This window comes from Juglans regia, chromosome 7 (genome assembly GCF_001411555.2).
Source record: "Juglans regia cultivar Chandler chromosome 7, Walnut 2.0, whole genome shotgun sequence".
NCBI lineage: Eukaryota > Viridiplantae > Streptophyta > Magnoliopsida > Fagales > Juglandaceae > Juglans > Juglans regia.
This window is the reverse complement of record NC_049907.1, coordinates 39,424,838-39,496,926: the sequence shown is the minus strand read 5'-3', so window position 1 is coordinate 39,496,926 and position 72,089 is coordinate 39,424,838. Positions and strand designations below refer to the sequence as shown.

The following is a 72,089-nucleotide window of genomic DNA, read 5'->3' as shown; positions in this document are numbered from 1 at the left end:
ATCAACATTGTTATTAATATCAAATTTATTACTAATATATTAGGGACAAAACCAAATTTCGGAAATAGAAGCGGGACAAAATGAGAAAAAAAAAATTATTAGATAGAAATACTGTTTATCTCTATTTGCACTTTTATATACAGTAAAAATAGAGAAATACTTCATTGATAAAGAAAACTAAGAAAATAAACTCATAAATATTGGCCTTAGGCTCTCTCTCAGTCAACATCAGTACGAATACACCCTAGATTACCTCCTCGGTTCCCCCACTCTCTTCCTCCTTGTCTCTATTTTTCGGCTGCTGACCACACACCATCCATGGCATGAGTCATGACTTCGATCCCCCCACATCTAACAACCATGTATTATGAATTTTGCCCTTCCCCTTCGCTACCCAGAAAACTTAATGAATAAATAAATAAATCTCTAACAAACACATTACGTGAAATGAGAGACCGTTTACTCCTTTATTATTATTATTATTATTATTGCTTCGTTTGACACGACTCAACCGGTCGCACATTTTTCATTTGAAAAGAAAGCAAGCACAGGTGTCCATTTTCTATGGGCGAGAAATACACTATGCAAAGTTGGAAAACGTTGCCGCGGACTTAAAAAACATCCTAGTCAATTTTAAGAAGTCGGAGAAACAAAAGGTTTTGATTTCCATACAATTTTATGACTTTGCGTGGTATATGCTCCTCTAGATGCCTGAGTTGATTCTTAATTTCTTGGATCCTGTGCACTTTATATAAGCTGGTCCACTCTCTGTTAATACTCCTCACTATCCCAGCAACAATCAGATTTCCATCCCTTCTCCCTGATACAAGAAAGCAGAAGCCTAACAAGTTTCTTGCTAATTGGAAGTGGCAGTACTCTTTTAGTCAGGTATAACATAACTAGCATATACATATCACTTTCTGGTAACTTCTCTTTTTTATTATTAGTCCCCAGTTTTTTTTTTTTTTTTTTGTATGGCCACTAGCCTGATAAACTCATCCTCTCTCACAACTGTTGAGGTAGAGTTTTCATTCCAGATTGATGAAGTGTAGTATATATCAGCTATCTGGCTTAGTGGCTGGTACCCAAATAAATAATGAGTCTTTTTAATAGCTGGTGAGCTGGTGGCATCCATCTTTCATACAATCAAGTTTCTGAAGTTAAAAAAGGACAGTCTTTTTTTATTTTCATTTTTAATTTCTTTTCCAATCAATCACGGCAAAACCACTTTGACACAACCAGTACTTGTCACTTGGACGTCTCACTAAGCATCCCAGGGCAGGGATGCTTGAATTCCCACTGGACATGGGAGAATTGAACAGACAAACGGTAACCACCCATACACTGCCTCGATCTCATCCCAAACATCAGGAAATGTCAAAGAAGCCCACAGCAGGAAGAGAAGCCAGCTAACAATCCCACCACATAAGCTAGCTAGCCTGGATTTTGCACTGGCCTTACTTTATCTGGTACTGGCCTTATCCACTTCAAGATCTGCAACACAGGTTTGAAGCATGGCAAAACTAGTATAGCAAGTTGCTCGAAAAACATCCTGATCGGAGCATCCTATTTCCTGAACTCATTCTGTTCATTCCATCTAGTAGTTGAAATCATTTATCAATCTGTCTATTTTTTTTTTTATTACTATGTACTATGTTTATGAGTAACCTCTATGACCACAAAAGTAGTTGCTGATCACCTGGTCGAGAAAAAATAAAAAGAAAAAAAGGAAAGGAAAATATCTAGTACCTTGTTTGAAAATCAACGAGTATTGTGATCCCCATTTAAACTCCAGTCGTTTTCTAAAAAACTAAATTGAGCCAACGGAAAGCTACTCGAAACGCTTTATTTGACCAAACTTATCTTATGTGGATTCTGCTGAAAGGATATCAAAATGGGAAAAGCAGAGCCGAAGACAATTTTTCTAGGTAGTGAATAGCTAGCATTCGCTTATTCCTTCCCTTTCAATGATTTTGAAACTATTTTCTTGATACGCAAGGAAGACTTTCAGGGAGTGCTGGAGGAAGACATTTGAAGAATTTTGCCCATGGCCAGAGAACTGGGAGTGCTTAATGCACTAGATGGTGCAAAGACCCAATGGTACCATTTCACGGCAATCGTGATTGCCGGAATGGGGTTTTTCACGGATGCATATGACCTTTTCTGCATTTCCCTTGTAACCAAGTTACTCGGCCGCATATACTACACAGTTGAAGGCTCAGCAAAGCCTGGAACATTGCCTCCCAACGTAGCGGATGCTGTGACTGGTGTCGCATTTTGTGGCACCTTAGCTGGCCAGCTCTTCTTCGGCTGGCTCGGTGACAAGCTGGGCCGCAAAAGGGTCTATGGTATAACCCTACTTCTCATGGTTTTTTGCGCAGTTGCATCAGGGCTCTCGTTCGGGCACTCGGCAAAGAGTGTCATGGCCACGCTCTGTTTCTTCCGGTTCTGGCTTGGCTTTGGCATTGGCGGTGACTATCCCCTTTCAGCTACAATCATGTCTGAATATGCCAACAAAAAGACTCGCGGGGCTTTTATCGCTGCAGTTTTTGCCATGCAAGGCTTTGGAAATTTGACTGGTGGGATTGTTGCTATTATAGTATCAACCGCCTTCGATCACGCATACAATGCTCCTTCATACGAGGTTGATGCAGCAGCCTCCCTACCATCACAGTCCGATTACGTTTGGCGCATAATTGTAATGTTCGGAGCCATCCCCGCCGCGCTCACCTACTACTGGCGCATGAAAATGCCTGAGACGGCCCGTTATACCGCCCTGGTTGCAAAGAACGCAAAACAGGCCGCGCAAGACATGTCTAAGGTATTACAGGTGGAGCTCGAAGCCGAAGTGGAGAAGACAGAAAGGTATTCTCAAGACCCAGGCAATTCGTTCGGTTTATTCTCCAAGGAATTCAGGAAACGACACGGGCTTCACTTGGTCGGTACCACTGTTTGTTGGTTCTTGTTGGACATAGCCTTCTATAGCCAAAATCTTTTCCAAAAGGATATCTTCAGCGCTATTGGGTGGATTCCGGCGTCGCAGACGATGAGTGCTATTGAAGAGGTTTTCAAGATTGCAAGAGCGCAAACACTTATTGCTTTGTGCGGTCTCATTCCTGGGTATTGGTTTACAGTGGCCTTCATCGATATTTTGGGACGATTCACGATTCAATTGATGGGTTTCTTCTTCATGACTGTCTTTATGTTTGCACTAGCTATCCCTTACCATCATTGGACCTTGAAGGAAAACCGAATTGGGTTCCTTGTGATGTACTCCCTCACCTTCTTCTTCGCAAACTTTGGGCCAAATGCAACCACGTTTATTTTGCCAGCAGAAATTTTCCCCGCAAGGCTAAGGTCTACTTGTCATGGAATATCAGCTGCAGCCGGAAAGGCTGGAGCCATCGTTGGTGCCTTCGGATTTTTGTATGCTGCCCAAAGCACGGACCCGACCAAGACTGACGCAGGATACCCACCTGGTATTGGAGTAAAGAACTCGCTTCTTATGCTTGGAGGAATTAACTTCTTGGGAATGTTGTTTACGTTATTGGTGCCGGAAACCAAGGGAAAATCGCTCGAGGAACTGACGGGCGAGAATGAGGAGGAAAGATCTAGCTAGTATAAGGAAAGTTCCAGAGTGATTTGATCGAGTTGGATCCTCATGTTTACTACTAAGGTTCATATAGCCATGTTAATATCCAACGGTGCTTTGATTTCTATTATGTTTATGCAAACACAATAATAGTGATGATATTTTTCTTTAGAATGCAATAATAATGTATGAATGAACGTGTTCTGTTAGCTCAATCTCAAAATACTAAATGCTATGCATTTCAATCTTTGTTCCCAAATAATTAGTAGAAACACGAATATAATTTGACAGGCTTTATCGAACAATTTACAACTTGCATCATAAACCTCAGATGTTTAAATCAATGACTCGAGTATGGCTTGTAAAATGTTCTATTTTCATCTTACAGCATGAAACTTGCTTATGATCAGTATGCTCGCTAAACTAAGCTTGTTGCAGATCATACTGTCATTAATTTGAGAATGCTTACTCTGCCTATTTTAGAATCATCCTCAAGGACAAGAATGAAGAGCTGGAGCCACAAGTAATAATTTATAACGTAATGATTTGTACAAATCTCAAATAAGTGTTTCTGCTTGAATGGTAGCCGGACATGTTATACACTACAAGTGTTTCAATTTGAATTGAAAAATTCTAATTCAATCAAATCATTTTCATGACATTCTTCTTTCTCTTTTAACTAACTCATTTGTCTAAATTTTTGTAAAAACAACCGTAAAAATAAAAACAGATTAAAAAAAAGTACCTCTCTTCTAATTTAAAAGACAACTTAGCTATAAATCATTTTAAGATTCTAAAAAATTATTAGAGGATGTACTTACTTGCAATGACGTGCCCTAAACTTCTTCCTACCGAACATCATGTGTATGTTGTATCGTGATTCTACTTTCCCTACCTAGAATACCATCAACTTTACGTTATCAAGGGGACGCGCCGTTACCTTATTGGTCTCAATTTCCGAGAAGTAGGTACATCTGTCCGACCTTTGACTTTCTCCCCATGATCAAACCGAACCGCATTTGACGCAGTCCTAACATACAAAAGTGAATGGATAATGATAAGTTCCTTGTAATTTTACATCATTATAAAAAGACTTTTTTTTTTCACTTGTGTGAAGTTTATCGCTTGTACATCATAAAAAAAAAATTATATAAAAAAATTATATAAATTAATATGATTTTATCTGATGTATTAAGTTTATTTTATAATAAAAATAAATATATAATCTAACAAATCATATTAGCTCACGTTAAATTACGAGATTGTTTTTATATATTTATTTCAGGATTAGAGTATTTATTACACATAATTGGGATACGAGCATGTTAACAAGTTGTGACGTCAGAGAACACGTAGACTGTAATTGGACCGCCAGAACAGGGGCCGAAAACTTGGACATGAAAAATTAGGGCCTTTTGGAATCCAGTTTTTCAGGTCCACCATGGTCTTGTAAGTTATATTAGCCCACGACGCATATAGTTTTGTCGATTCATACAAATAAATATATACAATTTTTTTAAAAATAGAAATCAATGCAAAAGTTGATTGGTTGTTCATTGGGCCTTTCTATTTGATTGGAACTTGGCATTGCTTTATCATCTATATCATTTAAATTGTCACTTGACATGGTATTAATATTCTGAGTTTAAATCTTGATTCTAATTAAAATATTAAATTTATATGATCTTTATATGTAGATCCACGTGGTGCGGTGTCATTTCCTACTAAGTGGGTAAATTCAGTATTTCATATCAGTTTAAGGTTTTTGAAACAGATGATGATCTAATATTAACTATTTAACTATATGTTGTTAATTGATGGACATACATATAATATATATATATATATATATATGTCTTCACCCATTGGATCCTTGCAGTTGTCGGTGTCATTATAAAATTTTACCTGCATTTATTAAAAAGTAGTTGATCGTTTGATAATAAAGTATTTTGAGAATTACATTAATGTTTGCAACGAATGCATGCAGATCTTATATATATATAATATTCCTTTCATGACAAGAAAATCTAATAAGTGGCTATCTAACTGTAAATTTTCTTATTTTTTCATTAAATTTTTTTTGTTTTTTGTTAACCTCTGTTGTTTTTTCCGTTAACTTCTAACCCAACACAACAGTTCTTCACTTAAAAATATCCTCGTAGTCACCACACTTGCACGCACATCCTCGGCGATCAGTCTCACAGAGAAGACCATAGCGATAAGAGATTCAGAGTCTATAGATCATCCATGGCGGAGACCGTAGTTGAGGCCGAAGTCGAAGAAGATGATAATTGAAATTTCGGAAGAAAAATGAAACCGAAGAAGAAGAAGAAGAAGCGAACGGTGCGCAAGAGGAAAAGAAATAAAGCCTAAGGGCAATGGCCAAAACGGTGTCGTTTAGAGAGAAAGAGAGGACTGGGCTGCAAGCTACGGGCTTAGCTTCAAATCCGAATGGGTTGGGCCCAAAAGAAAATAACACATACTAAAACAAGCCCAGTCCGAAAAAAAAGGGTCCAATAAAATAAAAATAAAAAGGCACATTAAAATAAGAAAATAAATTTCACAACCGAGTAATCATAAATACCATAATTTTATAAACAAAACCACAATAGTGAAATATCCTCAACAAGGTTATATAGTTATCCATCAAAATATAATACAAAGCCAAAATATATAGACAATAAATCCCATTTGGCCCAAAACACACCATTAAATACCATTATCTTGTTGATACAAACTCAATAGTCTTGTTAAAGTACTGATCGTAGTAGTTAATTTGTTTGTTAAAGTTCATTTGTAATATTCTATTAATTGTATTACTTGTATGAAAGTTGAAGCAATGTCTTCTAAGCTATATATGGCATGAACTATTTTTATAAATTTTGTAAAAAAACATATTATTTTTGTAAAATAACCGATCTAGCTAGGCAAACATGCTTCACGTTGCATTGACCAAGTATATTATAAATATCTCACTACAAGGAGAATCACCTTTACCGGCGATTCACATTTGTTGGCAAAACTAACAAAATCGCCGCCTCTCACCTATCCCAGCGATTTATAAATCGCTGTAAGTTCGCCGGTATTAAATCTCCACTTTTGATCTACTCCAACGGAAGCCAAAAATCGCCAGCAAATATTTTTTTTCCCAGCGATATTTATTCGCCGCAAATAGTATCTCTATCGCCGCAATTGCACGATGCGATTCAGTTGTTAATCGTTGGGAAATATTAATTCCAGCGATTTAATGTTGTCGCTAAAAGAGCAAACATCGCCGGAAAAGGTCAATCCCAGAGATTTTTTGAAATCGCCACAATTAACTAAATGACTTTGAAATATCTTTTCCGGCGATTAAAACATCGCTGCAATTGAATTTTTGGTTTTGTGACCTCAGTTGCGGCGACACAAAATCGCTGGTATTGACCTTTTCCGGCGATGTTTTAATCGCTGGGAAAACAGCTGCAGAACACCAAAATCGTTAGTATTGATCTATGCCGGGTCACAAATACCCACTTTTCAACGGAGGCAAACGAAGACCCAAAATTGATAGGGTAGGGCCTAGGGAGGTCGGTGAAGTTAGTGGTGGTGAAGGTTGGCCGTGGGTGGCGGCGTGGGAGGCGGTAGAAGGCCAAAAACACCAAAATCGGCAATGGCGTTGGTTGTGCTTCACCGGTGACGGATCGGAGGTGGGGTTGGGTGCAATGGGTTGCTAGGAAGTCGAGAATGAAGTGGTGAGAAGATGGTGGCCAATGGTGGTGCGACGGCGGCGCAGCGGCGGAAAGAGTGTCGCGGCTTCAATGGGCTCGTGGTGGCTAACGGCGGCGCGAATGGAGTTGAGGTTGGTGGGGTAGGGTCGCCGGCGGCTGGGGAAGCTGACGGGCTGGGCGGTGACGGCCACCGCCGTCTCAAGGAGGCGCTGGGTGGTGAAGAAGGAAACCGACGGAGAGAGGGAGGGGGAGCTGGGTCGCGCGCGGGAAGAGAACTGAAGGAGAAATAAGGAAAAAGAAAAGAAAGAGAAAAGAAAATGAGAGGAAAAAAAAATGGAGGGAAAAGAGATGAGGTCCAATTCTCATAATTTGGGTCACAAAAATGATCCAACGGAAACGATTTCAAAACCACAAGTTAAATATAATAATTTAAACGTAATGGTAAAGTCAAATTGAAATAATTAAATACCACAGTAATTAAGTAAATATGAAAAAAATTTTAAATGCATAACAATAAATAAATATTAAGAAAGCACATAAAAATAATTTTCACCAAATTAAAATCATGAAAATAAACTCATTAAAAATCCAACCAATTTAAAATAAGAGAATAAATTTTTGAATAAAATAAAAGTAATCCTTCAATAAAAATATACTAAAATACAGGATGTTACAGCGTGGGTTGAGGGAGAAGAGGGATTGGGAAGGAGAGGGAAAGAAATGAGGGAAATGGTAAGGCGGGTTGTTTAAATTTAATTTCACTTTTCCGGTGATTTTGATTTGACGCTAATAGTATATAATTTACTAGATATGCTCTTGCGGCGAAAATACGGTGAATATTTTCGTCGCAAATAGTCTTTGTTGTTCAATTTGCGACGATATTAAAATCGCTGCAAAAAGTAAAAGTAATTTCTTTTCCATCAGTTGAAAAATTGGAGAAGGAAAGCAAGCAGCGACTTAGAAATCGTTGGTAATAATGTTTATTAGTGATATTTTTGTTGCAACGATATTAAAATCGTTGGGAAAGGCCTAAATTTTCTAGAAGACTATTTCCAGCGTTTTTTATTCGCCGCAAAATTAGCTATCATGGAGATTTTCCCATTCGCCACAATTAAAATATGGCTACAGTTTCTGATATCTTTTGCGGCGATAAAAAAATCGCCGCAAAAGATCAAATAATCGCCGCAAATGAGTGAACAGTAATTGCAACATCAGATTTCGTATTCATTGCTTTAGATTTCAGCGACGATAAGAGAATCGCCGCAAATAAGGATTAATTGTAGCGATTTTTTTTACTGCGATAGTAAAATCGCTGAAAAATGCGTTATTTTTTGTAGTGTCTCAAGAGTAAGAAACGTCGGATTTGAGGTTCCGAGTTATGATGTCAAGCGGAAAAAATAATATTTGGTAGTGGAGTTCTCTTGAGTCTACAATACTCCTATATATGAGATTATTTTAGCAAGAATCTATATATATATATATATATATAATTCGATATATGAAATTATAGGCTTAAATCATCACGAATTTGTCATCGGAGATGAACACGAGATGAGTCCGGCCTGCATGTATATCACATTTCCTTAATAGGTTGGGTTGATTTAATCTTGAGTGTTCACGAGTCTTCGAAGGTGATTATGCTAATTTCAAATATATAATCAAGTAGATGCAGACGGTTTTGTAAAATGACGGTGGGTGCAATGTATAGTATCTAAAGTCGACTTTTAAAAGTCCCCACTTTGAAGAATTAGGCCTAATTCGTTTTTGCAGATGAGATGAAATTAAATTAAATGAGTTGAAATTAAAGTTAAAAGTTGAATAATATAATATTATTTTTATTTTGAGATTTGAAAATTTTGAATTGTTTATTTTATTTTATATAAAAATTTAGAAAAATTATAATGATTAAATTAGATAAATTGAGAAGAATTATGAAAACAAACGAAATATTCATGGTTGTAATTTGCTTTGTTGATTGAGATGAGACAGCAAGTCATTGGATTGAGACTTTGTCGACAAGAATAATGATAGACTTACTATTCTATTACTACCTATCTGCTACTCTTTTTGTATTTGATTTTTTTTTAATTTTTTATTTTACTTAATAATTAAGGATGTGAATATTAGTAAATTTATATATTTTTAAATTTTTTTTTAATGATTAAGGATGTTAAAAAAATACTTTAAAAAATAAAAAACTTGAAATATATTTGAGTAGTAGATGGATAGTAATAGGGTAGTAAGTCTATCACTACCCTTAAAGAGTTACTCCTGCCAAACAACTTCATTATGTAATTCTCATAACATAACATATCATTTAAAGTGAGGTTTGGATAATGAGTTGAGTTGAGATGAGATGAAAGTTGAAAGTTAAAAAAAATATTGATAGAATATATTTTATTTTTTTCATTAAAATAAGAAAATAAATTTCACAACTTAGTAATCAAAAATACCAGAATTTTATAAACAAAACCACAATAGTGGAATATTCTCAACGAGGTTATATAGTTATCCATCAAAATATAATACAAAGCCAAAATATATAGACAAAAGGGGAAATAAATTCCATTTAGCCCAAAACACACCATTAAATACCATTATCTTGTTGATGCAAACTCAATCGTCTTGTTAAAGTATTGATCGTAGTCGTTAATTTATTTGTTAAAGTTCCTTTGTAATATTCTATTAATTGTATTACTTGTATGAAAGTTGAAACAATGTCTTCTAAACTATATATGGCATCAACTATTTTTATAAGTTTTGTAAAAAAATATATTATTTTTATAAAACAACCGTTTGATTTAGCTAGGCAAACATGCTGCACGTTGCATTGACCAAGTATATTATAAATATCTCAAGAGTAAGAAACGTCGGATTTGAGGGCCCGAGTTATGATGTCAAGCGGGAAAAATAATATTTGGTAGTGGAGTTCTCTTGAGTCTACAATACTCCTATATATGAGATTATTTTAGCAAGAATCTATATATATATATATATATATATATATATATCGATATATAAAATTATAGGCTTAAATCATCACGAATTTGTCATCGGAGATGAACATGATGAGGCCGGCCTGCCCGTATATCACATTTCCTTAATAGGTTAGGTTGATTTAATCTTGAGTGTTCACGAGTCTTCGAAGGTGATTATGCTAATTTCAAATATATAATCAAGTAGATGCAGACGGTTTTGCAAAATGATGGTGGGTGCAATGTATAGTATCTAAAGTGGACTTTTAAAAGTCCCTACTTGGAAGAATTAGGCCTAGTTCATTTTTGCAGATGAGATGAAATTAAATTAAATGAGTTGAAATTAAAGTTAAAAGTTGAATAATTTAATATTATTTTTATTTTTAGATTTGAAAAAATTGAATTGTTTATTTTATTTTATATAAAAATTTAAAAAAATTATAATGATTAGATTAGATGAATTGAGAAGAATTATGAAAACAAATGAGATATTCATGGTTGTAATTTGCTCTGTTGATTGAGATGAGATAGCAGGTCACTGGATTGAGACTTTGTCGACAAGAATAATAATAGGCTTACTATTCTATTACTACCTATCTACTACTCTTTTTGTATTTGATTTTTTTTTTAATTTTTTATTTTACTTAATGATTAAGGATGTGAATATTAGTAAATTTATATATTTTTAAATTTTTTTTAATGATTAAGGATGTTAAAAAAATACTTTAAAAAATTAATAAAAAAATAAAAAAAAACTTGAAATATACTTGAGTAGTATATGGATAGTAATAGAGTAGTAAGCCTATCACTACCCTTAAAGAGTTACTCCTGCCAAACAACTTCATCATATAAGTCTCATAACCAAACATATCACTTAAAGTGAGGTTTGGATAATGAGTTGAGTTGAAATGAGATGAAAATTAAAAGTTAAAAAAAATATTGATAGAATATATTTTTTAATATTATTATTATTTTGAGATTTGAGAAAATTGAATTGTTTATTATATTTTATGTGAAAATTGTAATGATTAAATAAGATGAGTTGAAACCATCTTTATATCCAAACGTAGCCACTTCAGATAGCTAAGGTGATATGAACCCTTGAGAATAAAATCCCTTAAACCTACAATCAATTTGAAAACTCACCTAAGAAAGTTAAAATCAAGTCAATAGATGGACAATCTAAACTTGATGAAAACTTATGTGAATAGTGCCGCATCTACAGTACTGTGTCTATAGTACTCGCTACATATCATAAGGCTTTGAATTCTAGAAAGCAAAGGCCATAAAATATGGTTAGAGAAGGAGTTTTAATTCGGTTAATTCAAATTGAACCAATTAGAAGCTGAATCGATTGCAATGTTTAAGGCCACTTCATTTCATGATTGATTCAAATCACTGATTCCAACCAACTCTAACATATTCAAATTGCAATGGTTTCTTGGATTATGTTTCATAAATGATTTTGTTATGTCATGAATGAGAAACTATGGGAGAACACAACATATATATAGGAATATTTTCAAAATAATATATATAATTACTATCATCTTATAACTTAAGAATATTTGAGGAAAATATTGAGAATATTTTATATTAGATACATATATAAATTGAATTTTTAATGGAGTTATATTTGGGATTTATATCATACTCTTATTGAAATTAGTGAATAAATTCATATTTTAATCTCATTTGTTCGTATTAATTTAATTCTTAAATTGAATTGTATATTTTTTTTATTAACAGTAAAATATTCAATTTAAACTTGTTATGAATAGCTCCATTAATCAACCTTGATTCTCATTTGTTGCTCAAGACTACGTACTATATATTTATATATATATATATATATATATATATATTAATTTGTTGATGACATGCATCGGCCGGAATAATATTTTCTAGTTTATACGCTTGCTTGCCCAATGATTGGATGCAACAGGGAAAAAAAGGTTGTATGATTATTCTTTTGCAGCTTGATCGAGGGACCCCGTCCCTCTTTAGAGTTTTGTTATTGTTTTCTGAATAATTCAACTCATATTCTGATTCACGTTCGATGCTGTTTTCATAGATCAATTACAAGGAAAGCTTAATCCCGTGCATGCAATTCCAAACCCAAGCGAAGGTTCCTATCCGAAATTCCTAAAGTACTACTAGAGTCCTAATTTATCATAAACATTACTTCTAGTCAGTAAAATTCTACTTTTGACTTATTATATATTCTCCTCCTTTATGGATATCAATTCATAAATAATAAAACTACCATGCAAGTTCCTATCACCCGAGCTTGTGCTTGTAAGACTTACGCATAGACAATGTGCCAGATGTAACAAGCTTGCTGCTAGCTGCGTGTCAACGTTTTTGTCTGCAGCATCTATATCTTGCCTTTAAAGACTTTAAGCTCTTTTCGATCGGTCCCCGGCCCCTCTACTTTCAGTGGTTTGAAGTCCTTTAGACGTATGACAAAATAAATGCTTTTTAATATATATCTTTGTGCTTTCAAAGTTCTTATCAGTAATATGTGTTCGCAAACGTTCTGCCAAAGCCAGAAGACTTTTATGTTACAAAGATTCCCACGAAAAGCACCGGACAAACTTGATGATCCAAAAGATTAGAGGGAGGAGAAGTTTTCGGCGTGCGCGTGATTGGAACTAAGTTAAGCTTTCAAAGACGACTTTGGTTACTAGCTAGCCAGGGATATATCTATCATTGAACAACTACGTACGAAGAATCGGTCTGCGTACAAAGAATCTCTAGCTAGCTCATATATCTCCAGATCAGACCTCTCCGTTCAATACATCTTTCGGCCCCGCCAATGATCTCTACCCATGCATGGGTGGCATACATTTGCATGCATGGTGTTCATACACACACACACATGACACATAGATATATATATATATATATATATATATATATATATATATATATATATGATCCGATGCATCGATCAGACGATCAACACGCATGCACTAGTTATTGCATCCTTGGTTAATTAACTTCATATATACCATTATTCTCATTACTATCCGTACATCGGATATAGGTATAAAATTTAACTATCTTAATTTATTTCCACATGAGTACTGCAGTAGTACTAGCTTGGAACGAAACCTGTTTTTAGGAATCTCCTCTCAACCTACGTACGCCATGCACGTATCTCATCTGATAAAGCTTCCTTTGTTGTGTTGATGAGATGGGGGCCAAAGTCAACTTATTCCTTTTCATCTAGTAGCTCAATAATAAGGGAAAAAGCTTCTTTGTCCACTTAATTAGTTTGACCGCTGGTCATTTTTATTTATTTATTTATTTAGTGGTTAAGAAAGTAATTTTAAGTGTATTGATGTATTTTTTTATTTTTTAAAATTATATAAAAAATTAATAAAAAATTAAAAATACACATTTTATTTATTGGTCAAATTGAACAGATTACTCTAGGCGGGAGACTAACCCAACTCTAATAATAAGTATCATATTGTAGATTTTTAAGGGTAATCATAAAAGTAATTGTGCCGCTCAACTAAAAGTAATTTTAATTTTATATATAACTACTCTCTAGCTAGCTATACGAACTAATTAATAAAATTGTAAATATCGTTAAAAAATAGTTGCAAGTTTATATTTTTTTTTTATATTGTTATAAAAAGCATAAGTTCAATTCCTATATTTTCCATAAGACAAACAAATGGTTATAGAATAATAAAATAATTTTCTTGATTAAAAAAGAATATATATATATATATATATATTATATATAGAAAAAAAAACGGAAATTGTAGTGTCTCATTTCTTGAGAAAAATCAGGGATGCAAAAATATCTTAATTAAATTTCTACATAAAAGCTAGCATAGGAACAAAAGTTTGAATTAAATAACTAAATTTAAAAAAATTACATTAATAATTAATACCATTCAAGTATATAACGTAACTTGATTAGTGACATGATCGAGATTCTTTCTACAAGTAATATTTACCATTTGATAAATGCTTTATCTACGAAAATATTTCATAAAAATAAAGATGTGACTTAATTTGATACATTAACTTGTAAAATTATTTTTATTATAAAATAAATTTAATATATAATATAAATTTATGTCAATTTTTAAATTTATTTCTATAGCATCTTTTTGTAATGATAAGACTTCTCTTACCCTTTTAAAACTTCTAATATTTAAAAGGAGCACATGAAACGGCGACAAGTGTTCATGCAAGGACCTAAAGATCGATTGATTTTTCGAACAAAGTAAACTAATCACAATCACTACAACAAATTTGAGATTTTGGGATGAAATTATTTAGGGACGAAATTTTTTTCATACCTAAAAGTCATTTTTTGGGACGAATTTTAAATTTTATCCCAAAAAATCGATGAATTTAGAAAACCGTTCGAACGTCAAAATAACCGATCGAACAGTTTTTTCTGCGATGAATTAAATCGTCTCAAAAAATTTTTCCCGTTCGAACGTGAAAAAATACGTTCGAACAGTAAAATTTGGCGGATAATTACTTTATTATGGCGGGGAAAGTTCAAAAACGTTCGAACGAGAATCTTTTTGTGTTCGAACGGAAAATATTTGGTGGCAAATCCTGGCAGGAAGCTTTCTAAACCGTTCGAACGGAATATATTTAGTTAGAACATATTCAAGCACCACATTTATACATTCGAAGGTATAATATTAATCTCGGTACGAAACTCAAAATATAAAAAATATCTATCATATATACAAATTCATTAATTAATTTTATGTAATTAATTTTAAAATATTTTAATGATTTCTTTTACGTTAAATAAGATATTTAGTAAATAAATATTATCAATCACATACATATTAATCAACCAAATAAAGCAAATTATCAAAATGCCATATATATTGTTCATAATTACAACAAAAGAAAATATAAATAAAAGATAAAAACTATTGTGATGCGAGGTCTCTACACACATCCTCGACTGCAGCTAATTGTGTCTCTACCTGTGTCAGTCGAGTACTAACTGTGACCTGAGTTGCATTATTGGCATTAATCGCTGTACGTAACTCATCAACCTCTGTACGTAACCCAGAGACGGTAGCCATAATCTCTGTACGCAACTCAGACATGGCAGTATGCACTGCATCAATCACTGCTGATGTGTGTACACCGATCTCAGCACGCAATATGTCAGCCATCTCCTCACGAATATATGTGCGTGATGTCTCAGCCTGTGTAGATGTCTCACCAGCCGAGACTCCAGTATCTCCTGGCTGCCCATCTCTCTGAATCTCAGCCCTGTCAGGAACAGCTCCACGAAAACGAAATCTAGAGTGTCCCGTGCTCCGTGATAGGGTGGTGCTGTTGATCGGTGCCATCGGAAATCGGGAACGCTCGGCAGGTTCGGACACAACCCCGGCATGTAGCAAAAATCGAGTGATGAGGATCCCAAACGGCAGTATATCTGTCGTAATAAACCGTGCCTCTGATCGGATCCTCTCAAATATATAACCAACGAGGTCGATCGGATGCCACGAGCGACCCGTATCATAAATCTCGCTCGATCCATGCCGACCTCGGTCTTGTGCTGCCGTGGGTCAATATTGTTGGCAATGATCAAATTCATAATCTTGAAGAAAGAAGATAAATCTGCCTGCCTAATACTCTTGGAGCCATCGTACACTGGAGCATCTGGACCAACAATCAAGTCTCTGACCTCGTGATCAGCAAGTGTATCTATCTCATCTGTGTAATCTAGTCCTTCGTCCTGAGACATAGCTGCATCACCTGAAGGACCAGACTCTCTAAGCGGGAGGTTTGGATAGGCATCAAGAAGCCTAGGAATACCCAGATATGCAGCGAGTCCATCCGCTGAAAATATAACAGGAGCTCCTCGGACACAGATCCTATATGCCCCTCCATCGTCTGGGCTAGCAGCACCGAGCTCTTTATAGAACTCAGTAATGATCTCAATGAAGGAAACGAGCTCCATTCCTTCTTCTCGCTGATCTAAGATTGGTGCCCAACCACGATCATTGAATACTGATGGGAGGGAATGACCCTCCCATATAAGAGCGACAAAATCAGACAGTTTTACCTGTCGCTCAAGTAAAACGGTCCGCTCTCGAACTGTTTGGATGGAAGGTTCTCCTGATCTACCACGTTTACGGCCCCGATAAGACATTATTATCCTGCAATTTAAAAAATAAAATATACATTCAAGATTAGTGATAAAATCTAATTACGACTAAAAGATTTACAAAATTATATACTAATAGCAATTTAATAAATTAATTGATAGAACATATAATCAATTAAACGATGAAAACAATTTAATAAGCTAATAAAATGTTAATGGATTTAATTTAATAATTAGCGTTCGAACGTCTAATATATATGGTCGAACGGACAATTAATAACGTTCGAACGGGTATATCAAGTTCGAACGTACAGGTCTACCCGTTCGAACTAACTGGTTAATACCGTTCGAACGTAAACCAGATCTAACTCGGCCATAGCTGAGTCAACTCAGCAGCCATGAAAATACTCAAAAAAATATCGATTCAGTGGTTTCTTCAACTAAAAAACAAAGTACTCTTCATTTCTAAACATCCTACGATAGATTTATGATGTTTTACGGTAATTATTAATGAAAAAATGTAATTTTTCGAAAAAAAACAAATATAACCATAAAATTATAAAATAAACGGTAAAATGAGTTTGAAAATGCATACCTTTAGTTGGGAGGGAAAATGTTTGACGTATGTGCTGATCACCACGGCAGACAGCGGTGAATGTAGTGCGTTCAAACGTTTTCTCGCTTTTTCAAACGGTGGGGACGGCGGCGTGAGAGAAATCGCTGCCCGCGATAACTTATACGTGCATAACCGTTCGAACGTTAATATAAAACCGTTTGCCCGTTACTATTTCACGTTCGAACGGAAGTTTGTAAGTTTATTAAAAAATATATTAAATGTATACTATATTTATATTCATATAAATTATTATAATATATATACTATTATAGTAGATTATATATACTGTAATCTACTATGTAATATTATAATATATATTATAATAGTAGAATACTTTAAATGAAAGCATAATAACTTATAAAATATTTTCTTATAGTATAATAGTAATATATCATAATACTTTACTATCAAAGTGTTATATATGAGATATTAAGATATATATAGTACCATATAATAGCATGTAGTACTATATGGTATGAGTTTATACTTAACTAATATATGTCATATTACATATTCCATTATACTTTACCTACTAAAGTTATATATGATATTATACAACATATATACATAGAGTATAGATTACTTATAATATACTATCATCTTATAAATTTCTCTAGACTTTATTATGTGACCTTAGTATATTTGGGGCTATATATATGTGAGTATATATTACTAATACATATGATCTTAATAATATATATGATAGTATAGGTCACTATATATATGATAATATATATTACTATATATACTATATAATTAGTATAGATTACCATATATATGATAGTATATATTACATTATATATGATAGTATATATAACTAATACATATGATGTTATAGTACTTTTCATTTAATGATGAAAAAAGTTATATTTAATCATAAAGGATATGTGTTCGAACGGTACTCATAAACAGTTCGAACACATATGTTAACGTTTGAACGTAAAATAAAACATTCGAACGGACAAGGCAAATGGAGGGAAAACATCCCGCCAATTAAAGACAGCTGGATTACCGTTCGAACGTAATTTGTTATAGTTCGAACGGATTATTGCAGTGGTGGGAAAATATCCCGCCAATTAAAATATAGTACCATCTAATATGTCTACATATATTAATGTTGTTCTTTTATTTAAAGGTATAATGAAAAAAAGAAAATAAATAAAACTTTGTAATACCGATTGGGTCAGTTAGAAATTAACGTTCGAACACACTTTTTTTACGTTCGAACGTGAAAATTAGGAGGGAATTTTCTCCCGCTTAATATTTTCACATTCGAACGGTTAGTAAATAACCGTTCGAACATGAAATGTTCTTCAAAAACACGACAGAACCTCACAATTTTGTTTCTCTCTTCCTGCGCAGTCGCTCCGTGTGGTCGCCTGAAGATTACCCTTCACATATCAGAGGTATTCTTTCTCAAACTAACTCTTAAGCTCAAAAAAATTGTTCATCTCACTCTATTATTCTCGGATTAATACTTGTAGGATAGTTTGTGATTATTTTCGGATTATTTTCTTTTCATCTTCAATTTGTCAGGTATTTCTTTTAAAATAGAAATGTATGATTTGAACTTAATATTTTGTAATGTTAGAAAGTTGTATGCTTTGAAATTGGTGTTTGTATTTGATGCTGTTTGTAATTAATGGAGTTTTCGGCGTTGTTGAAGACGACTGGAATCTGGAACGAATACGTTCGAACGGATTAGGATTATCGTTCGAACGTATTAATTTTGTTCAAACATCGGGTATCATCGTTCGAACGGGTAATGACATTTCACCAATAACGTATACATAATACAAATAGTTTGGGATAGTTATGTAAATTATATGTACTACTACCATTTAATATTGTTAATTCTAAATAAATAAAATTATTATTCAAATTAAAATACTACTAAAATTTTAAATTAAAATATAAATTTTGGTAGATTTAATAATACTTAAATACTTCAAGATAAATTAATAAAATTAATATTCAAATTAAAATACTACTAAATCTTTAAATTAAAATAGAAATAGTTAAGATTTAATAATACTTAAATACTTCAAGATAAATTAATAAAATTAATATTCAAATTAAAATACTACTAAATCTTTAAATTAAAATAGAAATAGTTAAGATTTAATAATACTTAAATACTTCAAGATAAATTAATAAAATTAATATTCAAATTAAAATACTACTAAATCTTTAAATTAAAATATAAATAGTTAAGATTTAATAATACTTAAATACTTCAAGATAAATTAATAAAATTAATATTCAAATTAAAATACTACTAAATCTTTAAATTAAAATAGAAATAGTTAAGATTTAATAATACTTAAATACTTCAAGATAAATTAATAAAATTAATATTCAAATTAAATACTACTAAATCTTTAAATTAAAATACTTAATTATAAACATGTAAAACTAATATTTAAATTAAAATCTGGAATAAATATTGAAATAATACCTACTAATTATGTTTTTGTTGTATTGTTGTGTAAATAATATGTTGTTATTGTTTGACATATATTAGCATATTTTGTATTGTTTGTTCATCAAAATAAACCTTAGACCCGTTCGAGAGTTATCAATTCGGATGAATGCTTGATTGATAACTCTTGAATTGTCCAGAGTGGACAGTTTGGGATTGTAAGATCATTCTCGCAAACTATAGAACTATATCTGTTGTCGTCCAACATTATGATTTTGGTAGATTCATCCATTGTTCTCTGGATATGCAGTTTCGGTGATGGTGCAACGACGTGTTAATCGTCAGTGCACACAACGAAACGAGCATATTTGGAGAACTATGGGGAGATGCTGCCGAAATTTTGTTGGACGTGACAGATAATAGATCATAGGTTGGCGACTATGATCTTACAATCCCGAACGGGATAGGACCAACTACCCGGTGAAAGGTGGCATACTCATTAATTGGTACATGATATATGGTTGTTTGCTGATGCATTACAATATTGTTTGTAATGAATATAGTCGGCATGGATAAGAGTTGGATGAGAGTTACCGATCGATTGGGTCAGAATTACAATGTATATGCTGAAGGTGTTAAGAAATTATTGGAGTTTGCATTGGGTACATGTGATAGTGATGGGCGTATCAGATGCCCATGCAGAGAATGCAGGAATTTGCATTCTCATAAGATAGACTTGGTGAGAGAGCATCTGTTTGTCAAAGGTATTGATAAGGGTTATACTGATTGGGTCTTACACGGCGAACCATATCCAACTTCATTTGAGGCTCCACATGAAGAAGAAGAGATCGATGAAGATGTACAACCAGAGATTGTTGGAGATGATTACGATGAGGATTTGGTGGAAATGTTAGGTGACATCGGTGCGGGAATGTTTATGGATGAAGGTGACACGGACACATTAAGCTCAAATGATGGGGGCCATAACACTTTTGCACGCTTGTGGAATGATTCACAGCGTGAGCTACATCCAGGATGCAGAAGACATAGTAAGTTGTCGTTTACCGTATGATTGCTTCACATAAAATCAATGTGTCGATTATCTATTAAGGCAGTCAATATGTTACTTGAGCTGTTTAAAGAGGCACTGCCGACAGACAATACTTTACCTCGTAACTTCTATGAAGCAAAAAAGTTGAAACGAGGACTCGGATTTGATTACAACGTAATACATGCATGTACGAATGACTGCATATTATTTTGGCGAGAGAATGAGCAGTTGAACGAGTGTCCTATATGCCACGAGTCAAGATGGACATCGGACAAGGCAAATGTTCCGCAAAAGGTCGTCCGCCACTTTCCATTGATACCTAGATTACAACGATTATTTATGTCACGCGCAACGGCTGTAGATATGACATGGCACTCATCAGATAGAGTAAGGAACGAGAATATTTTGTCACATCCTGCTGACTCCCAGGTGTGGAAGGAATTTGATCAGGAACACCCATGGTTTGCTGAAGAACCGCGTAACGTAAGACTTGGGTTGGCAACAGATGGATTTAATCCTTTTGGGAACATGAGTACTAGTCATAGTACTTGGCCAGTTGTACTTATGCCGTATAATTTACCACCTTGGAAGTGTATGAAAGATCCATATTTCATGATGAGTTTGCTCATCCCAGGTCCGAGGTCACCGGGAAATGATATAGACATACACTTACAGCCATTGATTGCAGAATTGAAAGATTTGTGGGAGAATGGGGTTGTCACATTTGATTCGTCAACAGGCAAGTCGTTCAAGATGCATGCTGCGGTGTTGTGGACAATAAATGATTTTCCAGCTTATGGGAATTTGTCAGGTTGGAGTACTAAGGGGAAAATGACATGTCCAACTTGTAACAAATATACCAAATCTGAATGGCTTACGTACGGGAGGAAATTATGTTTCATGGGTCATCGTCGATTTTTATCTAGTGACCATATATGGCGTGGAAATTCTAGAATGTTTGATGGAACTGTTGAATGGGGCCAACCTCCACCATATTTGTCTGGCGAAGATGTACTTGCACAATTTATAGATGTCGGTTGTAATGAATTTGGTAAAAAACAACGAAAGAGAAAACGAGCTATGAATGAGTTGAATTGGACAAAGAAGAGTATATTTTTCGAACTCCCGTACTGGTCGAAGTTAAAATTGCGACATAGCCTTGATGTTATGCAAATTGAAAAAAATATTTGCGAATCCATATTGGGAACATTGATGTCAATCGAAGGAAAAACAAATGATACAATAAACTCAAGGAAGGATTTGAAGCGGTTGGGAATAAGACGGGAAATGCAGTTGCAAGAAAATGGTTCGTCTGTCTACATGCCGATTGGGTGGTATACATTGTCAAGGAATGAAAGGGTTACATTTTGTGAGTGGCTAATGAAGATCAAATTACCGGACAGTTATGCCTCGAATCTAACAAGGTGTGTGAGAACAAATGATTGGAAAATAACTGGATTAAAAAGTCATGATTGTCATGTTTTCTTACAGCGTATCTTGCCTATTGGTATCCGTGGGTACTTGACCAGAGATGTGCGCGTGGCTTTGACTGAGTTGGGTGCATTTTTTAAAGACTTATGTGCTAGGACGTTGAATGTAGAAGCTTTGGATCGAATGGAACGAGAAATTGTCATAATATTGTGTAAGCTAGAAAGTATTTATCCACCGTCATTCTTCGATGTCATGGTTCACCTAGCCGTTCATTTGCCACGTGAGGCTCGACTTGCAGGACCAGTTCAATATAGATGGATGTATCCCATTGAACGATTTCTTGGAAAGTTGAAACGTACAGTGGGTAACAAGGCCCGTCCAGAAGGATCAATTGCAGAAGCATATATTGACGATGAGTGGCATACCTTCTGTTCCAAATATTTCCACGGAGTTGACACTCGGTTTGATCGGCCAGAAAGAAACTTTGACGTTGACCGAGCAAGACAACAGACTATATATTCTGTGTTTTCCCAACAAGTTCGTCCAATTGGTGCAGTGCGTGGTTATGACTTGTGTGGGAGAGAGTTCGAGAAAGCTCAGTGGTACGTGCTGAACAATTGCCCTGAGATAGAGAACTACTTGAAATAAGTTATAACTTTTTCTTAATTTAAATTGCCTCATTACTTTTAAAAAAATACAAAATATAAAATATTTGTGGTAATCATCAATTTCAGTGATCATATTAACGTGCTCAAGGAACTAGGAGTAAATGATATAAACCAGAAACATGAAGAGGAGTTCCCGAGATGGTTTGAAGAACGGGTAATGAAATTACATATGCGTTACTCAATAACAAATGAAAAAATATTAATTTCAACTTTGATATAGTATATGCTTTACTCAATATGTAGGTTGTACAATTGCATGCGAATAATCCAAATGATATATCTGATGAACTGTATGCATTGGCGCGTGGCCCATCGAGACGCGCTGCTCGATATTCTGCATGTATTTCTCGGGGAAGTAGGTATCACACACTGGATCGAGATTGTTATAGGAAAACCCAAAATAGTGGTGTCCTAGTCGAAGGAAGTCATGATGGAGAAAATATTGATTTCTATGGGGTTATTGTCGATATAATTGGAATGAAATATTTGGGAGAGCTTGCGGTGTATCTGTTTAAGTGTGATTGGTGGGATTTAAGCAATCCTCGTACTGGAGTCCGTGATGATGAATATTTTTTGAGTGTTAATACATCAAAAAAATGGTATGACGATGATCCTTTTATTTTGGCTTCTCAATCATCTCAAGTATTCTACTTAGATGACCCGAGGTTAGGAAATCAATGGCGAGTAGTTCAAAAATATTCTCCAAGAAATATATATGATGTTATCCCTCAGGTGTAAGGACAAGATGAAGAAGAAGATGACTCTTCTACTCAAGAAGCATACCAAGAGAGTCAACCCGCCTTAAATTTGTTTGTGGATTTGAGCCAGTATGAGATGATTCCATTAAATAGAGAAGATATTGAGGCTGAAATTGTTGATGCGACAGTTGAGGAAAATGTTGAATCATCTGAAGTATCTACAGATGATGAGAGCGAATTGTCAAATGAAACTGATACAGATTCTGATTGACCAATTAAGTGTTAACATTACACTTGATGACAAATATTTTACTTATTGAATGTATCAGTAGTTTGAAATTATGCCGCCAAAGAGGAAGGAAGTTCGCAACCCATCTCCACCTGTTCCTAGCTCTCCTTCAGACTCACCATTAGAGATTGATTCTACAGAACAAGGTAAAAATCTAATACTCATAAAAGTTATTAATTAAGGTCCTGTAATAGAAATATAAATGTAATTGATTACAATGTTATATTTTATAGAATCTACAGTACAATCTCGTCAAGGTCGAGGCACCACTAGAGGGGTGACGTTGGAAAAATATCGGAAGCTGGGTAAGATCAAGGTTAACATTCCTGACGAACATACTGGGGGCGAAGGACAACCAGCAGCTTGGCTTGCATCACATGTGGGTGCTCTTACACGAACTTACGCACCTTTGGCAACGATTTCATGGAAGAAAGTCCCCCAAGATGTTAAAGAGCTTATCAAGAAGCGTTGTTTGGTAATGTTTAAAATATTGATTTAGTTGATTAAATTCCTATACTTTACTTAAATTTAGAATATTATAAATGATAATGTGTTTGTGACTATTTTTTTAAGGATGATTTCGAATTAAATTTTGGTCGGAGAGAGGAGCGTAAGACTGTGGAAGAGCTTATGGGTAATGCATTCCGCAAATATAAGGCGAGGTGTCATGAGCATTATAATAAGTTTGAGAAGAAGGAAGATGCACGCCAACATCCTTTCCAGGATGTCCGACCTTCTGAGTGGGAAAAACTTTGTGACATGTTTGAGGATCCATCATATCAGGTATAATGAAATTTATTTATTTTACTTGTCATATCTGTCATTTCGCTTCATAATATTTTCAATTTCTTTGCAGGAGCGAAGTTCTATAAACAAAACAAATAGATCAAAATTGAAGATTAATCATCATGCAGGCTCAAGATCTTTCCATCGTCTTTCTCAGAAATTGGTATTGCTATTTTTTTTATTGGATATAGTTAATTATTTGGACTCATCATAATGACTTTATATCTTTAACACATTTATTGTAGCAAGATTCAGATACTAATTATGATCTGACAAAATTATATGCTGCATCGCACACTGATCGTAATGGAGAGTGGACTCATCCTGATGCCCGTGAAAATTATGTAAGTTTTATAACCTGTTTAAATTAAATATATTAGAATATTTATGACGATATTAATTCTTTATCTTATATATGGCTAGGATAAAATGGTTGCCCTACGTGCTGAATCTGCGTCAGATCAAAATTCCTCAACAAGTGATATTGAGATTTTTACACAAGTCCTGGGTCAACGTTCAGGATATTTGAGGGGTTTGGGTCGTTGTGTAAAGCCTGGTCCCTCTTCCTCTTCTTCTGGGAATGCATCTATGACTTCTATAGCGCTAGAGAATGCGAATTCCAGAATCGAAGAATTGACTGCAAGACAGCATGAGTTAGAGACTCAATTGGCAAAACAAGCAGAATTGGAGATGCGCCTCAAACAACATGAAGAACAACAAGAAGAGTTCAGAAGACAGATGCAACTCCAAATGCAGCAGCTTATGCAACAGTACAGGCCTCCAAACAACTGATGGATTTTGGGATTATCTATTTATGTACGAACAATACCTGTCTCGACTGTTATTTATTTACTTTGTGCTTATTTTAACACTTTTGTGAGTGTTAAACAGTTTCTAATGTATTGTGGCAAATAGTATGAATGTCTATTTGGTTTTCTATTATTGATTTAAATTAAAGAGATATCGTTCGAACTCACGTAAAACGTTCGAACTCTATGTAACGGCAATAGCGTTCGAACGTGGATATAATGTTCGAATGAAATTCATGTTTGTAGTGTTCGAACGATCACACAACGTTCGAACGTAAATAATTTCAGTCGTGTTCGAACATATCCTATACCGTTCGAACCCATATAGCGTTCGACCTGACCATTTAGCGTTCGAACACAAAGACAATTCATAACGTTCGAACGAATTCATGTGTGTTCGAACATATTTCGAAATCGTTCAAACACGTTACTATTGTTCGAACTTAAAATTTTTTCCGTTCGAACTATTTTCTGGGACGAATTTAAATCGTGACGAAAATTTTTTTTCGTTCGAACGTGTTCGAACGGTTTCCTTCAATTTCGTCCCAAAAGAAATTTTTTGGGACGAAATGGTGATTTTCGTCCCAAAATGCCTTTTGGCACAGTGATATTGGAACGACTTTGGGACGAATTTTTTTCGTCTCAAAAATTTTTTCGGGACGAAAATTTTCATCCCAAAAGACCCTTTCTGTTGTAGTGAATGGTGATAGTACTAGGACATGCAAGCTAGTACTACTAGTACTGTTGTGGCCGGCCAATTCCTTCCGGTGATTGCTCATGATAGTTGTAAAGTGGAGGAGACAAATTAAAGAGTAGTGGCGATGGGTTCATATTAATGCTGTAAAATCAAAGTAAACAGTAGTACTTGATCAGTTACCAAGTTATAAAAGAGACGTGCTATTCTCCACCAAGCACTTTGGAGATCATCGAATTCCGTATATATAAAGACATGCATTATCTTATTCTGATCATATATATTATTGGTATTTTCTTCGATCCCAGGAAGAGTAGACGTTGTAAATTAATCATCCTTTTATACCTGCGAAAATAATTGTAAGGACCCAAAAGTAGGAGGAATTTATTCAGAACCTAATAATGAATTAGCGGAAGACATGCATGCATGGGATAGAGAGATGCATGTCCAGCCGGCTCTGAATTAAGGCCATTCAAAATGGATTTAATTAGTTCAGTTCCCACTGTAAGATATATAGGACGCATGAGGGCCTTACAGCTCTAGCTACTTTAGGGAATAACGAGGATAACATGCACCGCACTACTGTCTTACGTTCCGGTGGACTTCACCATCACAATTCAGACACGACTGATGTGATCAAACTTGCGGGTGAAACCATGAAAAAAGTTGATTAAAAAACTCATTCCACTTCTACTATCAAATTTGTGTGAAATCACTGGTCCCTCTTCGATCTTTGCGTGTAGGCAGTCTCTCACCCATTTAATATGTAGAATATAGAGTTAAGATTAAACTCATGATCTCTGCTATTATACTGTATAAAATTATCATTTATTTTAAAATTTTAAATTGATAAAATATATAAATTTTATTATTTATATTATATTCTTAACCATTTCAAAGTTGGTCATCACTTATAAAAAATATTAGAGTAAAAGACAATTATATATAACATTGATATTTTATTAGATGTTATATTGATCTATATATGCTAATGCTAATAATTTGATTATTTTTTATTTAGCAAGTCCAATTATTCTTGGGCATCAAACAGATTTACGACTTGTTAATTAACCCGAAGAGTAAATACCAAAATCTCAAGCTAAATATGGAGCATATCATGTATGAATTAAAAAGCACAACATACGTTAATTTTTTTCCAAGCACAACTCTAACAATATTAATATAATTTTATTAAAACATTTTAATTTAAATTATTTTATTATTATTTACAAAATTGTGAGCTACGCGTATGTCACAAATGGGTCCATAGTCAGTTTTCGACGTTTCGTCCTCTTCTCTCTGTTCCTTTCTCTTAAAGTAGGCATTTATATCACAGACGACTCGTTGACTTGGAATTTACACCTCCAAGTTGAATGCATTTGGGCTCAATCGGTCCCACTCACACTTTTTTTTTTTTTTTTTTTTAATGGAGTTAAAACAGCGTCCACTCAATTTATTATTCCTATATTATTAAGAATAATATAATTACAATTTTACTTATATTTTTATATATAAAATTTTTTTATTAATTTTTTTAAAATTTAAATTTTATAATTTTCTCTGATATGTAAATAAATAAATTTTTTATAAATTTTTCTTAAATACATGTATTTAACAGTTTTTTATTTTTAACATATTAATAACTAATACATGAAGAAGTAAATTTTTTATAAATTTTTTAAAAATACATTTAACACTTTTTTATTACTAATTCACATCATCATTATTTCTAATTACATTTTCCTTCCAGACGAAATCTATAATTAAAAAAAAAAAATTAGCAGCAGACTCGGCGCCTCGGACAAGTCAATCTTCATTAATGCTCAGTTTGATTTTACTAATATTTTAATTGAACCACATTTGTAATTTGATTATAATTAAATTATTTAGAGTGGCATTCCATTCCATCACACTTTTTCTTGATTCTTCACTCAGCCAATTGTTTGGATGCAATTCTTTTTACCTACATGAGTTGAATAATATTTTATTTTTCTCAATTTATTTTCAAACACACAAAACTTCTCATTTTAATTTATTTCATCTTTTTATTATAAAATTAATTATTTAAATTTATTTTTAAAGTGAGACTTATATTTAGATAAAAATCCATAAAACTTTCATTTCCTTACTATTTTGTCAAATTTAATACCATAGAAAAATCGCACCAAATCTTGTGGATCGTGAGGCTTCCAAAAAATGATTAGGTCCATTATCAAGCAAGTAAGGCATAGAAAACCATTACATTAGGTACTGTTGGGGGCCCATTATGGTTGAGTAGAGTTGCGCCGAACACGATCCCATCCGAAGTTCTGACTGTATTTAGATATATAAAGAAAATCCAAAACTCATAATAGAATACTTTTGTCGTTTAAAAAAATCAAAAAATCAAAAAATTATTTTTTAATATTATTATTATTTTAAAATTTAAAAAATTGAATTATTTATTATATTTTTTATAAAAATTTAAAAAAATTATATAGTAATTTAGTTTCAGAGATAAATTGAAATGAGTTGAAATAGTTTGTAAATAGTAGAATAAAAATTAAATTATTTATTATATTTTGGGTAGAAATTTGAAAAATTATTTTGATATTTGAAAAAATTAAATTGTTTATTATATTTTGTATAAAAATTTAAAAAAATTATAATGATAAAATGAGATGAATTGAAATGGATTTTGAATTCAAATTTGATTTAAGAGTTAAAAAAAAAAAAAAAGTGTGAGAGCGACAAGAGTTTTTTTTTTTTTTTAATTGTTATTTTCCCTTCACAAACGAGTATTTGTTTCTTCGCCCGGGGGGGGGGGTCTTTAAATACGGAACCAGCTCCCATTCTTTACCTCCATGTACTCTAGCCCCACCTCCTCTGTATATCTAACCAGCGGTCCAGCGTTATGGCACACTCTCTTCAATACTAGTCTTACAGTTTCTTCCTTTTTCTTCTCCACCTCCTCCCTTAGTGCCGATTTAACATGTGTTGTTGTACCTGAAAAAAGAAGAAGAATTGGCAGAATCACTGTTTGTTTCTCTCTGATGCGTTAAAAGGCAAGTTATTTGTTTGCTCAACTTTTTATACGACCTTTTTATCTTATGCTTTTTTAAGGTACAATAAAGAAAGAAAAAAAAAAATTATTTGAGCCTTTAAAGCTTGGGTTCTCTGTTGGGTTTCAGATTGGGTACATGTTAAACGAGATTGACTCGAAAGATACCGCACTTCTGAGTCGTCCTTTTTTTTCTGTTTCTTTTTGCGCATCCTCTACTTTTATGTCAAATGTTCTAAAAACCACCTAAAAAGAAAATGGAAAGAAAGTAAGTTTCTCGAAATCAAGAACTTCTTGAAGTACTGGAAAATTGATAACGTGATTTTTTAAGAAGAGTTAACGTCTTTAATCAATTTTCTTCTAGAGGTTCCAGAGTTTTCGTTCTATTTTCTCCTCTCCCACTTACTTTATGTTTGGTTGCTAAGAAAAATCAATGACTTTTTTTTTTGTTTTTTTATATCCTCTGAAACTTCTTTCCAACCTCTTCGAATTTCTGGCTGATGAATATCTGAACCACCTTTGAACTCTATATACTAAGCTTTACCGGACCACAATAAATAAACAAATGGAAAGTACTGCATTTAGTGGTAAAGAGTTTTCTTTTGTTAATTTATTTTGTATTCTCAAGTCAGGATATTTGCTTATATTGATTAGAAACTTTATGAACTGGAGTTTTGTGGTCATCTCATAGTTTTCTTTTGGGGGTCCTCTGGGTTTGTTTTTTTGGGGCGTGCCCTGGTTTCAGCGACTATTCCTGTCTGTTTGCAGCTTTTTCCTTGCATAGGTAGACCTTCCATTGTCTATCTTTTTATTAAGATCGCTATAAATTTAGTTGTTGTAGTTTCAGAAGAAACAAAGAGAACAGTTGTCGATTAGAGAGAGAGAGAGAGGGGTTTGTCCAAAACCTTCGTTATATTGCCACCAAAACTATTACCGAGTATTGATGGTAGTCCATGTGTTCCATAATTTCACCCGAAACTAATACTTTAAACAGAGTTTTTCATCATAGATTGTGATTGTGACTTTATTGACTCACGGACTTCCTATGCTCTCTTGGTCAATTTCTCACGCTTCTTTTAGCTTTATCATGCATGTGGCCCTCATCATCTGCTTCCGCGTATAGATATTTGCGACCGTGGAAAATTCTAGCCCCCCTTCTCTTGTCTTCTTCTTAATTAACCTGGTCTTTCATGTCTGTTTTACTGTCACAACTCACAAGTCTAATAGTTTCAACTCGGATGAACTAAACTCAGGAAAAAAAACACTCGGACTAGCTAGCTCACCGACTGACTTTTCAGGGTCACAATATATGACTCGCATATTGATCTCTCTTTTTCTCCTCATCTGTTCTACTTCTCAGGACTTAAAGAATTAGAACACGTTGCAAGAGATCGTGTGACGTAGAAGGACTAGTAATGGCTAAGGAACTGCAAGTGCTTAATGCTCTTGATGTTGCCAAAACACAATGGTACCATTTCACAGCAATTGTGATCGCTGGCATGGGCTTTTTCACTGATGCATATGATCTCTTTTGCATCTCTCTTGTGACCAAACTGTTGGGCCGCTTGTACTACTACAAGGAAGACTCTCCAAATCCTGGCTCTCTACCTTCAAATGTCTCGGCTGCTGTTAATGGTGTTGCCTTTTGTGGAACCCTTGCAGGCCAGCTCTTCTTTGGCTGGCTCGGTGATAAAATGGGCCGCAAACGTGTCTATGGCATGACCCTCATGCTTATGGTCATTTGTTCAATTGCCTGTGGCCTTTCCTTCGGGAAAAATCCCGATTCTGTTATGGCTACATTATGCTTCTTCAGGTTCTGGCTCGGCTTTGGCATTGGAGGTGACTACCCGCTTTCTGCCACTATCATGTCTGAGTATGCTAACAAAAAGACCCGTGGAGCCTTTATCGCTGCAGTGTTTGCAATGCAAGGTTTTGGAATTCTGGCTGGTGGGATGGTTGCTATTATAGTTTCAGCAGCTTTCAAGGCCAAATACCCTGCCTCAGCTTATCAAGTTGATCCAATTGGTTCCACTCCTCCAGAAGCTGATTATGTTTGGCGCATAATTGTAATGTTCGGTGCCGTGCCAGCTGCTCTTACTTATTACTGGCGCATGAAAATGCCTGAAACTGCTCGATACACTGCCTTGGTTGCAAGGAATGCCAAACAGGCAGCTGCTGATATGTCCAAAGTTTTGCAGGTTGAATTGGAAGCAGATCAGGAGAAAATTGAGGACAGAGGACGAGGAAATGATTTTGGATTGTTCTCTATGCAGTTTGTTCGCCGTCATGGGCTTCATTTGGTTGGAACCACAACCACTTGGTTCTTGCTAGATATTGCTTTCTACAGCCAGAATCTATTTCAGAAGGACATTTTCAGTGCCATTGGTTGGATTCCTAAGGCAAAAGAAATGAGCGCCCTTGATGAGGTATTCCGAATTGCGAGGGCACAAACTCTTATAGCTCTATGCAGCACTGTGCCAGGATATTGGTTTACCGTGGCTTTCATTGATAAGATTGGGAGGTTCGCAATACAATTGATGGGTTTTTTCTTCATGACTGTCTTCATGTTTGCCTTGGCCATTCCTTACCATCACTGGACCATAAAAGCCAACCGAATTGGGTTTGTTGTTATATACTCCCTCACATTTTTCTTCGCCAATTTTGGTCCAAATGCAACTACTTTCGTGGTCCCTGCAGAGATTTTCCCAGCAAGGCTAAGGTCAACATGTCATGGTATATCAGCTGCAGCCGGAAAGGCTGGGGCAATAGTTGGGGCATTTGGATTTCAGTATGCAGAAAAGGGTATTGGAGTAAGAAATACACTCATAATCCTCGGTGTGGTCAACTTCCTTGGAATTGTGTTTACATTCTTGGTGCCTGAATCAAAAGGAAGATCATTGGAGGAAATGTCTGGTGAAGCTGGGGAAGAAAATGGAGCTGCTACAGATCCTAAGGTGGCTGGTCAAGACCTTAGAACTTAAGTGTACCCCCTTAACTCGGCCTTCTCTTTGTCTAACCTGTCCAGTAGAATTCGTGAAAATTTCACTGGAAAAGTACGTTTGTGTTTGCAAGCGCTTACATATCATCTGAAGTGATGCTCCTTTTTAGTCCAAGTATGGAATAAGCACTTTTCACGTTGGTTGCTTTTCTTGCTTTGTGCAACTATGGTCTTTGTTGTAGGATGAAATTATGTCTTTTTGTTTTATCTTTGTGATACTGCAATTGGAAGTATAAAAGAAACCTTTATGTATACATTTTCTCCTGTAATTTTTTTGGATTTGATCTATATGTCACCATTTAGCACAATCTTCGACTATAATCATCACAAAATAATACTGCTGCTGTTTTCCCCCTCTTTATTCTCGTCATCATTTTTCAGATTCTCTAGAAGGGGATTGAAATTCAAAAAATGAGCCATTTCGTCTTTATGCATGAGCTGTCTTCTCAGCAACAAATGCATTGCTGTTTGTTGTGTGAAAGCGAAATATTCTCGTTGGACTCAAATTAGTGGTTGCTTATAGTTAATGATTCTACATTGAAAGACCTATTAGTTCAAGCGCGTTGGCGTCATTGTTATTAATTAGTTGTGTGATGGACGGCTGATTGTGGAAGTAATCTATTTTGTACAGATTCCAGTTTAAGTAAGAAGCTTAGTCTACATACAGTGGAGTCTTGAGGCTGGTCGTGATCAGTCCTGTACCTTGTGGGGGTGGGAGTGTTTTATTACCCGTTTACAACAAGTCGTGTAAAAGTAGAGAGAAATTGATTAAAGTTTCACACCCCTTCGTCCCTTCTCGCAGTGAATCATTATGTCACCATTAATGAAAACCTTTCACACATTTTGGTTACTTTATAGCCATTCGTTTTCTTTGATAGATTGTACAGACCAAAGGACCCAAGTTTCTGTTTGAACTGTTTCTGCTATTTTCCCGAGGACTTTCTAGACGCCAAACATACGGGAAATCTTCAGAACCTAACCGCGTTGTCTTTTATTAGGGGTGCGTATGCATGTGAGCGTTGCACTGGGCCCATCCCCTTCATTGCTTCGAATTAAAATTAGAGGGACCCATTGATATAGACCCCATACCGGCAACAAGTGTTTGCGTTCCCATCTGCATGTGCATCGACGACACTGGAAATTCTTCTACTGTTTCAGAAAGGGCACGATGATTGGCTCCTCAATTTGTGTTCTTATCTTTGTGAAATGAATCGTTGATGTGTTGCTTAAATCATTTTCTTATCCCTCTTGATTGCATTATCAATTTCCATGCAATACATAGCGATTAGTATACCATAATGATAATGGCTCTTCAATAGATAGCAAAGGAATCCAAGTTTCCTTTTATGCTTTCATTTCACAAAAACCTTTTTTCTATTCCTCAAAGCAAAACACAGGATTTCTTTTTTCCCTTTCTCTCACGTCAATCATTGGAGAGCTCCATTGATTAGATTCTATAACTACGAAGCGTCGAAGAAGTTTCTAACGAGTCCACTGATCAACATATAGTGGACAACTGTCTTGGTGGTAACCAGGAAATGACTGAAGATTCATATATATATATATATATATATATATTTTTTCCGAACTAACTTTGCAATGAAATTAAAAGTAAAGAGACGAGATAAGATAAGGGAGTGGAGCTAAGAAAAAAACCTCATTCCAGTTAATAAAGAGGAATTGAAAAAGGAAAAATATTTGCATCTGCCCCACACCGGCACACACTCAACCTATTGAGTGTAAAAAAAAAAAAAAAAAGTGATGTGAAGTGTGTGCCGGTGTGGGGCTGATGTATAGTATTTCCCATTGAAAAAAGAAAAAAATCTAAACTCCAAGTCCAAACACCTTAACAAAGTTGTCAAGCCAATACCATGCTCAGCTTCTTCCAGCCTTAATTTTTTGTGGAGATAACAAATTAATCATTTATATCCATACATTTATTCAAAGATTGATTCACATGTCTGGCAGAGTGGCGGCCACCACCTCCCAGTGAAGGCCGGAGGGACCTTTTTGAAGAGACAAGACCGCGATTTGTTGCTAAAATATCTCTACGAGATTATAGTAAATACATGATTATAGTTTTATATGTAAACATTGTATCTGTCGCATAGCAGCTTTATATTTCCTTCTATAGTTTCTGTACAGATAGAAGCAGAGCTGTAAATGTCAATTTTTGATTACTGTAAACACTATATAAATCAAGTGCCGAGTGGAAAAGACCAAAATCAATCGTCTTCCAGGTCGGTTTTATAGATGTTGGATTTTCAAGCGATTAATAATTGTAAAAGTATTGGGACTGGTACCCTTGTGATCTCACATATCATATTTAATGGAGGTTTGCTATTCATCATTCTCAAACACCACACACCACACATTTTTTTATTTTTTATTTTTTAAAAAATTGGTTTCATAAATTAATTGATTTCATCTACTCATCATCCATAGATCACACATTTGGTAACAGAGAAAATAAAAAAAAAATTATGTATAATGTATAGTGTGAGGATGATAAATAAAATTTTTCTACTTAATGAAAAGTTGAAGTCTCCGAAATTTATGCTGCTGCCCATTTGTAGATGATACCAGGCCCATATCAAAATATGCCTCATAACATGCCCCATACCCTAAGCACCGAGCACTTAACATTTTTTTTTTTTTTTTTTCGGTTGTCTTTACTTTCTTTTTTATACCGATGCTAAAGCCCATTATCATGAATTATATGAACTGCACGAGAGACCCATTCTAAAGCTGCCTCTAATAGATTCAGTGGCCTGCTTCTATGTCTAGACTCTAGCCCACAGTCAAACCCAAGGGTAGTAGTCATAAAAGCCCATTTTCTCACTGTTCAAAACTCAATTTATAAGATCATTTGTTATCTCCAAGTAAATTACCTCTTTTGAGTGGAACCATTTGCACTTCAAAACCATAGCTCCACCTTATCCTTCCAGGATCGTTGTGGGTCATACGGAATACCAAGTTGAGAGGACGCACGACGCCATATTTCTGCTACAACCATCCTTGTGGCAAGTATGTGGTCTTGAGTCTCTACACTCCCAGGAACACAGCATTCGCACTTGGAGACCAACGGAACTCCCCAAGATTTCACACTCTCATCCACACTAAGGGAAAAATGCAATGCTCTCCACAACGTAACCGAATACTTATTGGGCAAAGCCAAATTCCAAATCCAGTTAGCCCAAGTGATCTTCGGAGCATGAACTCTAATGCAATCCCAAGCCGATTTTGATGTGAAATCACCACTTGTATTCGGTTGCCATATAATTAAATCTTTTCCTTCCTTAGGATCACCAAAGCACTCCAGAATCTCTTCTAACTTATTTTTGCCCACTAACCTTCTTAACAACTCCACATCCCAGCCATCTTGGAGCCTACATTCCCGTATCTTCAACCAAGGCTGATCCGTGATCTCACAGGCATTCATTAGAGCTCCAGACGCCAACCAAGGGTTGATGAAATTCATGGGCCTAACTCATCTCATAAAACCGGTTGTATAAGAGAGGATTGCTCATTGCTTATAAACATGCCTAAGACCTTATCCACAACCAATGTGGGATTATTCCTCAACACCCTCCCTCACGTGCAGACCAGTATTTTTTCTGGTCCTTGTCACGGGGTAAGTAGTGTGGGCCCACATTCGTCCTGTGGCAGGCTCTGATACCATGATGAAATTCATGGGCCTAACTCATCTCATAAAACCGGTTGTATAAGAGAGGATTGCTCATGAATTTCATCAAGGGTCATGCCAAAAAGAGACCTCCCCCTCCCGAACCCGCCATGAGGAATGACTCAGGATTTTCGGTATCATGGACAGAACACAACGCCAAAAGGTAGTGCCCTTTCTTTGGTCCGCCAACGTAACATGCCTATCTCTAACATATTTAGCCTTGAAAAAAAAGAGACCATAGTGATTGCTGAGACAAAAACTTCCATGCAAACTTCATGAAAAGGGCGTTTTGAACTTCCTCCAACTTCCGCAAACCCAAGCCTCCCTCTTGGACTGGTGTACAAATCTTATGCCACCCGACCCATTTTCGCTTTGGCTTACCATCCGAAAAACTCCAGAAGAAATTGCTCAAGAGGCGATTCAAAGCACCCAGTAGAGCCTTAGGCGCAAGAACCACAGAGAACAAGTGAACTGGAATACTAGATACAACATGCTTCAGTAAGATAACCCGAGCACCAGCTGACAACAAATTCGTTTTCCACCCCACCCCCCCCCCTCCCCAAAACGACCTCAAATTCGGCTAATAAACCATCAAAATGAATTACCTTTAAACGACCAACAACAAGAGGGGCCCCCAGATATTTCACAGGGAACAGACATTCCGTGAAAGACGTTAGGCGCAAGGAATACTGTCTCACAACAGCAGGAATAAGCTTAGAGAAAAATATTGAAGACTTCTCTTTGCTCACCTTCTGACCTAACCAATATGCATATTACTCAAAAATGTTCCTGGTCACTCTTAGTGAGGATCGTCCAACATTGGCAAATACAATAACATCATCAGCATATAATAGATGTGAAATTAATGGTGCACCACGCGGATGTGAAAAAGGAACAATTTTACCCTCCTCAAAATTATGCTTCAACAACCGAGAAAGAATTTCTTCCACCAAAATAAATAAATAGGGGGATAACGGGTCCCCTTGTCGCAAGTCACGACCACTTGGGAAAAATCCTTTTGTCGTTCCATTTATAACTATAGAGAACTACAGAGTGGATATACATTGTTTGATTAGCTCACAGACACGCCGAGAAAAACCAAACATGCTCATGACGTGTAGAAGAAAATCTCAGTCAATACTATCATACGCCTTTTCCATATCCACTTTAATAAGGACATTGCCACCACGAACCTGTTTGTTAATCATATGAACTATTTCTTGGGCCAGAGCAATATTCTTATAAATACTTCTACCAGGTAAGAAGGCACCTTGTTTCGGGGAGACAATTTTACTCAAAATAGGCGACAGCCTACGAACCAGAATTTTGGAGAAAACCTTGTAGACTACTAAACATAAGCTTATCGAACGAAACTTATCAAAACCAGTAGGTTGTTGGACTTTCGGAATAAGAACAATGTAAGAAGCCGAATAAAATCTCGGCAAAGGAATCCCACAAAAGAGGTCTCTTACCGCTTCCACCACATCAACTTCAACGATATCCCAACACGATCTATAAAATCCAGATCCAAAGCCATCCGGACCTGGACTACTATCTATCAAGATTGAGAACATAGCATCTTTCACCTCTTGGATTGAAGGGAGTTGTATAAGACCATTGTTTTCCTCCTCCAAAATAGTCTTCTCCACACGCAAAGACAGGTTCGAAAGGTCCCTACGAGGTCGAACACTAAGAAACGAGCTGAAAAAATCCACTGCACCCGAATGGATAGCTTCATGACTATCCAAGGTAGAGCCACCCGCAAGTGCATCTCCTGCACTACAGGCTTCGAGAAAGACGCAAACAACTTAAAGAATTGAGCCGATGCCTCCCATTTTTCCATCCAACGGAGGTTCACCTGTTGCGACAACCTAGTTTCTTCTCTTTGTAACCACATCGATAATTCATCATTTGCAAGCAATAAAGTCGACTCAACCTCTTCTAAAAAAAAAAAAAAAAAAGAGATTGAAGACTACCTTCCAAACGTTCAATTTGCCTTTCTAATCTCTGAATATTATCCTCAGTGCGCCCAAAAACTCTAAGATTCCATTCCTTAAGAACCGACTTCAACTCTTTTAATTTTCTTGCTAAACCAAAAAGACCCAAATCCCCAGACTACTCTTGCCAAAACGCCTGAACAACATCTTTAAAATTCTCATGGGATACCCACATTTGTTGGAATTTAAAGGAGAAATGACCATACCGAGAAAAAGGAGGCTTCAGCACAAAGGACATCGGAGCATGGTCCGAAGTGGTGCAGGGCAGATATTTCACGAACGCCTCAGACATTAGATTGGCAGCCACTGTGTTTAACAAATGACGGTCAAGCTTCGACCAGGATCGAGCCATCCCCTGCTGACCATTGCACCAAGAAAATTTACTCCCTACCGACTTCATCTCAGTCAAGCCACAAGAATCAATAAAGTCATTAAAATCTTCCATGGCCACCCGCAACCAAGGTCGACCACCACATCGCTCTACATCCTCATGAATAAAGTCACCACTGCCACTCACCCACACCTCTCCCCACTCCCCTCCCCACCCATTGCGGTGGCTACAAACCAATCCATAGGGTGGCCCTCTACACCATTCCGTAGTCATCCTGGCCACCCCTAGGATGGGGGATAATTACTGTTAGCATTTAAAGTTTGGTGTTCTAGTTTTAGTTTTATTATTTTTTTAATTGTCTTTTTTCTTATTTAAGTTGACTATTTCCAATTTTAATTTTTTTTTCTAATTTTTAAAAAATAATGTTCAATATCTAGTAGTATTTTTAATTTTAAGAAATGAGTTTTCGTGTTTATTCTTTAATGTTTAAGTTTTTATAGTTTTAATTCATTTCTTTTAATTTTAGTTATTTAAAGTTTTTGTTTTTTGGTTTAGTTGTTGGAGGTTTTTCCAAACATGATTGGCTTGTAACATGAAAAATAGGTGTCATGTTAGCATTTTTCATCACAAATTTAATAGAAAATATATGTAGAGGTCAATTTGTAATAATATGAACAATTTTAGAATTTTCACAACATGGGCCAGTTTGTAAGATCCCCTGTGCCGTTCCCACCAGAATTTCATGGTCCACATTGTCGCGTGGAGGTCCCTTCTACCCCCAACATCCCCACACACAAAATGAAAATAAAGTGTTAAATAATTTTAAACTTTACATTTTGAGCTTATCTATTTTAGATGTAGAAAAGTTTATAAGGAGTAAACTCTTTATACATCTATATATGTTTTAAATTGAAGATATTTTATTAAAATAATATTATTTTAATAAATTATTTTATAAAAATACAATTTATTTAAAACATAATTATAAAAATAATTGTATATTATAAAATTATCACTTATTTTAAATAAAAATATAATAAAATTTTATTATTTATATTATATTTTTAAAAAGAGTAATGATAGTTATTTGGGACACAAGGTGGGGGGGCCTCGCTGCCTTCATATACAACAGCAGCTTGGATTACATCAATGTCTTTTCACCCTCCAATTCTTAAATTCCTATTCCCAAGTTGAAGCCTCTATTATTCGATGTTTGTGTCATCCTACTCGTCACAAGGCCCTCCCTCTTCGTGCATGCTGACGTTTTCTAGCCAATACCAACGTTGGGGAAAAGAAAACCAAATCAGAGAGAGATACAGACAAAGTTTCTTGTTCACCGCTGCCTGCATGCACCATGCCCTGCGACACACGCAATTGTAAGTAATCGCGTCTAAGTGAAAACAACAGCAAATGGAGGATGGATCGATGTTCCTTTCAGTATTTGATTCAGTGAGCTGTCGATTTCTATTATTAATTGCCAACCGGGAAATAATTAACATGTTATTATTTTTTAAATGACATGTGAAATCAATAAAATAGTTTATATTCTACATTAAATAAATACTATTTATTTCGATTAGTAGTTGTGTCGTAGGGAGAGGGCATGGGCCATGACCCCTTGGGCAAGTTTCGATTAGACTTTCCGACGAATATTCTGTCGTGCCAAACAGATCTTGACTCTCTTTCAATCCAGAATGTATGGAACACGTCGAGGAAGACCAGTGCATCACGTAATACTAATATTTATATAAGTTTTTGGGCAATGGTGACAAAAAATTCATGTACAATCGTAAAATATATAAATATTATGTAATTATTTTAAAAATAATAATATTTTTTATTAAAAAATTAAAATTTTTATATAAATTTTATATTTTATTTATTTTTTTAAAAACAATTATACGATAGTTATATATTTACGATTATAAATATTTTTTTGTTATTTATGTATTAGATAGTGGGAAGTAATGAAATTTGATTTTTATAATGGTTTTACTTACTTTGGTGAACAGAATATACTAATAATACAATAATTTTTTTAGTATTGTATTTGTATCAACACTTGAAGAGGTGTGTTATTTACGCAAAGTCAAAGTATGGGATCTTAAATTCTAAAATTATAAAGTCATAAAACACCCCCCAAACTGAACTCCTCCTAAACGGGGGGGAAATAACTCAGTTTTTGGTCAACGACGGATTGTCGTGATGAACGCCACGTGTAATGGTGGGTTCAGGATTTTCCATGAGAGTTTAGGTAAGTTATTACTAGACTGCTGGATCAGGGATACAGAATTCGGCAACCTTTTCTGATAGCCCAGAACGCCGATCCCTTTGGTCCGCCCCATTTTTTTTTTTATTATTATCTTTAAGTTCCCACACAAAAATTCATAAGTACGGTTGGGCAGGCCCTGCTCATTTCCACACTTCAAAAATAATATAATAACAATAATAAGTACGGCGTCAGTTGGATAAACAACAAGCCTTGTATTTTGGATAGATAAACAAACAAATTTGATACTGATAATCGCATAACAACATTGATATATCCGAATCCGATAATAGACAGCAATTCTACGACAGCTAATCTCCTCTCTCCTCACATTAAAGCTCACACATAGTCAAACTTTTTTTCTTTTTCTTTTTCCTCTTTACAGAGTTGGACCCACTCTTCCTCGTTTCCTCAACCTACTCTCGATGTTTATTAACTTTTTTTACCGAAATATTTTATTTTATTTTATTTTTATTATACCTCAATTATTGAGGGTTTGATCTAGTACCTTCTATATAGATTTAAGAGTTCTCGGTATTGCATGAGACTTCACGCGCCATATATTGCATTAAGAAAAATTAAACACTTTGTGTAAATGGCGTGTGAATGAAAGTGAAATTGAACTTATGAGTGTGATGAGAGAGAGTTGAAGAGAGAAAAAATCGAACTACTAGAATTGATAATAGAGAAAAATTGAATTAATGAGAAAAGAAAAATCATTTTAAATCTAACGTGACATAAACAATTACACGTCGATTGTATCTACCGATTATATATCAAAGAAATGTTGCATCAATAGGTTAATTATCCTCAGACTTTCTTAAGTTTTTTTAGATTCAATATAGTTAATAGATTTAAGACTATCTGTCGTTTTGTGGTACTCTCCTTAATAAGAAATAGAAAACGAGTTTGGACAGTAAGAAACCACAATTTAAGGTGACTGCTCCCTTGAACTCTTCTAGAATCATGGTCATGGGTACAAACTAATTTATTACTCTTGCTCTTAATATAAAATGATGAGATCCAAACATCTCCTCAAATAATTTGATCTTTTTTAATCAAGTTTTTTTAAATCATCCAATAAATAAATGACACATCAATTTCTATAAAAAAATAAAATAAACCCCACACAATCAAATCTATTTAAAAATAAAAAACCAGATTATAAAAAGATGTGGGGGGGCCATGGGTGATTCATCCACCCCAAATGGTCCGTCCACAACCAGTCGCTACCACAGTGGGCCAACCACCCTAGTTGGGAGGAGACCGACTTATCCCTGGCGATGGATCTTCCTGTCTGGTTGGATTGAATGATCTGAGAAGTACTGTTGAGATGATCGAACTTATCGCAATCGAGATGATCTAATCGAATGGCTTATGGTCGATCCACCAATGCGAGGGTGGATCATGTGCAACAAATACTCTTTTTTTTTTTTAATTATGATAAAAGAAATCTATTGAGAATGATTTGATGTCTCTCGGTAGAGGTTTTCTCACATAAGATTTACGAAGAATAATCAACCAACAATAACCGACCTTAGTGGAACTCCGAAACTTTTCATTGCATATTATATCATGACATGTAACATATCCGATAGTCATAACTCTGCCATTTCCACCTTCACCATCCAGAGAACCAAAAAAAAAAACCAAAAGAGAAGGCGAAAAAGGGCAACTCGAACACATCAAACAGTCTCTTCCTTGCTCTCACTGTTGACACTTCACTCTCACTCTCTATACGGCTATATATCTTTCCTGACTTTACACGCCGGCTCAAGCGAATTAAACTTCTAAAAAAACAACTCGCCTCCAGAAAAATATCTACAAGGGTCTTCAACCACAAGTAATGTACAGTCGCTGCTTATCATGATTTCTTCTTTCTCCAAGCTAGTTCAGTTACCGCTCACTGCTCTGGTCCCTCCTCCACCGCCGCCGGTTATCCATGGGTGTCCTGTTTCAAATAAAACAACCACCTCTCAGTAATCATCAACTTCTTATAATTTTGTTTAAAACCAAAACCTCACCAGTTCTTCACTCTGTTGCTACTCCGTTTATAATCGCTCGTTCAAAACAAAAATCTAAAAAATCGAATGCAGTTAGTATTTAATTTCCTTTTCGTAATGCGTTACAGCTTTAGGATTCACCGTTTTAATTTATTTTAAAAAGTTCTCAGGGAAAATATTATTCAATTTTCGAAACCTGTTTGGCTATGATGAAAACAAAGGGAAGCTTCCGCAGCTTGCGAACAGAGCATAAGACGAAACAAGCAAACGAGAGGCACTTACTCAGAACTTGCTCCGCAGAGAATCTTCTAGACACGTCCTTGCAGAGCATCCTTCTGAGCAAATCTTTTGCCGCCGGGGACACCGACTGGAAAAATCTAGCCGGAAATCTGAGATTGGCCCTCAGCACCGCCTCGAAGATCTCCACCGCGGAATCACCATAAAACGGCGGGAACCCCGCGAGCATTATATACAAAACGACACCGGCGCTCCACACGTCTACCTTCTCGCAATAGTCCCTCCCGGCCAAGACCTCTGGCGCCACGTAGTACGGCGTGCCGACGACTCCGCTCAGGAGCTCGCCGTCCTTGAATATCTCGGCCGATCCGAAATCGGCGAGTTTGAGGCGGTTCCACTCGTCGAAGAGGATGTTATCAGGCTTGATGTCGCGGTGGGCCACGCCAAGTCGGTGGCAGTGGGCCACGGCCTGTAGGAGCTGGGACATGACGGTGGCGGCCTCGGGTTCGGGCATGGCACAACGAGTCACGATCCGCTGGTGGAGATCGTCGGAAGAGCATAGATCGAGGACCATATGAAGGTGCATCTCGTCCTCGTAGAGGCCGTGGAGGTTAATGACGTGAGGATGTGGGGATAGGAGGTGAAGGATCTTGGGCTCGATGAGAAGGCACTGGGCGTCGAGCGAGTCGCCCAGGGTGAGCCGCTTGTCGACGGACTTGACGGCGTAGGAGATGCCGGTTTCAGGCGAAAGGCAGCGGAAAACGACGCCAAATCGTCCCCGGCCGATCTCTTCGCACAGCTGGTAGTCTCGGTTTAGAGCCTCGGTCATTCCTTTGGGTTGTGGTGAGGGTGGGGGTGAGTTTTGAGTTCGGCAGGGGGGCTGCTGGTAGTGTTTTAAATAAGAGAAATGGTTTCGGAATGTTTTATGGGAATATTCGCAGCGAGGGCAATGGACAAATGCATACTGTGCACGTGGGTAAATCCAACGGCATGATACGCAGTTACTGTGGAGCCGTGGGATCAGGAAACAGTCAGGTAGTTTGGCTGAATTACGGGAGTGCCCTCGATTTTAGGATGGAGCAGGCTACTGAGGGACTCCGGACGGATGGGAGTCCAGTCCAACTTTGCCTTGCCTTTATATCGTACAGAAGCAGATGTTGGAGTCGCAGATATATAAATAATTTGTATAAATTTTAAATAGATAAATTTTATATAAATTTTTTTAAAAAGTGAATTATATTTTAAAAAATTATAAAAAAATTATTTTTTATTAATAAGATTTATTTATTTAAAATTTATATCTAATATTACTATATATATATATATATATAATATTTGAGTAATGATACATATAATAAATAGTTCGTAGCCCTGTAATCTGGATAAGAAAGGAATAAAAGGTCCCACTCGATTGAAGGTTATCGCATTGTTTGAGTACATGTGTAAATTAAATTAGTAGCCAATAATGTAGTTTCCGTCTCTAATCTTGATTCTTGCAAGCTAAATATATATATATATATATATATATATATATAATTGGAGAGTAGCAGTTTTACTTCAATACATTTCTGCTGTTACATCTTTTTCACGCTGATAGGTAGGTGCAATGCTTACATATTGCTACCTATAAGCCTATAAGATATGTGCATCTTTCATTGAATTAGATGGTAAATTTAATACAGCGACAAATAGAGATCATGATATTATAAATTTATGTATGATTTATATTATTCGAAGATTTTATACAAACAGTGCTATTTAATACTCTAATGTCCATCTTTTTCTTTTTTTTTTTGAATTTCTTTATAAAATCATTTAATTTAATCAATAAAAAAATCTTTATTCAATACAAAACACTCACTATGACCGAGACAAGGAAACAGGGGATTTAAATATAAAAATTCAATGAACTAATACCACTATTTGCTCCAGTACCGTGAATTTTAAGAAAATCTCTCAACCACAAAAAGACATTATTACAACAACCCATCTATCCTCCACGTATATCAAATATTTAAAGAATGATTACTTTAATTTATCATGCACAAAACATTTCCAAAACAAAACATCTGTACAACCACATGGGAGTCTTGTATTGCTTCTTTTCTTTACCCAGTCACTGAACGACACATGGGGGGAGGCGCATTATCCAATTTCAAGAATGGTACGAGTTAGGTAGGTAGAGACAACATTGCTGATTTCAGATGGCAGTGATGGAGGAATTGAATTTTATAATTGAAAAATGATAATCACACTATACTCTTCATAATATATTTTATAATTATATTGTAAAATAAAAAATATTATTATAAAATATCATATAAAGTAATGCTATTATAAAAGTGTTACTATTTAAAAATTAGGTTGATGCATGCAGCATGCTATGAGAAAATGCTGGCTTGCTACTGATCAACATGACTAGGTAGCTTCGAGGAGTAACGTGATGGCAATGTATTTGCTATAAAATGCCACTATCCCTTTTACCTGCCTGCATGCAATCAATTAATCATCCTTATTTACAATGCCATCTTCATCCAAAAGCGCGCATGAGAGCACAAGCGGTACATGAGCTGCGCGCGGAAGGATAGACATAAGTACAGATATGCAGCATTTAGCTCAAACAAGTCGTATTAAACAATGATGATCGATCATGTTGTGAAAGACAAACTGTACATGAGTTAAATATTTAAAACAGAGAGAAAGAGACAAAATGGTGATTAAGGTTGGTACATATTCATATATATTCAAGGAGGAACCACGTCATCGGAGGATAATTCTAGAGAGATGCTAGCTTCCAATTCAGTCGGAGTTGATTGCGGGAAAGTCGTGATTGGTGGCAGGTAACCTTATTCTAGTGAGACTCTTGAATAAAAAAGAGAGAAACAAAACATAAAAAGTAGAAAAGAGGAGATCAGGTAGAAAAAAGTTGGGATGTGATATGAGGTCGTGCTTTTCATGGCTTTCGGCGGAAGCAAAGGGTAATTTGGAGGCCAACTCTATTGAATTGTGCGGGTAAAAGGTACAAAAGCAGGATAATCACACAAAAATGCCAAGACTTTCAATTCCGTGAAAGTTCAGTCCGTAAGTATGCCTTTCGAAACAAGCTGGATGGACCATCTTCCAAGTCCTGACTTATAAAATATAATATAATTAAGAACGTTATATTTTTTTCCCTCCAAAAAATATTAACATTATACTATAAAACTTGCAGCTGATCTGCTTAATTCATGGGACCCTGTAAATTGGAAGAATCAAAATGGTGAGAATCATGTCATGCATTTCAGAGGCAACTGCAATAAAAAAAAATGGTTGGGAAAGTGTTTAAAATCTTTAAACTCGTTGCTAAAAGTAGAAACAACGTTTATTAAATTTTAAAAAAAAAAAAAAAAAGGACAAAAAATGGATGAAGATTTTTTCGGAGGCAATGGAGTTTTATTCGGGCAGAAGAAATTCAACTGTACGTTTAGTGCTTTGTAATGAGAGTCAAGGGAAAAAATGATATACGGATTCCGGACAATGTGAGGTACGAAGCAAGCAGGACCACAAAATAAGTCTTAGGGATATCTTCCTTGCTGGCACTGCCTGCCTGCCTGTCCGTCTGTCTTTAGCTTTAATAACTTTGGACTTTTCACCAAATTGTAAAGCAACGTTAGAATATTCGTTTCTAAGTAAACGATTTTCGTCTTCAAGTTACAGACCGACCACCTATTTCCGGGACCTGAGCCCTTTTACGTTTTCGTCGAAATTTCAGAAACCAAAAATGAAGAAAGGATCAACATAATTCCGTGTAAGGCCCGTTGTTAGTAAAAGTATTTTATTTATATTATTATAATTTTTTTTAATTTTTATATAAAATATAATAAATAATTTAACTTTTTTAAAATTTTAAAATAATAATATTAAAATATAATATTTTAATAATATTTTATTTAATTTTTAACTTTTATTTTAATTCATATCTAATTCATATCCTCTCAACTCACTGTCAGAATAAAATTAGACTTAATAATCCAATCTCCTTCTTCCTTCTGCTTTCTCCGTCTCTCTATGGGCTGCCCCAATCCTTCTTCCACTCCTTCAGGCTTCGTTTGGAATCAAAAATCCTCTCAACTCATCTCAACTCATCATTACAACTTTTTCAAATCTCAATACAAAATATAATAAACAATTCAACTTTTTCAAATTCTAAAATAATAATAATAATAATAAATAATATTCTAACAATATTTTATTATCTCAACTCAACTTAACTCAACTCACTTCAACATCCAAACGCAACCTCAGTCTTTTCTTCTTGAACACGGTCTTTGAAGTCTTCTTTGCCGTCCTCTTTTCCCCCTTCATCTTAAGCTTAAAGGAATGCACACATAATTTAAGACAAAATTCTTATACACCAGTTAAAATAAAAAGAAACTGATATTTGTTTTATGTATTTCTTTTTTTATTATTTTATCTTAGTTTATCTACGAAAGTGATAAAATTGATTGACATGATCATTTTTGTTATGACTATATATACACACACGTAATTTCAAAACTAAAATTATCTATTCAATAGCCCGTAAGTTTGTTTTTATTCTGATTATATTTTGAGTTTTATTACTTATCATCTATATTCACTACATATTATACTTATTTTTATTTTTTTATTTTATTCGTCTTAAATTAATTGAATTCTTATACTCATCATTCATATATCACATATTTAATAAGAAAAAAATATATAATTTATGGTGTGTGGAATGATAAATAAAATTTTTCTTATATTTTTTGTTTTTTAATCTCTATCATACCATTAAAAAAAATGCCACTCAAGTAACTTTTAGGGATATTAAATAAGAAAGTTTTCGAAATAATAATATTATAAGATTTTAAAAACACACGGATTCAATAAAAAAAACACCACACACTTTCATTGACCTTTGAATCAAATATATACAAATTCAGGAGCTGTTTTTGGTAACTACATATATACAGAAACATATTTGTGCAAGAATGGAATTTACAATAAATGAAAAGATTTACAAAAAATGGAAAAACAGCTAGGATTCTATATTTGAACTTGATTCATTTAACTTGACTAATTGGATCTTGATTCATTTTTCTTGGCATGATTGTTGCAATCTTCCTTAATACACCCCTGCAAAATAGGACTTCCATTGGTAAGACCAATCTTGGATTGATCAGTACGTTGCCTAGACAATGATTTGGTCAGCAAATCTGCAAGCTGGTCCTGGGTATGAACATGCTTGACCTGAAGAGTCCCTTTTTGAACTAAGCCACGGACAAAATGAAGATCTATTTGAATGTGCTTCTTGAGAGAATGATAAACTGGGTTAAAACTTAGATGATTAGCTCCAAGGTTGTCACATAGCATAGAAGGTGGAGCTTTGAGGGGAAATTCGAGTTCATTGAGAAGGCCAAGTAACCACATTGTTTTCGAGGCTGCATTAGCTAATGATTTGTATTTAGCTTCCGTACATGAGCGTGCAACAACTCTTTGTTTCTTGGAACTCCAGAAGATTGGGTTGGTACTAAGAAAACTAATATAAGCTGAAATAGACGTACGATTATCAACATTCCTAGCTCAATCAGCATCAGAGTATGTCATGAGATGCCAAGGAGTGTCCTTTCTGAGTTGAATGCCGTGAAAGATGGTTTGCTTCAGATATCGAAATAACCTTTTTGCTGTTGTCCAGTGTGTGATTGTGGGCTTATACATAAATTGAGACAACTTGTTAACGGCGAAATATATATCAAGACGTGTAAGTGAAAAATATTGAAGACTCCCAATAATGCGTCGAAATTTAGTACTATCAAAAGAAGTTATACCATCAACCAATTTTAAAGATGCACTAGTAGATAAAGAAGTTGACACATCCTTAGCACCAACCATGTTGGTTTTGGACAGCAAGTTATGGACATATTTATACTGGGACAAAAACAAACCTGCACAAGTTGAGATAACTTCCACACCCAAAAAATAGTGAAGAGTGCCCATATCTTTCAAAGAAAATCTAGCACCAAGTTGCTTAATGATAGAATGCACAAAACTGGAATCATTTCCTATAAGCACAAGGTCATCCACATATATATATATATATATATATATATATCAGAAAATAACATATAGTCAAGCCACTTCGATAAATAAATAGGGAAGAATCAGCCTTAGAGTTATGAAAACCAAGTTGAAGAAGAGCATCCCTGAGAGTTGAGTACCATGCCTGAGGGGTCTGCTTAAGACCATAAATTGCTTTACGTAATTTGTACACATGATTGGGTTTGGACATATCCTTGAACCCTGGAGGTTGACTCATATACACACCCTCGGTAATTTCCTCATGCAGAAATGCATTGTTAACATCCAATTGTCTTAAAACCCAGCCTTGCATGACAACAACAGTAACGACAGATCAAATAGTGGCTAGTTTAATAATGGGACTAAAAGTCTCCATGTAATCAATCTCAGATCTTGGATATACTGTTATGAACCCACTAGGTAGAACTCACCCTTGAAAACTAGCTTACAAGGGAATGGTGCCTAGGAGCTTATAAACCATCAACTAATCTCATACTTAGTCAATGTGGGATCGTAACAACCACCACGCTTCGCAACCGACATCCACGGCGGTCCCGGCGCTCACACGGGCTGGCTGTGCGCTAGGTCTTTTCCTAGCTTCGGGCGAACACTGCCATGCCGGCATCACCCCCCGTGCCGCACGATTGCAACCGTCGCAACATGGCCTTAGATGTGGGGTGGCTCTGATACCATTTGTTATGAACCCACTAGGTAGAACTCATCCTTGAAAACTAGCTTACAAAGGAAGGGTGCTTAGGAGCTTATAAACCATCAACTAATCTCATACTTAGTCAATGTGGGATCGTAACATATACCCTTCGCAACAAGATAGGCTTTGAAGCGATCGATTAAGCCATCAACCTTTAGCTTAACCCAAAAGACCCACTTACAACCCACAAGATTAAAGCTTACTGGAGAGAAAACTAAGTCCCAAGTGCCATGTCTCATAAGAGCAGTGAGCTCTTCAGACATGGCGGCATGCCACTGAGGCGTGGATAAGGTTTGGATCACACACGTTAGTTCAAGACTCAGAGGGAGGGGTGTTTGGTGACAACGTTGAGTTGTTTTGGTTTGAAGATGTTGTTCATAGATTGGGTGGTCATGGAGTGAGTACGACGATTTGATGTGGGAAGTGTTTCAATCGGTTCTGAGTTGAAAACAGGGGAAGAGGAAGAGTAAGGGGACGATATGATGAGAGCAGATTCACAATGGGGTTCAAGCACACTTAGAGCATTCACATCCTAAAAAGTACATTTCCTAAGTTTTTCTTAAATTTTACTCATCTTTAAGAAACATCTTACATCTCATTACCTATCATTTCTCTATTCTATTAAAATAATATATCTCTATTATTTCTTTATTACTTTTCTCTTACTTCTATTTACAAACTTAACTACTCAATATTTTTTTTTTATATTTTGAACTATTACTCTAGTGAATATTTTAAACAAAAATTTAAATTATTTTTTTCGTGAATATGATAATATTTTTTATTTTTTTATTTTTTCTTAATTAATTAATTATTTTTAAAATTATTATTTAAAACAATAACAAATATGAGAATGAGAGAAAGTGTAGATGATTGGAAGAAGAATTTATTTAATGTATTAGATTAAAATATTGATAAAAATGGTTTAGGGAATAAATAGTGATTCTCTATATTTGGGAAACATCTCCTAAACCTTTTTCCTAAAATGGAAATTGGGATGTAGGGAGTATTTTGATCAAAATCTTAAAATAAACCTTAAATTATATGGAAAATGGTGGTTTGGGGCATGGGATATGAATGCTCTTATAGGCAACATCGATGTTGAATCTAAATAATTTTGAGAATCTAAGAATCCATGAGAAGGGGATATACGGGTATTACCTAGAAGAGATGAGACAGTGAAGAACACAGTTTCTGAGACCGTGACGTTAAAAACACAGAGTTTCAATAAAAAACACCAAACACTTTCATTGACCTTTGAATCAAATATATACAAGTACATGAGCTGTTTTTGGTAACTACATATATACGAAAACAGAGTTGTGCAATAATGGAATTTACAATAAATGAAAAGAATTACAATAAATGGAAATAAATTAGTTGAGATGGGTTGAGATGATTTGTGAATAGTAGAATAAAAGTTGAATTGTTTATTATATTTTGTATGAAAATTTGAGAAAGTTGTAATGATGAGATGAGTTAACGTGAATTTTGATTGCAAACAAGGCAAATTCTATATTTGAGCATGATTCGGTTGACTTGGCTAATTGGAGCTTAATTCATTTTTCTTGGCATGATTGTTGCAATCTTCCTTAATAAATATATACGTGAGTTGAAAATATGTTAAAAGAAAGCATATGAATAATGTGAGAGAAAATAAAACCTTTACTACTGCCTGGGAACTACAAACAGCTTGGCAGCCAGAAACCTGAGCGATAAATGTACATGAGAAAGGAAAGTAGTCGTGAGATCAGGAGAAATACGTATTTCAAAACAGATGGCTAAATATTTAAAGCCTATTCTTAACCAACAGATTTCAAACCCTACAGTTCCATCAAGAAAAGAAAAGTCAAGGATTACATAATATATATTCATACAGGGAAGGAACATCAAACTCCCATACAATAACAAACATTTTTCTTGGTTAACATAACAGTTGCCCCTCATGAATATTAGGAATGTGAAAGGAATTAACCTCCAATAGCTCCTGCACGAAGTAGATGTAGAATTTAAACGCTACCTTTGAGGCCAAAGAAGAAACTCCAAGGTGATTAACCTTAACCGAGAAGAAATAATAATAAAAGGAAGACATTCCAAAACCAGAGACTTTTCAGATTGGAATTCCAAATTGCACTCTGCTGCCTTGTTTGCTTGGGGGTATGAAGAATCCCTCAAGAGTTTTTCGTGTATAGCATAACAATGGTTTTGCTAAATTAAATCATCATCCCATTGATTCATCTTCAGCACTATAACGCTCTATCTGTTTCTAACAATGGCTTTCAAGGACAATTATATTGAAATGAAAACAGCAGGATAACATTAGCCTTAATCATGCTCCTTGGATTAAGTATCTGAGCAGATCACTTCAGTGAAAGTGGCAATACATTACAAAATGAGGCACCCATTATTGTAAACCTAGTTGTGTCATGTTTTCAGCAGTAATTTGCTACAGGTAAGAGCACCATGATTATTATGTGAGCAATTTAAAAAGTGTAAGAGAGTGAGTTCAAACACCTAAAACCCATTTTATATCTATTTGGATAGACCATATGTCCAGTAAGGACACAAGCTTTCTCGGTCATCAGTTTATAAATATTGGCAATAAACCAAAAGCAGTTCCTAAACAGATTCAAAATTATCTTATTGTGCTTTTTAATAAGATTTCTTACTGATTAAAAAAATATTAAAATTTATTCGGCTTTGAATATATGTGGTTATGAGAACTTGAGTAATTGATTGCAAAATAACTGATATTACTTACCATCTCCGCTTGGACTCTGTTCCATGTCAATCTGCTCTTGCCGTGGCCACTTCAAGTCAGAAGATTCGTGCTCTGGAAAAGGCCTACCTTCTGATGAAAAACACAACTGAGGAACGGAAAAAGAATTTCGGCTAGTACTTTGCTTCTTAACTGATGAAGATTCAGCCGTAGAGCATACATCTTCATCTATTCTTGGGGTCCCAGCTCCATTGTTAAGCTTGTGTGAAAAATCTGAGAGTGGCTTTTCCTCTACCACATATTTTGATCTCTTCCTATTGAGTGGATGCTTCTTGGAATTTTGAATCGTTGGCACCCGTTGATCATTTGATGAAACAGTAGGACAGGGAGCATTTATCTTCAAGGCAACCGTTGAGATGGCTAAATTTTCAGTGCCATCAGAGTTATCAACAACGACTTCATTTGCACCACTTGTGTTTGAGACCCTAGCAGCTGCTTCTATTTCCCACATCTTGAATATAGCTTCAGTCAAACGTTCTCTGGCCAAATCCAACCCAATTATTGGTTTTGGATAGTTTAATCCCAAGTCCACCCCTGAAGCTCTCAGTACAAAACATGGTGCATCCCAAGGATGATGAATCCACTCAGTTGGCATCCGTGCTAGCTCAGGCAGCCAATGCCTCACATATTCACCCTCTGGATCGAATTTTGAGCCTTGAATCTGACTCCAAAAATTAGATAGAAAGAAACAAAAAGTCAGGTGTGAACTAAATTTGTGGCTCACTGTCCACCAATAAAACTCTATTCTGCTCAGCATGAGAATCAGGGCACCAAAGGAGTAAAAAATGTGTTTGATTTTCTTCAAAAATATCTACTTTTACTACCTTTCTCGAATCATGCAAAAACTTCCAGGATATGTAAGAAAAATTTCATGGTCAAAAAATTTTATGCTTACTCCAGTCTGACATCTGATGGCATGGCTTATTCTTATGGGGGCATTTGGACATTCTGTGGAAATTTTATACACACACAAAACAGCACCTAAAGGCGAGAAATGTAGATCACACTTTGCCACACAATTACAAGACATAGCCACATAATGCATCATTGCATATTAAAGATAAAATCTTGTATTGTCTTGAAACTCGGTCCAATAGCTTGTTATAAATTAAATTTCAACTGCTTTTATAATCAAACAAAGCCCAATATACCTCTGGGCTGTCCAGTCGCTCAAGTTCATGGCCATCCGGTAAGCTCCCAGATATATACTGCCAACCAAGGATATCACTTTCTATATCTGCATCCAGAAGTGTGTCCCAGAAATACTTCATCCCCCATTTCCATGGAAGAAGTAAAACTTTCACTGCAAAACTTGAAACAATCACTCTTACTTGATTATGTATCCATCCAGTTGCCCAAAGTTCTCTCATTCCTGCATCAACTAATGGGTAGCCAGTTCGACCCTGCCTCCAAGCCTTAAAATGGGCTTGGTCAGCATGCCAAGGGAAAAATTTCAAGTTGCTCAGTAATGACCTCTCATGAGTGAAGGGGAAGTTGAAACAAAGATAACGGGAGTATTCTCTAAGCCCGATTGCCTTGAGGAAAAGAGTCACACTCTCTTCCCCCAAAGAGTTCCCTTCTTTTGTCCATAGTACCTGTTTCATTCGCACATATTGGAAAACTTTCCGCACACTTAGTTCTCCATGATGAAGATATGGGGACAAAAGTGATGTGGAGTTCCCCTCAACCCTTAGTCTATTCTTAGAATATTCAAGCAGACGCTGCTCCACAAATTCAGTTAGAGCCTTATCAGCATTGCTCCAACCTGGAAACCATGCTCTTCCTAACAAGGCATTGCTAGATTTTTCTGATTCCTCCTCGAGACCCAATTCCCCGATTGAACACTTTTTAACAGTTCCTGTCATAAATGCAGAAGAAGCACTTCTCAGATATTCACTCCCACTGTTCTTTCACTCTTCTACACACAGACACAATATATTGAGAGGGTAAAATCTGAGCTGAACATCATGACCATTTTGCTCCCAATAGAAATATATTAAAACAGCAGTACTGCTACCTTCTTAGCTTTTGCATCACTAGAACATATTATTTATTTTTATCTCTGAAGTACACAGTTAGTTGTGTCATCAGGGAAGAACACACATAAAAGAAGTTCTGTTAGAAATGTACCTGTAGCTGGAACTAATTTCCATGGAGGAAGAAGTGAAACAGGTTCTATTTGCAAGTGCAAACATTTATTCCAATATGCCTCAAAGGTTGTAAAAGCTTGACCACTTTCATCGTATACTTCCCATGGCTCATATAACAAGTCGCCAGTATAGCTTTGCACAGAAATTCCAAGCTCCACCAGTTTTTCCTTAATGTTATGATCTCGAACAAGTGATACAGGATCTGGGATTATAGAAAAAAAAAAAAAAAAAATTAGAGCTCTTCAGATGTACCAGAGGCCACTAGAGTTTTACAAGTTCACAGACTTGTTTCTTTATCTCCTTGACACCCATATCTTATATTGGTGTAGTAATCATGTGCCCGAGCTATAAACTCAAAGAAGAACAGCTATAATAAGTTGAAAGATTCATACATGGATTAGTTTGCCACTGAATATATACCATTCAAGTACAATGGACATATAAGCATGAACGACAAATGAATGTTAGAATATATATTAAATGATTAACTTCACTTATTCTCATCAACATGGGCTTTTAGTAGTGATAAAATGGTACCAAAACATAAGTCCAGAATATGATATATATAGACTTCTTTTTATAATTAAAGTCCTGAGTATGATATATGACAACACACCTCACCTCCCCCTTATAAATTGAATATCTTTGGTGTTATGTTCCCCTTATAAAAGGGGAGTTTAGCCCACGTGCTAATGAATATCTTAGGTGTTAGAACATAAATGAAATAATTGATTCACCTGCTTCCTATTAGCTTAACAATTGATAATTTAATTATAAAAGGGGAGTTTAGACCATGTGTGACTGCGAGTGTTAGAACATAAATGAAATTGCTTCCTATTAGCTTAACAATTGATAATTTAACATTGAATAAGGTCGTAGTTGCTATGCTCACTAAATTTATTTAGTCGATTAAAGTTTATATTGGTGGAGTCAAGCTGCTTTGAAGAAAGGAACCAGAACATACCATAAAGATGGTTGAATACAACTTTTGTGGCCCCAACTGCTTTGATGCACTCGAAAAGACTGGCAAGAGTACTGTCAGTTTTGATCAGCATAAGCTCAGCCCCAAGGGACTTCAGGGACCGTTCCAAGTGGGCAAGAGATTGCTTCAGCCACCACCTTGAAACTCGGCCTGGATAAAATTGTCCCTCCTCTTTAGGGCACCATATATAGACAGGAAAAACAGAACCATCCCTAGCAGCTGCAGCTAAGGCGGGATTATCCTCTATTCTGAGGTCCCTCCTAAACCAAACGACAGTCTTGATGCTACCCATATCAGATGACTACGATCCTCCAGGCTCAAACCAAAGTTCTAAATTTCATAGTGCTTACGGTATCGTCTCTCACCTTACTCCAGAAGGAGGAAAACCAACAAAATTCTTATATCACTCGCGATATTCTATCAAACAGCTCACCTGTTCCCAATTCGAGAACCCCACACAAAGAACCTCAAAACAAAGACAATCATTTGCAGCATACTATTGGAACGGGGATTTCGCCAAAGAATTCCAAATATCTACAATAGCTCAAGAAGCATATAGTAGATGCTTATCTTCAAATATCGTTGCACAAATTGTAACGAAGCAAGACCCCACCTTAAGCAAGACCCCAGCAGCCAGACCATCGGGCTGTTCAACTTCTATACTGCTTTGCCTTCAAAGATATCCCACCTTAAGCTACCCCAACTAAGGCTTCCCAATCCCACCTCTAACCATCAATGAAATTCGGCCACTACACAAACTATCTCCGATTCCAGAACCCTTTTGTAGACTACTGAAATCCAGTATACAACATAAAAGCTACAAGGTTTTGTCTGCAAAAAATAAAAATAAAACTGCAAGAAGAAAGGGCAGTTCGAGCCAAGTACTTTTCTGCGAACCGAGTTGTGCTACACAGAAGCCTCATATCCTGCACACCCATTTAAAAATATGTGATTTTATTTTTTTATTCCCATATTTCATACTGAATTCAATATGAAATATAGGAATAAAAAAGTAAAATTACATATTTTTAAGTGGGTGTGCAGGGTGTGGAGTTTATATTTAAAATTTTTTTATTCGATAATACACATTAAAGAAAATTATCCACAACCAGTATGAAATATGGGGATAAAAAAATAAAATCACATGTTTTTAAGTGGATGTGTAGGATGTGGGGCTTATATTTAAAATTTTTCTATTCGATAATACACATTAAAGAAAATTATCCACAACCAGCTAGATTTGGAAAATACTATAGAAAGCAATAATAAGAATCATAAGAGATATTCAATACGAGGGTTTCAGCTGCAATCACATCTGTTTTGAATAATTACTGACTGAGCATTGCTATTCATAAGCCCATACATCACATACTAAGATTTTTTTATTTTTTTTAAATTTTTTTTAAATTTTTTTTGTTTTATTATTCTTAAAATAATTGAATTATTCTACTCATAATCTACATACCACATATTTGGTAAGAGAATAAAATTAAAGAAATCATAAAAAGAATAGTGTGTGATGTATGAGGCTTGGGAATAAAATTTTTCTTCCCGAAAGAAACCACCAAATACCCATTAAGGCACCAACACAAAAACCGAGTCTATAAACCATAAGACAACGACAAAATCCCCGAACTAGGCAATAATTTGTTGATGATCATCATATTAATTCACAAATTGAATCGGAGAAGTGTCTTTTTGTGAGGGTTCTACGGAAGTGATGTAAAATCATCCCCCAAAGTAGCAATAATTTGATGATAATGAAAGTGGTGGTGTGAGACGCTTGTTTGTCTCCTTCGTGAAACTTCTCCTGTGATACGAATGTTAAATATTTTAACATGAATATTAATAATTAGATTTTTAATTTTTTATAATTCACAATAATAAAAATAATGATAATTAAAATTAAATATGTATATTTTTTCATCTTTTTGATGAAGAGTTTGATCTGACTATGAAGAAATGATCACTCTAACAACTTATTCTCACAAGTATCTCTCGATGGCTAAAGGCACTATTATGTTATAGACGAGAATCATCTAACCCCTCAATACTATTTATAAACTTCTGACTATTAAGAAATCTAAAACTTTGTGTTTGACTATGATTAGAGATATATAGTTAATCTTATCTCTTAGGAGTTTTCTTATTTCATTATAACTTATCTATTAACTAATAAGTTTTGAGCTATTCCAAACTCTATCAAGATGGGTGTGTGGGACATTTAATTTAAATAAAACTCTTACATTCTCTCATTTGGCCTATATGTCCATAAAATAATATTTTCCGTTCATGGGTTTATTACAGGAAAGTAACCATATTACACAAATTCATTCCAGAAAACTTTCAGAACTCAGAATACATTACATGAATTCCGTAATATCAATGTCAAACTAACTACTAATGTCAGTCATGGTGATCCTCTATTATATAACCAACAGATTCACTTCCATGTACCATAACACCAATAACTTAATTTAACACGATCTTTAATTGGGACAATTAAGGCTAATATTGTAATATATTGGGTTCCAATTCATATCTATTGTAGACGTTAACTTGTCATCATTCATCTACATCCTCTAATGTATATATAAAGTGGAAAGACAAGAAAACAGAAACAACCATAATAAATATCTTTCAATTTTCATTAACAAAATACTCAGCATATCAATGATCTCTTTAACATGTTTACATCATGGGTATAAGCATATAACCCATCTTTTCAACATGTCCCTTAAAGTATAATCATTAACACACTATTGTTATGGATATATTTGTTTCTGTAATTTTTTCTTAACATTTATGTATTTAAATTTTCATTAAATACTTATCATTCGGAGAAAAAAAAAATATTCTAGGGAATTCTTACAATATTTTATTAGTGGCTTGACTATAAGTCGACAATTCTAAGTTCTAAAATAAATTTCCTCACTCAGATATCATACATTGTGGGTTCAAAGCATACCACAAACTCAATTTCTATTGCACATGAAGCAGTAAGAAATTTGGCTCATACTTTTCCATAAAATAGCTATACTAGATAGCAAAATATATAACCATAATTGTATTTTTCATCATTAGAGTAATCCCACAAAATAGGGTCAGAATATTCAGTTACCTTAAGAGTATCAGTTCTTCTTAAAGCAACAATATAATCTTTAATTTATTGTAAATAACCTTGCACTCTTTTCACAGCTTTTGGGTCAAGCATACTTGGGTTACTTTGGCAACAACCAAGAATGTCAACTGAAAAACTAACATTCAATCTTATACATGTTTGTGCAATCATAAGATTTATTATAGCAATCATATACAAAATTTTCTTAACAACCTAATCATTTTGAGGACACTATAAAATATTGAGCATGCCACATTTTATTTTTAAAGAACAACAATTCTTTTTGTAAAATCTTCCAAAACTCTATGCAACTATACTAAGACAATCCTAACAATCATCATCTTAATATTAAGATTCCATCCCAATTACGAATGATGTCTCATTCATAATTTTATTTTTAAAATTTCTTAGAGACATAATTTTAATATTATACTACAAACCATAATTCATACTTGCCAAAAGTAGTATACATGCATGACCATAAATACAAATATACTCCCACTGACTTACGAGTATATACATTAACAATATTTTCTTAATTTCAAAACAACATTGATATTATCGAATTTCAGATATCAATTTTTCAGAAAATCTATTACATCTTTTAAGTAATCATTTTATTCATTTCTTGCAGATTTCAGACTTTCACTCTACAATTATTTTTATATCTATTTGATGTAACTCTAGACCATAATGAGCTACTTATGCCATAGTAATTTTTAATGAGTTCTTTCAAGTTTAGTAGAAATCTCTTTCTAATCTATGCTCATTTCTAAATGAAATCATTGATTACAAATCTGATTCTATATCGTTCAACGTTGTCTTTAAAATTAGGACTTTGTCTCCAACAACTATTTACATTCGACTTTTATACATTTCAGACAATTTAGATGAAAGTACAGACTTTAAATTGATTCATGGATTTCAATCATTTTCTTATGCATCGATCTTTTATAAAATCACTTATTTCTATAACTTGTGAAAACATATACAAACCTTCATTTATTTCTAGGTCAAATTCAAATTTTAAAAATATACCATGTAACTTAACGAAAAATCAAATCAAGAAGATCATATGAGGTTACCTGGTCTGATGTCTCCATAGCCAATTCTTCAGTGGTGTTTCTCTGATGAGGTAGATGATAATTTACTTGTTGTTCCATATTATCATTAAGATAATCATAAAATGAACTATAAGCATTTTCGAAGTAAAATAATGCACTTTACAACAATCACATCTCTAGTTTCTATACTCCTACTGATTTTGCCAACCATAAGGAATTTGACATTTCAATTTCTTCAAAATTCGAATTATGAATAGAGACAATACACCCTAAATCAAAAGTCTTTGAGACTACTTACTAGAACACTATTTAAGATATATACTATTGTCTTTAATAATTTTACTACACATATTTTCAAGAAGTTAACAAAATTGGTTAGGGTTATAACCTGACTCATAATATTTTTCCTGGCACTCATTATTTTAATATAATTCGATAATTTTTATTTTTCTACCTAACTACATTTCCTCTCCATGAGAAGTGCCTCAAGAATTACTAATGGCTTGAGACTTCTCATGTAGTAGATAGATACATCCATACAATGAAAATCATCTATGAAAGTAATGAAATACTTATATCTATCAAACATTATAGAGAACAGATTTACATGCGCCTATATGCATTATCTCAAAAAACTCTATTCTTTGTACTATATTTTCTTGATATATTTGATTTGTTTTCCTTTTATACAAATCAATACACGTCCTGAAAATAGAAAAATCTAAATGCGGAAAATATTTTATTTATTAATCTCTATAACTTTTCTTGGAGATATTCTCCAAACTTTTATGTCACAAATTATGTTTCAAATTCTATGCCATAAATTGTAAAAAAAATTAATAAATCATTTTTTATTTGATTCCAATACATGCCTCACTAGTGAAAATGAAAATTTTTTAACAAAAACACTAATACGAAGGCATGATAAATACAAATTTTATTGGAAGAAAAATTGGAACAAACATAAATGACATTTTGAAACAATTTAAAAATTTGAACATCTGTGCTCGAGTTCAACCACTAGAATAAGTATCAATATTCATAGAGTTTGATTTGAAACTTATACAGACAAAATACATATGAACATTTGTACTTAAGTTCAATTTAAAAGAATGTATAAATATGTATAAGATCTGATTCGAAATTTATACAGAAAAAAAGTTTACCCTTCCCTTCAAATCATGTCTCATGCTCCTTCATGTATCGTTGTTTCTTTTAATTGACACAATTCTTATATTTTCATCACCATCATTTTCTTCATTTTCCAAAAGATACAAATGATTTTTCATATAAATTAGCAAAATAAATTTGTATCTAGCTAACAATCATGCTACCAACTTTTCATATCTCATTACTTTAATAAAATAATAATGCATCTGAAATAAACCATTATGTACAAAACTAAGAAATTCCTATAGTTTGATATGTAGTAATTAATCAAATATTCTAAAACATTGTATTTTTCTGATCCTTATCACTATTCTCAATAATAATTGATGTTAAGACTTAAAATGAATAAATCAGGAACTAAAACTCTTGGTATAAATTTGGCATGCTCATTTTTCTCTATACTAGAGTCAATTCCGTACAGAAAACCTTGTAAATATATTTGTATACTTATTGCAAGAAAAATATTTTAATCACATTAATGCTTTGAGTTCGACAATCAGAAACAATAATCAATTATAGATGAACTAGTAGTGTCATCAAGACCCTCTTTTGGGAGTAGATCTTGATACACAAAATATTCTCACCAGTATTAAATTATATGGATGAATTAGTTGTATCATCAGAATTCTTTTTTGGGAGTAAACTTTGATATAAAAAGTGTTTCCTCCAACTTTAAATTTTATGGATGAACTAGATGTATCACCAGAATTCTTCTTTGGGAGTAAATCCTGACATATAAAGTATTTCCTCTAACTTTAAATTATATGGATGAAGTAGTTGTATCACCATAATTCTCCTTTGAGAGTAAACTCTAACTTACAAAGTGTTCCCTCCAACTTTAAATTATATGGATAAACTAGTTGTATCACCAGAATTCTCAATTGGTAGTAAACTCTGATATATAAAGTGTTTATTCCACCATATCTACTTTACTATGGGGTTTAACGATTTGTCACGAAAAATTAAGAAAATCTTGTACCTTTGGGCAACCAATCTTTTCTTTAATTTTAATGTGAATCATTTGCTCCATATTGGATAAAAAAATATACATGACATGACAATAAGAGCCAAAGTAAACAATTCATATATGTATTTAATAATAATAATAACATATATATAAGATTTAATACATGTATTTAACAATAATAACATGTATAAAATTTAATTTAATACATGTATATACCAATAATAACATGTATAGAAAACTTAATAAACTTTAGTACATGTATTTAACTATAATAACATGAATCAAATCTAATTTAATACATATATATACCAATAATAACATGTATAGAAAATTTAATAAAATTTAATACATGTCTTTAACAATAATAACATGCATAAAATTTAATTTAATACATGTATGTACTAATAATAACATGTATAGAGAATTTAATAAAATATAATACATGTATTTAACAATAATAGCATGCATATAAAAGAAAAATAAAATTTCAGTTTTTTTTTGTTTAATAAATAAATAATATTATAATCTGGTCTGGACTGGACCGGTCCAGTAACCCAAGCCAAAATACAATTCATTAGTGAGAAGACCCTGATTCTAGCCTTCTGTACACTTGTACAAGGCCTACATCTCAATTTCCATTATGTTTTTTTTTTCCCTTCTGGACTGGGCCACATCAATGGCCCGTTTCTTTTCTCTTAGGCTGGGCCAAGGCCCAGGCCATTTAGAAATTATAATGGTTTCTTCTTCTTCCTCATTAATCCATTCCAGCGCCGCATCAAGGAGGAATCAAAACTCCCTTAACACGCAGTGCTGCACCTCCTTCTGTTTTGACACAACGGTGGACGTCGCTGGTGAGGAAGAGACTGTATGGCATCCCCAACCTCCTTCAGCCGCCAATGTCCATCTCCACTCAAGGTTTTTTTTTTTTTAACCATAATAACCGCCACGTCCACTGGGCTTTAAAGCCCTCTGCATCGCCAATACAGAGGCGTTGGCGAGGAGGTTCTCAGCCTCCTCGCAACGCCAAACAACCCTCATGCACTTTTTAATTTTATTTTATTGTTCTGTTATTACCAGAGAACAGTTACAGCAGTGGGCTTTAGAGCCCTCTGCCGCCATTACAGGGCCATCGCGGAGGACTTCCACCCTTCCTCCTGGCATCGACCTCACCACACACGGTACAATACAGTGTGTTTTGGGCTGGGGCAATTGGAAATATTTTGAATACCGTACCGAAAGTCGTACAGGTTAAGGCACTGGAATGAAATATTTCGGTACTGGTACTGTTTCGTATACCATTTCGGGATAGTTGATATATGAATAAATTATATATATAAATTATATTCCAAAATAATAGTCTATATATGAATAAATTATATATAAATATATAAATTATAAATAGTCTAATCTAAATTGGGGATCAAAAAATAAGCTTATAGTTTGAAAAGATGAAAAAAAAATTTTGAAGGCCGAAATATGAGCCGGTACAAGCCGAAATTGAGGCCGGTACGGCCGGTATTTGGGCCGGTACGAAACATATATAGTACCTGTACCGGCCTAGTGGCCAGTATGGTACGAAATTGAAAACAATGCCGATTGGGCTTCTCACCCCCTTTACGCCGCTTTTAAGGCTTAAGGCGCCACCATATGTCCACCGGTAAGGGACTTCGACCACTACATACAACGGCTACACAATACAAGGGCTGAATGAAAACCACAGTGGCACATAGTACACGACGACTCACATGGTTCCTCAACGCGCAATAGTGTATACAACACAGAAGTAAACATGAAATAACACCCAAGCAAGGAGTTGGAATCGTGAACAATTATGAGAGTTTTTCTCTTTTTCCAGAATAGACACAATACGACAAAAAAGAGAAATACAAACACTGAAATACATGTGCGTAATATTATTATGTGGGTCTTTCACAGAATAGATGTAAAAGGGAAACATCATCATAAATCTTTTTATCATATCGAAAGGCACTGTTTTTAGTCTTTCACAACATGATAAAATCATAATACACAAAAGCATTTATTTACTATATATTTCATTGAGATCGTAAAAAATCTGTAACCACACTCAGATGTCACATGTTAAATATTTTAACATGAATATTAATAATTGGATCTTTGATTTTTTATGATCCACAATAATAAAAATAATGATAATTAAATACGTATATTTCTCTATCTGTTTGATGAAGAGTTTGATCTGACTATGAGATAATGATCACCCTAACAACAGAGCACTCTCAATAGTTTTTTTATCCTATCCTTTAAAATATATCACAAAAACCCACTTTTTCTATTTTACATACTGATTGTTATAATACGTCATATATCAGCTTATCTATTTTTTTATATCATTTAAATATTATACTTTTTAATATTTTTTATTTATTTCAAATATTATATTCTCTATACCATATATTTCAAATATTTCTCTATACATCATATATTTTAATATTTCTAATATTTCTTTATGTATAATGTAATATTTTAAATTACTTAAAAAAAAAAGTAAAACGATAAAAAAAATACATACCTTGATTATTAACAATATCAAAACTTCTGCATGCATAAAAGTCGAAGGGACTATAAACGGAGTACTAGAGAGTATATGAGAGATAAGAGAGTGGGGCCTGTGCAAAAGTGATAAAATGGTTAAAATGAAAATAAGATAAAGTGGAAATATGATGAAATAAGAAATAAATAATAAAAAATTATTTAGAAGAATGAAGAGTTACCTCTAAATGTAGATGATTTACTGTAGCTGAATGTAAAATATAAATAGAATAGATGATTCAATAGAATGAACTTTTGGTCATCTTTCTTTATATTTTGAAGAAAAATATATTTTACAAGAGCCATTGAAAGTGCTCTTGACCTCACAATGGTTAGAGGCACTCTTATGTTGTAGGCGAGAACTCTTTAATCCCTTAGTACTATTTATAGACTTCTGACGATCAAGAAATTTAAGACTTAGTGTTTGATAGTGATTAGATATATATAATTAATTTTATCTCTTATGATTTTTCTTATCCCATTATAACTCATCTATTAATTGATAAGTTTTGAACTATTCCAAACTCTATCAAGATGGGTATGTGAGACATTAAGTTTAAATAAAACTCTTACAATGGATAGGCCTCTACCTAACACGCTACCTAAATCATACAGTCAAAAGGCCTAAAAGCTTTGCTTTACGTTGCTTTAGCCCAACTCTAACCAAACTCCCGGCATTCAATTGTAACGGCTTCCGACCTTAATAAAATTAGACAATTGATGTTCCGTGCTCGGTATTACTGAAAAAGTTTAGATATAGGATGAGTGTGGAAGTTTCGCACATTTTTATTAAAAAATAATAAAATTTATAATTAAAAATAATAATAAATTCCATTTTTTAAATAGAGTGCATGATATATACACACTCCATATATAACTATATCTAATCTTACTAAAAATATATATATTAAAAATAAAACGAGATCTAAAAAATCAAAATTAAAATCTTAAATTTCCATAGAATCTCTTCCATTCCATGCTCCCAAATTAGTGTAGCATTCACTTCAAGTGGGGACTTCCTATCTAAACAATTATTCAAACGATGGGTAGATTTATTGCTCTTCTTGACAAAGACCTTAGTTCATCTTTTCAAATGTTTGGCTAATTAGGTAAATTGTCAGATCCAAACATGCTGAATCTTGCATGCTTACATCATATAATTTCTTGCCTTTTTTTAAATCATAGCAGAAGCTTATCCAGCCAGCTTTATACCAAATTCAGTAGGGTTGGACCAGAACCGCACATTCCTGACATGCTACATGGTTTGGAATCACGCTTCTGGATGCATGGTTCTATTATGCCATTAATGAGTTAAATTAATAAGAAAAAATAAATAAAGAGATTGTCTATTTATAATAAGTGAATAATCAAAATATGACAAAGATAATTACTCATTTTGTAATCCATATGACAAAGAGATTGTGATGTGACATTAATATATTGATTTACTAAAGGATATAAACTTAGTCCAATTCTTTTAGCACGACCCTAAAAGTCAAGTCGGTAAAATAATTACTTTATCCCAAGATGAATCGAGTCATTTACCAAAAGTGTTCTGCCATCAACATTATATGCATTACTTAATTGAATTCTTGAGTTAAAAGTTGAGAAACTATACATGTGAATCTTCTCTCAAAATGAAGAAACCCATCAATTCCAAGTGTTTGTTGTTATTGCTATGGACAACCTTTAGTTCCTTAGAAATCATATTATTCATGAATCCTCCAATCCTATTGTGAGGGGATTTTCCCCTCGGTCCAGTCAATTGGGAGGGACCCACTAGGAGAAAGGAAAGAATCAGGGAAAGAGGGAAGATAAAGGCATGGGAAGTGCAGTATTAGATATGAAAAAATAATGTCAGGAGAGGAAAATGAATGATTTGACATAAAGTAAGGGTGTCAAGAGTGAAGGTGTTAGGAGAAAGGGGGTGTCAGGAGAAAGTAGGAAAGGAAGAGAGAAACAGACACGCAAGTATAGGGTCAGATAAAAGGGGTAGAGGGCCTACGGTTTCGAGGACTCTGGATTTTCTTTCGACTTTTGAGTTCTTCTTCGACTTCTTCTTCAACATGAGAGCTCTAGAGAGAACTTCTTTTCCAGCAAATAGATCTACAATTTTCATTGTACAGTAAGAAATGAGAGGCTAAGAGAGACTGTAAATAAGTTTATTATAGTGAAATCTCCCTAAACTCCTGTGGACATAGGCCTAGTGCCAAACCACGTAAATATGTGTATTCATCTCTTCTTATTTCCTCTATACTTAAATATTGTTCATCACTATAGATGTACACATTGACACTATACAGCCGCATCAGACCACTGCTGATGGCTCCACACAACATTGATCGAGGCCCAGTTCGGAAGATCTGAGTTGCTGGAGCCTGGCCCAAAGGTTTGCAAAGCACAACATTAATAGTGGAGGTGTTTGTGGGATCATTATAGGTCTTGCGTGTACTTCGAATGCCTGTGACAACCCGTTCCAGGCAACTCGGAAGTCAAAAACAAGATTTTTCTTCGTGTAAGCTGTTGAATATTTTTTTATGGGACCGGAAGCGTAAGGAGGACGATTTTTCTGTGCGAAATTATCTCTGAATGAGCAAATGAAACTCTCTCAGATAAGTGTTCTCAACCTTTCGACTTTTATTTTTATAAAAAAAAAAAAACTGCTACAAAAAATGGGCAAATGAACTTCTCCTACGCCCAAGCAATTAAGTGCACAGCATTTATTTACTTTTCATGCACGCAGTGTAGGGCCGGGAACCCAAACTCCCTAGCCACTCAAATTGCGGATACTCAGTCACAACCACGTGGTTTACAAGAAAAGAGAGGTCGGGGTATACTGCACATGCTCGTAGGCAAGGACCAAGTGTGCACAGTGCACTGGTGCAGGTGGCCGTGTATGGCATGAACAGTGCCATGCATGTACCACGTAGGGTGCAAGGCAACATGCACCAAGAAGCTCACGGCACCCAGCCGCAAGCCCAGAACACCCACCGGTGGCCTCCGCTCGGACCACCAGAGGTCTCTGATGGCAGACCCGCCGGCCCCCACTGGCGGGAAGTTGCGATCAGTGTATTCCCGTGTGCACCTTACCTCGCACACAAGGCAGTGGCTCTACCCATCAACGGCGTGACTAGGGGAGCTTGCCGATAGTCACCTTGTGGTTCGTCGACGTCGTATGTCCCTGTTGGATTGGTTCTCGACCACTGAGGCGAAAGAATGCCATCAGCGGCCATGCACAAACGCGCAGCGTACGCATGGCAGGCTCACGACCAACTGTTGCAAGCCTTTTGTTCCCGTTGGCGGTCACCTCCTGAGGTGGACCGTCAGCACCTTCGGCTGGCACAAAAGTGGTCCCCGACCACCATGGCGGGTCCACGACAGTCCTTGGCACACACCCAGTATGCGGGTGACTCACAGAGATCTCTCGGTGGAGTCATGAGCTCCTAACTAAGGGGTGGTCCCCGACCTCCGGCATCTTCTGCAGACTTAAGGGTGGTCCCCGACCACGATGACTGAACCTGGTCTCCCCTCGGCCAAGCACCCAGTGCATTGGACTCATTGGTCCTGCTACTCCACGGCCATGCATGCACTCGTCAGCCAGTACACTCCACGGCCATGAACCCCCTAACCACATAATCCCCCCCGGGCACTTACTCCTCGGCCTTGGGTCCTTCGACTACCCTTACAAAGCTCCTTAGTCATGGGCTCCTCACCCCTAACCTCCCCCTTGGCCATGCAGTGGCAGTCAAATACTCCACGGCCATGCACGTAACTTCCTGGCTCATCACATGCAAGCAGGCATCAACCCGTCTCAACAACTGTACAAACCAGCAATAATGAACTCGTCCATGCATCAGCAAATCCTAACTTGGCCATGCACGGAGAAAGGTAACTCATCGCCTGCTACACTGCGGACATGCAATTGAATCTCCTCTCCCAGACTCAACCAACATACATCCCAACAATAGGCTAACTAATAATAATAAGAAAAAGAAAATAAAGAAAGGAAGGAAAAAATGGAAATGGAAATAAAAATAAGGAGCGACGAAAGGAAGAAATGACAAACAATAGCGGGTAAAAATCAGTCGTAGCAGCTAAACACTCAGGTTGTCTCCCTCAAAACTTATGTGAATTCTGTTTTACTAACATAATTATTTCATGTGGTGCGAAACAACAGTTGTACAACCCGACACAATATCTCCAATTAGCATAACCTACAACAACAAAATCATCGTCAAGTCAATGATTACCTTCTTTGCAATGTTAACAGGTAGGAGCGGGTCTAGTTGCAAACTGCCAGAACAGTGTACCTCATCTGGGACCAAAGGGTAGAACTGGGCCAAAGGCCATTCTACCCCTCCCGCAATGGAGAGCGGGTCCAACAACTTACCATGACCCCTATCGCGGCGAAGAGTGGACCAATTATATCACTGTTTGAACTTACCTTCCTTACGAGCGTCAACAGGCGAGAGCAGATCCAGTTGCAAACTATTTAAACATAGTACCTCCCGCGAGACCAAGGGGGAGAACTGTCAGAAGGCCGTTCAACCCCCTGACGGCAAAAATAACTTACCCTGACCCCTATGGCAGTGACTGAGCGGACCAGCCACATCGTTGTCCGAATTACCCCTTCGTGGGATAACAGAGGGAAAATGTAGGCCTAAAGGTTCTCTTATCTCTCATTTGGTAGAGTGCGGGTCAGCCTTTGACTACCTGAAGACAAAATCTCCTAGAGTGCGGGTCAGCCTTTGACTACCTGAAGACAAAATCTCCATCAGCAACTTACCCTTCTTGCAATGTCAACGGGCGGGAGCGGGTCCACTGCTCGAACAATGTACCTCCCACGAGATCAAAGGGGAGAATTGGGCCGAAGGCCGTTCAACCCCTCCCGCAATGGAAAGCGGGTCCTGTCCTCCCGGTGACCCAAAAAACTTACCCCGACCCTTATCGCAGTGAAGGAGCGGATCAGCCACATCGCTGTCCGAATTATCTCCCCCGAGGGATAACAAAGAGAAATGTAGGCCTAAAGATTGTCTTATCTCTCCTGCAGCGGAGTGCGGGTCAGCCTTTGGCTACCCAAAGACAGAATCTCCACCAATGGACTCTACATCAGCGAAATCTCCATCAGGGAATTACCTCCTCCTTGGGATAACAAAAGAAAAAGTAGGCCTAAAGATTACCTTATCCCTCATACGGCGGAGTGTGGATGAACCTTCAATTACCCGAAGAATGGAATCTCTATCAATGGAATCTCCATCATCAACTTACCTCCCCGCGAGGCAAAAAGGGAAATGTTGGTCTAAAAGGTTGCCTTATCCCCCTGCGGGTCGGCCCTTGGCAACCCGAAGATTGGATCTCCATAGCAACTTATCTCCCTGTTAGGGGTGTATCCGGTCCGATCCGGTCTGATTTTGGACAAATTCTAAGATCGAACCGGTATGTATCGATTTTATATTTTTCAAAACTGATTGCGCACCGATTACTCTCCTAAACCGGTACTTCCGGTTTTCTGTTCGGTCCGATCCAATTTTTCGATTTTTTTAAAATGTAAATTTGTTATTAAAAATTTATTTATAAAAAAAAAAAACTGATTTAAAAAAATCTGTTTTATACTTTTATTAAAAAAATCTGTTTTAACTTTTACTAAAAAGATCTGCTTTACTAAAAATTACTTCAATAAAAAATCTGCTTTACTATAAAAAAATCTGTTTTACTATAAAAAATCTGATTAATTAAAATCTGTTTTAGTAAAAATTGTTTTCCAAAAAACCGCTTTACTAAAAAACTGGAAAAAACAAAAAATTACTTTACAAAGTTATAAATAAAACTACTACAAAATCTAGAAAAAAAAATGCAATAAACTGTCTTATCTGCAATAAACTGTCTTATCTACAATAAGTTCTTGCATGTTAAAGGAAATAACTTAGTACTTACACATATATTTTTTAGAGTAGTCACAAGAAATTCAAGAATGGACATCAACAAGCCTATGAGCCTATGGAATAAAATAAGTTCAAAAGTCTAAATTAGAAGTCCAAAAGTCCAAACAAATTACAAGTCTAAAAAATTACAAGTCCAAACACTTAAAAGTTTGAATTACAAGTCTAAAAATTCAACAAATTACAAGTCCAAATTACAATAACTTTGAACATCCAACAAAAAAACTTCAATAGCTATGGACCAAGCCACAAACTCCAATAGTCCCTTCAACAATCCTTGCAATTGTATGAAAATAAATCAAGCAATTAATTCTAATAAAAAGTTTGTAATTACATTAAATAATAATAAAAATTCAGAAAATATGTTATACAAGTTGACCTACCTTAAATATAATTATCTCCAGGCAAAGAAATAGGTCTTGAAGAACTCCCTAGGTCATTCATGAGCTCTACACAAAATGGAAAAAAAAATAAGCATAATAATTAAAACAAATTACTAATATGATTTACACTTTAGATATAGTTAAAGAAAAGGTGAATGATGCTATATACCTGTATCAATTTTCTCAAACTCCTCAAAATCATCCATTAAAGTACGAATGTTAATCGGGGCAGAAGAACGGAGCGAATTTTGTGTACAAATAAAAGCTTCTACCATAAGTGGAGATAGGCTACTGCAAAAAGGATCAAGTACTCGACCTGCTGTGCTAAAAGCTGATTCAGATGCCACTGTAGATATCGGAACTGCAAGAACATCCCGCGCAACTCTTGAAAGCACGCGGTATCTAATGGAGTTAACCTTCCACCAAGTCAACAAGTCAAATTTCACATCATCTTCTTCACATTTTTCAAATAAATATCTCTCCAATTCAGATTTAGTCGCCAAAGAGTTATCTGACTCCAAACGCTTCTTAATTTGTGCATGAATTAATGATCTAAAATTACCTTGACCTACCCTAGCAGTTAAACTTGTACTACTAGCCTCTCTCTCGCTTGATTGGCTTATAGTTTGATCTTGTACCCTAACATTACTTTCATCATTTTCACAATAATTATCATATAAACGAGTCAAGACATCTTGAACCCGATCCACCAACATAAGAACTTTTTAACTATTATCCTCATATATTCTTTCAAAAATATATGTTAGATCACACATTTTATACCGAGGTTCAAAAACCAACCCAACATACAATAAAAGATTCATTTTTTCAATATTTTCCCAATACTTCTCACATTTAGATTTCATACTAAATGCCATTGTCATCAAATTATGAGGCCCTTCCACACACTCCAAATTAATTGCAGCTTGAATTATTGCTAGCTCAAATAAAAAACTATTGCAAGTGACATAATCGGTCCCCGAGAAACTCACGGTTGCATCGTAAAAAAGTTTCAAAAATTTTGCAAACAACCTACTCTTATTCCAATCATCCATGGTTGGAGGCCCTAACTTGGATGCCCCTCCTTTACCCAACTCACTAACACCATCATCATCATTACTATCATCATCCCCAACACTCTTAATATATCTCGGATCTTCATCCTCTAACCGTTGAAATGCTTTTTGAAACTTTTCAGCCCTATCCAACATCATATAAGTGGAGTTCCAAATGGTTGCTACATCTAAGCATACACCACTTTTACAAGTAATGTCTTCATTGTCACAACATTGCTTAAATGTATTTCACCTTTGTGGAGATGATTTTACATACTTCACAGCTCCTCTAATTCTTGCAATTGATTGATCATATTCTTTCAATCCATCCCGAACAATCAAATTCAAGATATGAGCACAACATCTCATATGCAAGAACTCATGTTCCAAAATAGTATACATTCTATTCTTTGTCTTTCTTTTGAGATACGAAATTACCCCATTATTTGAACTTGCATTATCAAGTGTAATTGTAAATATTTTGGGCCTTCCCCATTCTAGCAAACACATTTCAATTTGTTTACCTAGTGTTTCAACCTTATGGTTTTCAACCTTGCAAAAATTGATAATTTTTTTGTCCATGTTCCAATCTTCATCAATAAAATATGCAATTAGACACATGTAGTTAAAATTTTGCACGGATGTCCATGTATCCATGGTTAGACACATGCGCTGCCCCTTAAAAGTACTTTTCAGATTGTCTTT

At 35.1% G+C, this 72,089-nt stretch overlaps 5 protein-coding genes across 6 annotated transcripts; 2 read left to right on the top strand and 3 right to left on the bottom strand.

The window, feature by feature from the left end:
• The first annotated feature begins 584 nt into the window (after positions 1-584).
• On the top strand, positions 585-3,807 carry LOC109021958 (low affinity inorganic phosphate transporter 1-like). Of its 2 annotated transcripts, none has more exons than XM_019004712.2 (2): positions 585-888; positions 2,004-3,807. In XM_019004712.2, exon 2 carries the CDS (start codon positions 2,048-2,050, stop codon positions 3,617-3,619), a length of 1,572 nt encoding a protein of 523 aa, XP_018860257.1. In that variant the 5' UTR covers positions 585-888; positions 2,004-2,047; the 3' UTR covers positions 3,620-3,807. The 2 variants fall into 2 exon arrangements, with proteins under 2 accessions (XP_018860257.1, XP_018860256.1); XM_019004711.2 differs by having other exon boundaries at positions 641-888; positions 2,000-3,807.
• Positions 3,808-28,673: 24,866 nt separating this feature from the next.
• LOC108991066 (low affinity inorganic phosphate transporter 1-like) lies at positions 28,674-32,246 on the top strand. The gene is made up of 2 exons (XM_018965208.2): positions 28,674-28,897; positions 30,254-32,246. Exon 2 carries the CDS (start codon positions 30,309-30,311, stop codon positions 31,872-31,874), a length of 1,566 nt encoding a protein of 521 aa, XP_018820753.1. The 5' UTR covers positions 28,674-28,897; positions 30,254-30,308; the 3' UTR covers positions 31,875-32,246.
• A 3,544-nt stretch (positions 32,247-35,790) lies between these two features.
• On the bottom strand, positions 35,791-38,177 carry LOC118348944. The gene is made up of 5 exons (XM_035691537.1): positions 37,775-38,177; positions 37,553-37,663; positions 36,718-37,362; positions 36,182-36,333; positions 35,791-36,069 (listed from the first exon to the last, which is right to left on the bottom strand). Exons 1-5 carry the CDS (start codon positions 38,175-38,177, stop codon positions 35,791-35,793), a joined length of 1,590 nt encoding a protein of 529 aa, XP_035547430.1.
• Positions 38,178-41,710: 3,533 nt separating this feature from the next.
• On the bottom strand, positions 41,711-43,313 carry LOC108991068 (phosphoenolpyruvate carboxylase kinase 1-like). The gene is made up of 2 exons (XM_018965211.2): positions 42,459-43,313; positions 41,711-42,124 (listed from the first exon to the last, which is right to left on the bottom strand). The coding sequence occupies exons 1-2, from the start codon at positions 43,240-43,242 to the stop codon at positions 42,066-42,068; spliced, it is 843 nt and encodes a 280-aa protein (XP_018820756.1). The 5' UTR covers positions 43,243-43,313; the 3' UTR covers positions 41,711-42,065.
• Positions 43,314-50,942: 7,629 nt separating this feature from the next.
• Positions 50,943-55,968, bottom strand: LOC108991067 (cryptochrome-1-like). The gene is made up of 5 exons (XM_018965210.2): positions 55,097-55,968; positions 54,113-54,334; positions 53,134-53,840; positions 51,965-52,643; positions 50,943-51,190 (listed from the first exon to the last, which is right to left on the bottom strand). Exons 1-5 carry the CDS (start codon positions 55,404-55,406, stop codon positions 51,174-51,176), a joined length of 1,935 nt encoding a protein of 644 aa, XP_018820755.1. The 5' UTR covers positions 55,407-55,968; the 3' UTR covers positions 50,943-51,173.
• Positions 55,969-72,089: the final 16,121 nt, after the last annotated feature.

What these genes read in the sequence shown, in the direction of transcription:
- LOC108991066 (XM_018965208.2), top strand. Translation starts at nt 30,309, where the DNA reads ATGGCTAAGGAACTGCAAGTGCTTAATGCTCTTGATGTTGCCAAAACA.
- LOC108991068 (XM_018965211.2), bottom strand. Translation starts at nt 43,242, where the DNA reads ATGACCGAGGCTCTAAACCGAGACTACCAGCTGTGCGAAGAGATCGGC. An exon ending in CTCTGCGGAGCAAGTTCTGA is followed by an intron (nt 42,125 to 42,458) that starts GTAAGTGCCTCT and finishes TATTTGAAACAG; the next exon opens with GACACCCATGGATAACCGGC.
- LOC118348944 (XM_035691537.1), bottom strand. Translation starts at nt 38,177, where the DNA reads ATGACTACGGAATGGTGTAGAGGGCCACCCTATGGATTGGTTTGTAGC. An exon ending in GCAAATTGAACGTTTGGAAG is followed by an intron (nt 37,363 to 37,552) that starts GTAGTCTTCAAT and finishes TCTTTCTCGAAG; the next exon opens with CCTGTAGTGCAGGAGATGCA. An exon ending in TTGTTGTTGGTCGTTTAAAG is followed by an intron (nt 36,070 to 36,181) that starts GTAATTCATTTT and finishes ATCTTACTGAAG; the next exon opens with CATGTTGTATCTAGTATTCC.
- LOC108991067 (XM_018965210.2), bottom strand. Translation starts at nt 55,406, where the DNA reads ATGGGTAGCATCAAGACTGTCGTTTGGTTTAGGAGGGACCTCAGAATA. An exon ending in GAAATTAGTTCCAGCTACAG is followed by an intron (nt 53,841 to 54,112) that starts GTACATTTCTAA and finishes CATTTATGACAG; the next exon opens with GAACTGTTAAAAAGTGTTCA. An exon ending in AGCGACTGGACAGCCCAGAG is followed by an intron (nt 52,644 to 53,133) that starts GTATATTGGGCT and finishes TTTTGGAGTCAG; the next exon opens with ATTCAAGGCTCAAAATTCGA.
- LOC109021958 (XM_019004712.2), top strand. Translation starts at nt 2,048, where the DNA reads ATGGCCAGAGAACTGGGAGTGCTTAATGCACTAGATGGTGCAAAGACC.